General features: G+C 37.9%; 3 protein-coding genes and 2 non-coding genes across 5 annotated transcripts; 2 read left to right on the top strand and 3 right to left on the bottom strand.

Annotated features, from left to right (window-relative positions):
* Window positions 1-18826: 18826 nt before the first annotated feature.
* On the bottom strand, window positions 18827-18933 carry LOC145141762 (small nucleolar RNA R71). The gene has a single exon (XR_013722956.1). It is a non-coding gene; the product is annotated as a small nucleolar RNA R71 (small nucleolar RNA).
* Window positions 18934-23407: 4474 nt separating this feature from the next.
* LOC145140534 (uncharacterized) lies at window positions 23408-23761 on the top strand. Its single transcript, XM_079073994.1, has one exon. The coding sequence runs from the start codon at window positions 23408-23410 to the stop codon at window positions 23759-23761; it is 354 nt and encodes a 117-aa protein (XP_078930120.1).
* An 18637-nt stretch (window positions 23762-42398) lies between these two features.
* LOC145136443 (ubiquitin carboxyl-terminal hydrolase 17-like) lies at window positions 42399-47629 on the bottom strand. Its single transcript, XM_079070557.1, has 11 exons — window positions 46782-47629; window positions 44894-45896; window positions 44704-44792; window positions 44523-44608; window positions 44268-44421; window positions 44025-44145; window positions 43768-43925; window positions 43607-43691; window positions 43302-43514; window positions 43163-43224; window positions 42399-43087 (listed from the first exon to the last, which is right to left on the bottom strand). The coding sequence occupies exons 1-11, from the start codon at window positions 47189-47191 to the stop codon at window positions 42595-42597; spliced, it is 2874 nt and encodes a 957-aa protein (XP_078926683.1). The 5' UTR covers window positions 47192-47629; the 3' UTR covers window positions 42399-42594.
* Window positions 47630-52766: 5137 nt separating this feature from the next.
* On the bottom strand, window positions 52767-53981 carry LOC145140532 (uncharacterized). The gene has a single exon (XM_079073993.1). The coding sequence runs from the start codon at window positions 53979-53981 to the stop codon at window positions 52767-52769; it is 1215 nt and encodes a 404-aa protein (XP_078930119.1).
* Window positions 53982-54867: 886 nt separating this feature from the next.
* LOC145141753 (small nucleolar RNA R71) lies at window positions 54868-54974 on the top strand. Its single transcript, XR_013722948.1, has one exon. It is a non-coding gene; the product is annotated as a small nucleolar RNA R71 (small nucleolar RNA).
* Window positions 54975-72089: the final 17115 nt, after the last annotated feature.

The raw sequence follows: 72089 nt of genomic DNA, 5'->3' as shown, positions 1-72089 counted from the left end.
ACTACTGAAGAATAACTACCCTAATATTAACCTAGTTAATTAGGGCTTAAAATGTGATAAAGTTGTAACCATGCTGGAGTAGAATGAACATGACGACCTACTTGTGTCGAAACTGAATATGTGACATTTGTCACCCCATGGCTGGTCTGTCGGACTGTAGCTAGCAGTCAGGGTATGGGATTGTTAGTCCCGTATAGATCTATACACACAATGCCCGCTCTCCCTCTAAGAGACTTTGGTTATAAGAATGTCACATAGCAAGTATTGTTATGTCCTGAATACGTACCATCACATTTTAGTTTGACTAAAGATCGAATTATATCCTTTTCTTGACAAATTAGTTTAGTCCTCGTATACTTATCTAGTAAAATAGATTTCTTGTTTGTTTCATAAATTATACCTATTATAATTTATATGTTCTATCTGATTAGCATGATCTCTTCTGAATGTACCCATTTGCTCAGCATGATACAAAGGTAATCATACCGACTGAAGTAACCTTTTATATTCCCATATGTATAATGTATATAATTAAGAAGAAAACGGCCTTCGGACAAATAACCCCACCTTAAGCCCACCCCAAACAAGGAAAAGGAAATAAGGCAACTCATTAGTCCAAAGCCCTTTAAGTCTTATTTATATACATATACATATATGAACATGATTTTGACAATTATAAGTTAAAAGAGTTATAAATACATTTTAAAGAGTTTAACGGTATCTTAAAAGAGTTTATGTGATTTTGAAAAGAGTTCACATGACTTTAAGTCATTATGGAAGTATTTGGTAATCCTTAAAAGCATAAGGAAATCCTTTGTGTGATTGATATCACATACAATTATTAACACAATTTAGATTGTGTTCAACTTGTATTCCCCCCTTAAAAGCATTTAAAAATATTTAAAAGGTAGATTAAAGGGGTATGAACTCACCTTATGTTGGAGATTTTATTGAAGATATGATATAGGATGATTGATATGCCAAGTGAAGTCACGAGCACAAATAGATCCTATTTAGGATATTATTTACACAAATATGTGTAAAGTTAATGAATATAACTACAAAGGTGTTTAGGAAACAACCTAGGATGCAAGAGTAACTCACCAAAAGAGTGTTCACGGCCAAGATGATGTGTTTACGGCCCTGGGATGGTTCACGGCCCAAGAACACCTGATGATCTTGAAGAAAAGGTGATGAATCAAAGATGGAATCAAAGGGTCTCACATGAACAACAAGAAAAGGCAAGTATTTCTTACACTTTTGAGGAGAAAGGAGGGTTCATGGTTGATGATACTTGAGAGAGAATAGGGTGGTTCATGGCTGGAAGATGAGAAAATGAAGAGAAAATGGAAACACCCTATTATATATATGAGGGTTCACGGTCCGAAGGCTTCACGGCCGTGAACCTCGTTTACGGTCCGAAGGCGGTGCTGGCCGAGAAGCATTCACGGTCCGAGGTGTTCACGGCCGAAGCCTCTTTCACGGTCGTGAACTTCGTTCACGGTCCGAAGGTTTTTGGCCTCGCATGGGTTTCTCGGTCCAACTTGTTTCACTTCATTAAGCATACAACACCTTGAATACAACGTGTAAACACTTATATGTGAGTCAAGTGAAGGACTAGGCAATCTAGTACACTTTGTTGTGCACTGGTCAAGTCCACCACAAAGAACGATAAGAGTATTCGTCATGATTTACTAAAAGTTTAGTAAATATGGTTATGCTTACAAGTTTAAGTGTAATTCTGAAACATTGAGCAGAACGAATGAGAAGAATCAAATTAGGCAGAAAGATAAAAGTTTCTCCAATCTGAAAGGTAAGGAGAGTACTTTAGTGTCGTGTTTTATGATCATCTTAATGATTATGAAACCATATCACAATTGATCCTCGAAGGACACCTTAGTGCATTTTTATTGCTAAGAAGAGGAATCGGGAATTGTTGAAATGGTTAAATCATTTAAGGTGAGTCATACTTCGTTCCAAAATTGAGTCTTAGAATCATACTCCAAGATTGTGCCTTGAGTAACATATCTTAAGTAGGTTTATAACACATCATGGAATGTGGAGTACAAAAGTTTTCTTACTCATGCACATTTGAAATTGGTAGTTGTGATGTTTTGGATAAAACAAAGACCAACTAAGACCAATTATATGAAGTGTCATTCTTGATAAGAATCCGCACTGACTCTTGAATATTTGTTTGTCAAGGAATGTTCTTGAAAAGAGAAACTTATATGTCAAGAGGTCAGTGGGAGTCTTAAAGACTTTGAAAAGCTTCAAGAACTAATCAAGAATAAACCTATTCTTTATCACTAGCACACGACTTGAGGTTTATAACCTATCGTGTTGACATATTTTTATTTTTGTGCCCATTCCTGTTAAAGTTGACTATGCATGTGAGTTATATGAGTTCTCAATTGTTTGCATAAGGCAAAACACCTTGATCAGTGAAAACTCATTGATCAGTAATGTTGAGCTGCTCAACAACCTAGAAGACATGGTAGGCCCTTGTGCTACCAAGGGGCAAGAAATTAAGATTGAACAAGTTTAGTCCATATGAGTTTGAGTTTTTCAGAGACCTTATCTTATGGTAATGGTTGGAAATGACAAATTCACATGGATAGGAACACATGCACCATAAAATCTAAGTGACATAAGGTTTCTCTCCAATTCATGAAAATGATTGTGAGGAAATGCTTTCACTAAGTAGATTTGAGGAGATAGCAGTTGTGTTAATTACGTTCTCAAATTCGATTATGATTACAGTATCCCTCTTCATAGTTCGAATTGTGAGAAATGGCAAATAGTCCGAACATTCGGAACTTATTTTTGTAAGTTCTGAAATAGTTTAGACACACATATGGGCTTTCTAATAAAAGGTGTATGAAATTAGATAAAGTCTTATCGAAGCATCTCGTATCAGAAATCTGAACTTTGGTAAGAAAGTCAATAAAGTATTTATTTCTAGAAGTCGAGCTGATTTTGGATGCATGTCAAAGCTAGTGGGAACATAAATGTTATGCTAGTAACAAAATAATTGTTATGCTAGTGGGAGCATAATTATTATGGTAAGTGTTGCAAGTTAGCAATACGATTTATAGGAAACAAAGTTCTAATTTGCAAAGTTGCAAAGGTTGAAAAGTTGTTTCGCTATAGTAAGGGAGAGGATACTTATACTTTTTTTCGAATCTAAAAGTTTAGATTGAAGTATTAATCAAACTTATTCATGGATATATATATATATATATATATATATATATATATATATATATATATATATATATATATATATATATATATATGAATACCATGTTAAAATATTTCAACTTTGGAAATTTTGTATATGGAAATATTATAGCGAAAGACTGGTCAAGTATCATGTCTTTATGTAAGACATTATGAATTGTGTCCCATATGCTTCGGATATAGGATCGATTGCATATGCTATAATATTCACGTGTTCTAATTTTTCCAAATGCCTAGGGCATTAAGAGGGAAAAAGGACTAGAACCGGATATGACTAAAGTGGTTAAACAACTGTCAAGGACAATCTAAGGTTCGCTAAGGATTGGTTGCTTAAGGACAATTGGAAGTATAGTAATGGATGGACCATATTGACATTATTATGAATAGACAGAATTCTATTAATAATGCATTGTCATATGGCAAATATGGAAATGTTTTCATAATGGGAGTTGGATATTAAGAATCTATGTGTAAGTTAGAAACTTTCATTCAAGAAGAATGTTCAAAGGAATGTACTTTGAATTTGAGACTTCGCTTCCTTGGAATTGTTTTGTTATTAATCTCCAGTGGAAAGTTTTGTAATATCATTGGCAAAGTCTCTATGACTTTGGTACCTCGACATTACAAAAGATACATTGAATGATAGTTTAGAATCTAACACATTCTTATAGTGGCAAGAATTAGGTATTCTTACACTAAGTAATAAGGATTTGGAATTGTGAAATGAGCATCATTGAAATGTTTTCAATTGATCTATTTCACAAAGAAAGGACCATTGGTAAACATAGTGTGCATGCTTGGAGCATGGGATAACTATTGTTTTAATTCAAGTATTAAGTTGATTAATCAAAACATTATACAATGAATAATATGTGTAATCAATATGGTAATTAAATAAAAGGTGTTTTATTTATATTCAAAGTTTTGAGACCATATTGAATTCGATTGTTCTTGTGTTTCACTATGCATGTTTTGACTTCCCGCATAATAAGATTATTCAAACTATCCACAGTCGATCATACTTTGGAAGTAGGTATTGAGGTAAGACTGTCATGAATCTGACTGTAGATTGTCTAAGTGTTTTAGACATAACACAAGTTTGCTGCAATGTTCATGAGTACTCCTGTAATAAGATTTGAGTATTGGATTAAACCACGCTCACTTGAATCACTTCATGGATTTTATCACGAGTGATTAGTGAGACGATAATATCTTCTATTCTTGAAACAGAGACATATGGTTGCAGTTTACAAGTCGGTTGCTCATTGATGATGTGTAAACGCACCAGTAACTTGGTGTTATAAAACATATCATTGTGTGCAATTTGATGAGAAAATAGAGCAAGCATATGAGTCGAAGTTTATCCGTTCCTTTTACCCTAACATGGATAAAAGCGATATTTGTGGGCCCCTCGATGATTTTGTGATGACACCCTAAACGCTTGGCCAAGCCTAGACTAATTTGATTTGTTCAATTAGTCAGTCTTCATAAATCGGAAATCGGGAAACATCATATGGACAGAGAGAATTATTATGATCCATGTCTCAGTCCATACAATATCTAGAATAGAGGAATATATGATCCCTTATCTAAAGGACACGTCATTGACTATGTCAGAATTCGACAGCGGCTTTTAAGAGCTACGATTGCTAGTCGGTTTTTGAGTCGTACTTGCAGTTATAGTTATTAGACTTATCCAAGTGGGAGACTATTGGATTAGGTTTCTAACCCCATAACTATAATTGGTATGTACTTGACCCGAGAGTAGCATGGTCCTCTTAGGTGGTATTCACCAGGACAATCTGATATGATGGATATTTGAGAAAAAGGTTATTTATGATTTATTAATATATTATAAGTATAATATATTAATAGAGAAATCATATTATTTAATTAGTATTGATCAAGAATTAATTTGGAATTGATTTAGTGATCAAAAGAGACTAGTTAAATTAACGGGGACTGATTATGTAAATCAGGGATACATATGGTTTGGGCTATTGATCAATGATGGACTAAGTTTATGTAAGTTTCCATGAAGAGTTAGTCCATATGAGTTATTGAATCATAAGTCTAAGTGTAAGAATTAGGTTTTACATGACTCTTGGAATTCTACACTATATATGTATTTCCGTAAACCCTAATCTCGTGACTAGTGTGTTCTTAGAGAACCATAGCTGATTTTGTGTCTCCAAACCTCTCTCTGAAGTCCTCCAATTGTTCATGGTGTCTTGTGATTCCATTATAGGTGCAACATTTGAGGCACTAAGTTCTTAAAGGCCAAATACTTCAAGCTACAATATAGAGGTATTCATCTAACTTGATTTTCTGTTTCAAATATCAAATTGTATGCTAGTTGTAGGCTTCATGCTTTGGATAATTTTATTGCATGTATAACTATAGAAAACTTAGATCCAAAGCATTAGGGTTGTATGTGCACCATAGGAGTGTTATAGTACATAAAACCCAACACCCGGAACTTGGCAGTGATCTCTTCCACAGTCTCAGTAGTCTAGCGGAGATCCTGAAACTCTCGCGCCAACTAATGTACCACGATCACCGGCACAAACTCAGATCGAAACCTGGTCAAAAAATCATCCCAAGACATGGCATCAACTGCATCATCACCGACCTCACGACCAACCTCCTCCCACCAATCCCATGGCCTTTCCTTCAAAAGGAAGGAAGCATATCTGACCTTCGCCTCCTTGGGGCAGAAACTCATCATGAACGCATTAGCCATATCCGCTAACCACCTCCTACTTGCAATGGGGTCCCTCTCCCCAAAGAACACAGGAGCTCCACAGGCACAGAAATCAAGGAAATAAAGAGTTCGAGCTCCAATAATAGCCATAACCTCATCACGGAACGCCCCCAATCGTTCATCCAATATCTTTGAAATACCGCGAGAAATCTCCGATGAGATGAAATCCCGCATCTGCTCGCTAATTGGCTCAGTACATGCACCTGAGGCGGAACGAGAACCAAAACATCATCCCTAAGTGTTCATCACCAAACTGAAATACAACATGCCAAAGATCAGAACATGCCTAACAATCCTCCTCCCATAGGCTTCTTAGATTCTCCAAGACCCTCCCTGATTCGAGTATGGATCCTATGCTTTCAGTAGTACGGGCCCAATACTACTTTCCACACCTATTCATTCTTTTCTCAAGAATCATCCCGAATCCTCTAAGTCACCCTCTCAAACCGATACACCAACTCACTAAACAACGCCACTAAACCCACTAAAATATATCCTAGGTTCTTGGCCTCACCCTGCCCTCGGCTGCTGAAAATCTCCCACCAATGTCAACTAACTACCTCATGAACATAGTCGCATGCAACAGAGATCATATAATCCTTCGAGTAGAAGACTCAACCCTAGAACAGTTAGACTCAAACAAGAGTTACGCAATAGGGTCAGATCCACCACTCTGAGATTATTTAGCCCGTGCCACATGTGACTTAGCATATTAACTTAGTAGTTGATCCACACTGCTAAGAGCCCCATAAAGCACAAAGCAAACAACATTCAAGCAACGGAAAATCTAACCAACATGTACTAAACAAGCCATTCTACCCACTTATCTGGAACCCATACTAGCATGCAATTCTAAAGCTCATATAATCAAGAATATAAAGGCATCTCTCCTATCATATCATACTGAGCAGATCCTTATCCCTAATCTAGCATGCAACTCCCATAATCATATCATATATCATAATAAACATGTATTGGTATTCTGGGAACCACTTACTTAAGCTCCGTTGATTGCACGCATGACATCCCTTTCTTTGATTAAAACCCCTTTTTAATAAAGCATTTATTTTATGAAAAATTTCACCAACCCTCAGTTTGAGTTCAGGCATACCCAAGAGTATGCCCGAATCCCTCAAACTATGACTCTGATAACAACTTGTAACATCCAAAAAGTCATAGGGTAAATCATTTTTAATATATATTCAAACATTCACTTATCTTTATTCCAACATTTAAAGGTATTCCAGAGGAAAACAATTATCAGAGTAAAATCCCAAAATCAAGAATTACGTAAAAACACGGGCGTATGCGCTGCGATCAAGGCGGGCCCTTCCCTATAGAACCGGAAGTACCTGAAACCATAAACCACAAACTGTAAGCAGAAAGCTTAGTGTGTTACCTAAATACCACATACCCTACATATCAAACATACAATAGGAGGTTCTATGTGTTGGATAAGGTGTCTAAGTCCATAACTATATTTGGTATGTACTTGACCCGGTTTGGCATGGTCCGTTTGGATTGAATGGCATCTCAACAATTGGATAGACAAAATGAGAATAAGGACACGTATGATTTGTTAATATATTCTAATATATTAATATGAAATCATATTATTTAATTAGTATTGATCAATAATTAATTTGGAATTAATTTTGTGATCAAAAGAGACTAATTAAATATATGAGGATTGATTATGTAAATCTTTCATTCTTATATAGTGGGCTCATGGTTCATGATTCACTAGATTGGGCTAGGACCCATTGGGTGCTCCATGGATGCTCCATGGAGGTTAAAACCCATGGATCATGGGGGAAATGAAAAGCCGTGCATATTTGGGTTTACATGGTGTAACCCTACATGTGACACACTATAAAAGGAACCTCATAGTGAGAAAAATCGGACACTAAGACTAAAAGGGTGAGGGCTAGCCGATTTTATGATCAAGTGTTCTTCTCTCAAGTTATTCCAAGAGTTGAGGTGTTATGTGAAACATTTGAGGCATCACATTTGGAGTGCTAGGCTCACAAGGTCTTAAGGAATCCAAGCAACAACAAAGGTATGCCATTTTACAATTTTTATATTACAAGTACCCCATGCTATGCTAGTTAGAATGAGAACCTTGTAAAAAATCATATTTGCATGTATATTAGAGAAAACATTGATCCAAGGTTTCTAGGGTTGCATGTACACCATAGGAGTATTAGAATACTCAAAACCCATTAGTGGTATCAGATCCTAGGCTTGTTTTCTGTATACTTGATGCAAAATGCTTGAAAAAGTCGAAAATTTTGTTCACTGTTTAGTGAACTCGCCGAGTCCATGGGGGGACTCGATGATTCCATGTGTTAATTCATCCTACTCGTCGAGTAGGTTCTTGCACTCGGCGAGTAGGAGGCCCTATGTGCAGATTTTCGAGTTTTTCTGCTGGAAATGGACTAGAATCATTACCCTAAACTGTTTTGGACTTATAAAACCTATTTCTGATGTGGTAATGATTATGCTAATCCATTTACAATGGTTATTATCAAATTTTCAATTTTTATATATGTTTCATATGATTCTTGAAATTGTTGATTTGAATGTTCATGATTATGAGTTTTTAGTAGATCATAGGAATTATTTGCAAATTGTTTGTTAATGTAATTATTGATCTTAATGCCAATTAATGGACTCCATAACTTGTCCTCAAGTTATGGAATTCCAAAAGTCTTTTCTTTAAAGTTATTAAAAACTCATAAGTTATTGAATTTGAAAGGTTTTGAATAGTTTCAAAACCTGCCCTCAAGTTTTGAAATTTGTAAAGTCACTTTAGAAAACTTTAATTCCAAACACTAGAGTTTTAAAAGTTAAAATTCAACCCTTATACTTTATAGTATTATATGTTAATAATATATATATATATACATATATATATATATATATATATATATATATGTATAAGAGAAAGTCAGTTTTACCGTTAGTAGGCCTCATTCACGAAGTCGGTCTATAAGGGGGATATAAGGTTGTTGCCTATAAAATGGCAGCTTAATGGGTGTCCACTCTCACCCACCGCTTCCTTGAGTGGTGGAGGGTCGTTATCCGAACGGGTAGGACAAGGACTATAATTCTCATTAAAAGTATAATGATAAATATAAAGTAACTAAAACTTTTATAAATTCCCAATCTTAGTTACTTTAGGAAAATGTGAATTTGGTGCTAACCCATGAAATTATACTTTGTACCTTACCAAGTCGTTGGTGGAGCGTGTGTGGGTAACCAGCACACTAACATGGACTAGTAAGAGTGGCAAAGGGTGTCTTAATGTTTATTATAGATTGGTGGAGAGTGTGTGGGTAACCGACACATCGATTTGGTGATAAAGATTAAGGGTAGCAAGTTAATTTGCATGGTTATTCACACCTTGTTTGTGATCATCGGCATCCCAGTCACAAACTTGAGAGGGTACAATCGAGATTTAAACATGCCATTGAAACGTTCAATGAATCTCTAAATATCTAGGAGTTTCAATCCAATTAAAACCTAATATCTATTTCGTTTTTCATGGTGGAAATTGGTGAATCGTCATTCACCTACCTTCAAATATTTTATAGCTTGGATTACGGCATCCCTCTTCCAAGTTATAAAGTATTGTGTTGGGTCCTAGCCTTAATATTACATTTGGGTGTCTTATTAAGGATTCCATATCTAATCTAAACTTGTCTTTCTTCTTTTCAGATGTCTTCCAACAATGTTGCTTCTGGCTCAAACCCTACCGCTCCTTCTCTCTCATTAACCTTTGTGGGAGAGTCATCTTTGATGGTTCAAACTTTAATGATTGGATCAGGAACATCAGGATGGTCACACGTTACGAGGACAAGGAATATGCTGTCGACAAGGAGCTGAAGGAAATTGATGAGTCTACTGCTACTCCACAGGACATCGCTGACTTTACGGCACATGAGAGAGATGCCACCAAGGTGGCATGTATCATGTTGGCTACAATGACAGCTGAACTCCAGAAGTCCTATGAGGACTTTTTCCCTTTTGAGATGCATATGGACCTGATGGACCGCTACCATCAAAGTGCTCGTCAAGAGAGGTATGAAATCATCTCTTCCATGATAACAACCTGAATGAAGAATGGTGAATCCATCGCGGGCCACATGCAGAAAATGAAAAGGTTTGTGGACCGTTTGCTGAAGTTGAATGTGAACTTTCCCGAGGAGTTGGCTATTGATACAATATTGCACTCCTTACCTACTTGTTATGATCAATTTTGAATGACCTATCACATGAACAAGGAGGAGGTCACACTCAGCAAACTTCAAGGACTTTTGAAGACCACCGAAACTGGTCTTAAAGGTAAATTGGTTGTTACTACTCCTACTCCTAACACTGCCCCTGTTCTGGAAATCGGGCAAAGTAGAGGGAAGAAGAGGAATACCCCTTTGAAGGTTACCAAGGGAAAGTCTCTTGATGGCTCCTCTAGTTTGGATAATAAATGTGGTGGTATTAATGCTTTTTATAATAATGTTCTTTATTTTAAAGCATTACCTTGTGATGGTGTATATGAAACTGTGTCGGTTGTAGATAACTTTGGAAATAATGTGTCACATATCGATTCTTCCACTAGTTCGGATAAAGCATCCTTGTGGCATTGTCGTCTTGGACATGTTAACAAGAAGCGCATAGGCCAACTCCATAAGGCTGGATTCTTGGAGTCATTTGACTTAAGGTCCGATGATCGTTTTGAGTCTTGTTTGCCTGGAAAAATGACAAAGTCACCCTTCACTGGTACTTGTGCTAGGGGTGAAGGTTTGTTGGACCTCATACATACAGATGTGTGTGGACCCTTCAGAACCGCCACGAGGGATGCTAACCGCTTATATGTGACTTTTATTGATGATTACAGTAGATATGGTTATGTCTACTTAATCAAGCATAAGTTACAAACCTTTGAAAAGTTCAAAGAGTTTAAACAACCAGTGGAGAATCAGTTGGGCAGGAACATTAAGATGCTCCGATCCGATCAAGGAGGAGAGTATCTTAGTACAGAGTTCCTTGACTATCTTAAGGAATGTGGAATTGTTTCACAATTGACACCTCCCAGAACACCACAGCTTAATGGTGTGGCTTAGAGGCGCAATTGAACCTTGTTAGACATGTTTCGTTCCATGACGAGTCAAGCTTCGTTACCAATCTCATTCTGGGGGTATTCCTTAGAAACTGCCACCCATATCCTTAATCTAGTCCCTACCAAGAAGGTTGCCAAAACACCTCATGAGATGTGGACTGGGAAAGTTCCCAATTTAAACCACATCAAGATTTGGGTTTGCGAGGCTTTCATGAGACGTGAGACTCAGGACAAGCTCGAACCTCGTAGTGAGCGGTGTATTTTCATCAGCTACCCACAAAATTCTTTTGGTTACCTCTTCTACAGACCCAGTGAGAATGTGGTCTTTGTGGCAAGGAGAGGGGTCTTTAGAGAGAGAGAGAGAGAGAGAGAGTTTATAAGCCAAGGAAACAGTGGGAGGCAAATTGACCTTGAAGAACTTCAAGATTCAAGTGGTGACGGAACCTCAAACCCTAGCAATCAACCTGAGGAGGAAACTCCTGTTGATAAATCTGTACCTCTAAGGTGTTCCACAAGAGTTAGGAATCCACCTGATCATTACTATGGTTTTCATATTACTGCGGAAGGTGATGCATTTATTAGTGACAGTACACTGGTAAATCAGGATGAACCTAACAGCTTTAAGGAACCCATGCAAGCCCTGAATCTACCAAATGGAAGGAGGCCATGGATAGCGAGATTCAGTCGATGTATGACAATCAAGTTTGGAACTTGGTTGACAATGTATCGGGTCGTAAGACGGTTGGGTGCAAATGGATCTTCAAGAATAAGACCGACATGGATGGGAATGTACACACCTATAAAGCACGACTGGTTGTGAAGGGCTTTACTCAAACTCTGGGAGTTGACTATGATGAGACCTTCTCACTAGTAGCGAAGATTAACTCTATTAGGGTTTTGCTAGCCATAGCTTCATTTCATGATTATAAAATATGGCAAATGGATGTCAAAACCGCTTTCCTTAATGGAAAGTTGGCTGAGGATGTTTACATGAGTCAGCCAGAGGGTTTTGTCGATGCAAAGCACCCTAATAGAGTGTGTAAGCTTGAGAAATCCATCTATGGATTGAAACAAGCATCTCGCATATGGAATCTTTGTTTCGATGAGAAAGTCAAAGAGTTTGGCTTTTTGAGGAGCGAAGATGAGTCGTATGTATATGTTAAGGCTAGTAGGAGTATATTTAGCTTTTTGGTATTGTATGTGGATGACACGCTACTCTTAAGAAATGACATCCCAACCCTGCAGGAAGTTAAGTCCTGGCTTGGGAAGTGTTTTGCTATGAAGGACCTTGGAGAAGCTGCCTATATCCTAGGGATAAGGATATTGAGAGACAGGAGTAAGAGACTAATTGGACTTAGTCAAAGTACCTACTTGGATAAGGTGCTGAAAAGGTTCAGCATGCAGGATTCCAAGAAAGGTGACTTACCGATCCAAAGCAACGCCAAACTGAGTATGACTCAGAGCCTGAGTACAGAGGCTGAGATAACTGAGATGATTCGAGTGTCGTATGCTTCCGATGTAGGCTTGATCATGTATGATATGACTTGTACTCGCCCTGATGTGGCCTTTGCTTTGAGCATGGTCAGCAGATATCAAGGGAATCCGGGCAAGTCTCACTGGACTACAGTGAAGAATATTCTCAAGTACCTATGGAGAACTAGGGATTGGGTCCTTACCCTTGGTGGGAGTGTTTACTTGAGAGTAGAGGGGTATAGTGATGCTGGTTTCCATACTGATAGGGATAATTTCCGCTCTCAGTCGGACTGGGTCTTTACCCTAAATGGAGGAGCAATTACTTGGAAAAGTTCCAAACAGGAAACAGTAGCTGATTCAACTTGCGAATCAGAGTACATAGCAGCAAGCAAGGCAGCAAAGGAGGCAATATGGCTAAGGAAATTCATTGGAGACCTTGGAGTTGTACCAGCTATTAAGGAGCCTATGGAGATTTTTTGTGATAACGAGGGTGCAGTTGCCTTAGCTAAGGAACCAAGGGATCACGGCAGATCCAGGCACATCGACAGAAAATACCACTTCATTAGACATCGGATAGAAGAAGGAATCCACGTGGTGAAGAGGGTATCATCGGATGAGAACCCAGCAGATCCCCTCACGAAGGGATTGTGTATGGCTAAGCATTTGCAGCATGTGAGGCGCATCGGGATGAAGGATGATATTAGTTTTACAGATTAGATAGTTTTTCTGAAACATGTAAAATGTAATTGACTTTTGATGATTAAATAAAAGTTGTTGTTTATTTATAAGTGAAGTGTTGCTATCTTGCGTCAATTGTTTACTATTGTTTCAATTTTGCATGTTTTGACTTCCAGAATAATTACTTTATTCAAACTCTCCACAGTCAGTCATATGTTGGAAGTAGGTATGAATCAAGACTGTCATGAATTGGGTTTGTAGATGTCTAAGGTGTTATACATAGGAAAAGTTGCTACAACATTCATGAATGCTCATAAGTTCTGAGTATTGGATTCAACACACACTCACTTGTATCACTTCATGGAATTTATCTCGAGTGATCGTGAGATGGTAATAACATATAAGTCTTCAAACCTAGAGATATGAGTTGTTCATTATGAGCTCGTTGTGCATTGATTGTACGAAAACACAACGGTAACTCGATGTTATAAAACGTGCTTTTGTGTATGATTCAACAAGTAGTTAGTACAAGCATATGAGTCGAAGTTTATCTATTCCTTTTAGTCCTTGGAGGAATAAAAGCGATATTTGGGCCCCTCAATGATTTTGTTTTGACCTATGTTACGGACCTGGTCAAAACCAAATTGTTGTGTTCAGTTTAGTTCTATGTCAAAAAAATCAGAAATCGGGAAACAAACTGCAAGACAATAAGTACGACATTGTTCCATGTATTTGTCCGGCTGATATCTAGAACAGAGGATTATATAATCACTTATCTTAAATGGCGCATCATCGTCTTAGTTTCGCGGGACTTTGAAAGAGCTACGATTGATGGTCGGTTCCTGAAGTCATACTTGCAACTATAGTTATTATACTTATCCAAGTGGGAGACTGTTGGATAAGGTGTCTAAGTCCATAACTATATTTGGTATGTACTTGACCCGATTTGGTATGGTCCATTTAGGTTGAATGGCATCTCAGCAACTGGATAGACAAAATGAGAATAAGGACACTTATGGTTTGTTAATATATTCTAATATATTAATATGAAATCATATTATTTAGAGTAAATTACACGAATGGTCCCTATGGTTTGGAGTAATTTGTGCGTTTAGTCCCTAACTAATTTTTTTAACTCTGAAGGTCCCTACTGTTTGTTTTTGTTACGCGCTTGGTCCCTACTGTTTGTTTTTGTTATGCATTTGGTCCCTATCTTACCTAAAAAGACTATTATTTAAATATGGAAAAATGGTGGGGTGGATAACATAAGGTGAAGGGGATGGTTTGGGGGGTGTGTTTATTTAAATAAATTAAAAAATCGAGGGCAAAATAGTCTTTTTAGGTAAGACAGGGACTAAGCGCGTAACAAAAACAAACAGTAGGGACCTTCCAAGTTAAAAAAATAAGTTAGGGACCAAACACGCAAATTACTCTAAACCATAGGGATCATTCGTGTAATTTACTCTATTATTTAATTAGTATTGATCAAGAATTAATTTGGAATTAATTTTGTGATCAAACGAGACTAATTAAATATATGAGGATTGATTATGTAAATCTTTCATTCTTATATAGTGGGGTTATGGTTCATGATTCACTAGATTGGGATAGGACCCATTGGGTGCTCCATGGATGCTCCATGGAGGTTAAAACCCATGGATCATGGGGGAAATGAAAATCCATGCACATTAGGGTTTACATGGTGTAACCCTACATGTGACACACTATAAAAGGAACCTCATAGTAAGCAAAATCGGCCACTAAGACTAAAAGGGTGAGGGCTAGCCGATTTTGTGATCAAGTGTTCTTCTCTCAAGTTATTCCAAGAGTTGTGGTGTTGTGTGAAGCATTTGATGCATCACATTTGGGGTGCCAGGCTCATAAGGTCTTAAGGAATCCAAGCAACAACAAAGGTATGTCATTCTACTAATTTTTATATTATAAGTACCCCATGCTATGCTAGTTAGAATGAGAACCTTGGAAAATTCATATTTGCATGTATATTAGAGAAAACATAGATCCAAGGTTTCTAGGGTTGCATGTACACCATAGGATGGTTAGAATGCTCAAAACCCATCACTATGTGCCAACGATAGTCTTGCCATTGCCATTATGCTACGATTCATATCATGGTCTTTCTTGCCAAGTGGGGTCCAAAACCATGGGTCTTACAGACAAGTGCCAGGAGCCACCTCTGGTCATCCATGCAAGCATCACAAAGACAACTAGCATAAAATCTACAACTACTTAACCAATTAACTGCCAAAGTTCATACTCTGGTCTTATATACAGATTTCTAGGAGCCACCTCCTAGTCTTCCTATAATATATAAACCAAATGGGCCGGCATTGGTGCCTTCGACCCATAGTACAGTGAGGAGACTCACCTCAACAGCTGAACCCACGAATAAATCTCTGACCGCTGATCTGCTAGAATCTCCATGTTATCAAACAAATAACATCCAATTAGCAATTGGGTTCCAAACCAAATCCAATAATCCAAATATGGGGTAAAAATACCATTTTACCCCTCACCTAGTTTGGTCCGAACTAAGGCCCAAACTCGCAATCTAAAGGCCTGCAAACCAAATAATCATCCAAAGCCTACTTATGGCATAATTTTCCAAATTGGGCCCAACCCTTACATGGGCCTAACCCTAAAGCCCAATAACTTTTCCTGATCCAAAACACATGTTCACAGCTGGTTCAACCAAACCCCAAGAAAATCAAGCCCAAATGATAGCCCAAACCCAAAAGACACCATAAGGCCCAAGCCCATTGGGCCCACTAAGGCCCAAAACTACAATCCTAGACCCAACTATGCAAGCCTAATAAATTAATTCAAACTTTAATGAAAACCCCCACTTCAACGAAATAAGCCCAAACTCAGCCCAATTTCCAAAAACTCTGAAACTCCAACTGCATGTTGGTCGCGTACACTCGGCATACACCTCTTACGCTCGGCGTATGCTCGATGACTTGGGACAGGGAAAAAACTCAGTACGCGGGGCGTACTACTCATTATGTGCAGTGTAATGGCGTCCTACCAAAATTTGTATTTCTGACTTAACCCATTAAGTTCTTTGCATCCAAACCTCGGAAAACCTTCAATATAAGTCCTTAACTGATAAAGTTGTCAACTTTATCAGTTTGCATATCTTAATGGGACCCAACTTCCAAATATAACCATTAAGACCCATATTAAGCACCTTAACACATGTAAGGTCCATTCTTAAACATCAAGCAATAATTTTTATGAACTAACAACATCAAAAAGGGAAAGATCTATCACTCCAAGCTCCTAGAGTGGCGCAAACTCACAAGGAGAACTTAATTGATATGTGCATATTTAGTCATACAATTCATATAATATCTTAATACTTTTTGCTATTTTTGTTTCAATTTATGAACAAAAGGTACTTAATTATGTTAAAATTACAGTTTCAGATTTAAAGACATGCTCGGGTGAAAAAGGAAGCGGAATTAGCAATTGGAAGCTTGGAAATTGAAGTTTGAAGAAAGAAGGCTTAAAAGAAGAAAAACTTGACGAGTTGGTCAGAACGTTCGTGATTCAACAATGCCTTGCCGTACACGCGTATTAATTGAAAAAATCGTCGAGTTGGGTCTAAAAACTTGACGAGTTGGTGCGAAATTTTGGAATCTCTATATAAATCGTTTATTCCTGAAACCCTAACACATTCTGGATATTTTTTGGCGATTATTGAAGATATCAGAAGGGTTCTTGGAGCTTTGGCTTTCGAGAATTCAACCTAGAAGTCAATTTAGAAGAGATCAAAGGCAACAAACATTACTCTTTTCTTAATCTTTTGTATAAACCATGTTTGAATCATTACATTTTGATTTTAGGATGTTATTTGCTATAGATATGAGCTAAAAGCTTTTTACTTATGTTTACACTAGATAATCTTATGAATATGGTGTGATTGAATGGCTTGGAATAATTTGATTTGGTGAATTATCTTATTAAGCTTGTTAAAGACCCTTATGTGTTAGTGATAATTATTTTCTGTTAATAATCAAGTTTATTGAGTTGCATGAAGTTCTTCTTAATTGCTGGAATCATATAGTTTTGTGCAAACAATATTGTATGCCTAGTATTAGTGAATATGAACCTAGGGTTAACTAGAAAATAAATAAGTTAATGTGTGATCATGTGTGATGAACAACCACATATGAGTTTATTGAATTAACAAATTTAGTTAACTAATATTACAAGTATTACTTGATCCGAACTGAACACTAGGAAACTTGTTAGTTTAATCAATTTGTCACGGTTTGAATTCACTTGTTTGCTAAAGAATTAGTAATAGTGAACATGAACCTAATCACATTAGAAATCGGTAGCCATTGATATATTAATCCATTGCACTTGCCATGAAATCAACCATAGGAATAAGTGAATCGAATCTGAACAGAAGTCTCTTTTATCATCGATTCTAGTTGTCTTTTTGTTCTCTTTTGTTAATTAATTGTGTTTTGTTTGACTGCTATTTAAATGCTTAAGTTTCTAGTCTTGAAAAACTAGAGAAAACCCCCTTTATTACTTGTTTTTATTTAGGTAATTCTAGTATTTATTTTAATTGTTACCGTTCCCTGTGTTCGATACCCTACTTGCTTGAACTATATTGCTAAACAATAGGTACACTGCCTTTCGTGTGTTTATTTCTGTGTCTAAGTTAGTAGGATTAGAACTAGTACTATTTCACACGTATCAAGTTTTTGGCATCGTTGTCAAGGAATGGTTCTAAAAGTTATTTTATTTGTTAGTGGTATCCATCCTTTGTGTGAAATTTATTTCATACAATGTTACTAGTTATTCTGCTTTAATTTTCAATTTCAGTTTTCTGTTTTTTTTTTTTTTGCGTTGAACTCGTCGAGTCCATCACTGAACTCAAAGATTTGATCGCGTTTTTAGTTTCGTTTTGTTCGTTTTACGCGTGTTTTTCTGTTTTGTTTCAGGAAGTATATGACCAGAAGTTCTAGTTCTTCAGTAGTACCACCCGTTGAAGATCTGGAATCGATTATTCACAAAAAGAAGGACAAGGAAATCGGAGAATCAAGAGGTTTTAACAACAAGATAGACGATGTCGAGCCGAACACACCTGAATGTGAAGAAGAAAGTGAACCCGAGTCAGAAGAAGAGATGGCTGACATCGCAGACATACCCATGGGTGAATACAAGAGAAGGATGCGTGACGATACAGGGCCAGGACTCGTGCAACCCGCGATTCCAGCGACAGGAAACTTTGAGTTTAAAGGTTACATACTCGCCCAGCTGAAGGACATCCCATTCTACGGGAAAGATCACAAAGACACATACAAGCATATCGATGAGGTCAATAACATAGCCGACTACTTCAACAGCCCTAATATGCCTCGCGAGACTATTTTACTTCGTATGCTACCAGTTACGTTTTAAGGGAGCCGCAAAAGATTGGCTAAAATCACTCCCTCCAGGATCCATCACAACATGGGCTAAGATGCGCGAAGAGTTCATTGATCAATTTTGCCCTCCCTCAAAAAATATCAAAGTTGAAAAAACCCATTACAAACTTCTAACAACAAGGAGGCGAATTACTATATGAGGCGTGGGAAAGATACAAAGGGTTGTTGAGGAACTGCCCCCACAATGACCTAAACATTCAGCAAGAAGTCTCCATTTTTTATGATGGAGTGAATGTGACAACAAGACAGCTCCTTGACTCCCAAGGACCACTCACGAAGAAGGCACCCGTGGTTATAAAGGAACTAATTGAATAATTCTCTAAGCATTCTAGAGAATATCATAACCCAAGGAATGATTCAACTCGAGGAGTGGTGAACTCAGTTTCTAATAACATGGCAGCAGTGATGGCTAAATTGAAGAGCATAGACCGAAGGATGACAAAGATGGATCAATCCATCCACGTCATCTGGGTAGGATGTGATAACTGTAGCGGGCCTCACCTTACTAAAGATTGTGATCATGACGAGAGTTCGGGAACTGGAAAGTGCAAGTGTGTTATTCAAGTGGCGATAGGTATGATGAGGATTGGCGAAAACTGAAAAAGGAGTGGCTACCATATGATGAGTAGAAGAATGCAAAAGATGATAAATATAGGCAGAATATGAGAGGTTTCTATCAAAAGGAGGAGCCGGTGCAAGAGAAGAAAATGGATTTTGAAGACATGCTCACATGATTTGCAGCTGCATCCGAGAAAAGACACAACGAAACCGATGCGACTATACGAGAACAACAAGAAATAATGAAAGAGCAACAAGCGTTAATGAGAAATCAGCAAGCCTCTGTCCTCAACATTGAAAAACAATTAGGGCATCTTGCAAAACAAATCAACGAGAGAACACCGGGCGGACTTCCTAGCGACACCGAGAAAAATCCAAGAGGCGTACACATCAACATCGTTACAACTAGGATTGGAAACATAGTCACTCCTCTGACCCCGATCCCGAATGAATATTCTAAAGAGGTGCAGGAGGAAGTGAAAGAAAACCCAAAATCGCAAGAAGTCGACGCAACTCAACAAGTTCTAGAAAAGAACTCGACGAGTTCTCCATCTGAACAGAAAAATAATCCTCCAATTAAGCCGTATCAACTTCCATTTCCATCCCCAAGCCGAGCTAGACAAGATAAGCAAAATGAATAATATCAAAAGTTCCTGGAGCATATCAAATCCCTTCATATTAACATTCCCTTCATCGAGGCGGTTGCACAAATGCCTAAGTATGCCAAGTTCTTGAAGGAGCTTCTCACAAATAGGAAGAAGATGGAGGAGGTATCCAAGGTGGTTCTTAATGAAAATTATTCAGCTGCAATGTTGAACAAATTGCCAAAGAAGATGGGTGACCCGGTTAGTTTGACTTTGCCAAGCCAATTCGGGAATTTAGCTACTAGTTATGCATTGGCTGATTCGGGGGCGAGTATGAACCTTATGCCATATTCATTCTTTAAGAAGTTGAACCTTCCGGAGCCGAGACCAATTCGAATGGAAATTTATCTAGCAAACAAGACGGTGACATTTCCAAGGGGGATATGTGAGGAGCTATTGGTGAAAGTTGATAAGTTCGTATTTCCCACGGATTTCATAGTGCTAGATATGGAAGAAGACCATCAAGTGCCGATCATTCTTGGAAGACCTTTCCTAAACACCGCAAGTGCCATAGTAGACATAATAGAATCAAAACTTACCCTTCGGGTAGGAGAAGATTCAGTTGCTTTTGGAGTTGATCGAGCCATGAATCATTCTAAGTTTAGTGATGACACGGCCTTCCCGGTGGACATTTTGGAAGAATTAATGGAGGAATGGAAAGAATACAAGTCAATCGAATACACCGTTGCCTTTAAAGATGACCTTGATGTTGAAAGAGACCTAAAGGAGATAGAAAGATTACTCAAAGAAAATGAATATGAAGAATTAATAATAAGTTCTGAAAAGTCAACTCGGCGAGTTGAAGAGACAAACTCGACAAGTTTGGGCGAAAAATCACGATCAGACGGGAAAACTGGGCACAACTCGACGAGTTCGGTTTCTAGACTCGACGTGTTCAGTGTTCAAAACTCAAATTTAGAGCTAAAAACTTTGTCGGAACACTTAGAGTATGCATTTTTGGAAGAGGGTAATCAAAAACCTGTGATTATAGCTTCTGACCTCACAAATTTTGAAAAAGAAGAGCTGGTTCAAGTTTTGAAGAAAAGAAAGAATGCCATTGCGTGGAAAATTACCGATATTAAAGGAATAAGCCATTCTTATTGCTCTCACAAGATCAACCTTGAAGAAGGAGCGAAGCCGGTAGTGCAACATCAAAGGCGGTTGAACCCGAACATGCAAGAGGTAGTCAAGAAGGAGGTTTTTAAGCTCTTAGAGGCTGGGATCATATATTCGATTTCTGATAGTCCATGGGTTAGTCCAGTTCAAGTAGTGCCAAAGAAAGGAGGGATAACGGTCGTGACGAACGAACTCATACCTACACGAACGGTAACTGGTTGGCGGGTGTACATCGATTATCGAAAGCTAAATGATGCCACTTGCAAAGACCACTTCCCTCTTCCTTTTATTGATCAAATTCTTGAGCGACTATCTGGCCATTGCTATTATTGTTTCTTAGATGGATTTTCAGGTTCTTTCCAGATTCCTATTGACCCAATTGATCAAGAGAAGACGACTTTCACTTGTCCGAGTGGATCATTCGCATATCGACGCATGCCTTTTGGGTTATGCAACACGCCAGCAACCTTTCAACGATGCATGATGGCAATATTCCACGACATGGTTGAAGATTTTTATGGAAGTATTCATGGATGACTTTTCTGTTTTTGGCTCTTCTTTCAATGATTGTCTTACTAACCTTGATTTCATGCTTGCTAGGTGTGAAAAGACCAATTTAGTCTTAAATTGGGAAAAGTGTCATTTTATAGTGAAAGAAGGCATTGTTTTAGGCCATAAAGTATCCAAAGCGGGGATCGAGGTGGATCGGGAAAAAATTGATACTATTGCTAAATTATCCCTACCAACCATGTGAAGGGTGTTAGGAGTTTTTTAGGTCACGCGGGTTTTTACCGCCGTTTTATAAAAGATTTTTCTAAAATAACTAGACCTTTGACTCAATTACTTTTGAAAGATGCACCTTTTAATTTTTCGGATGAACGTTTAGCTGCTTTTGAAATTTTGAAAGAAAAATTAACTAATGCCCCGATCATTATCACCTCGAATTAGAACTTACCCTTTGAAATAATGTGCGATGTGAGCAATTTTGCCTTAGGAGCTGTACTTGGTCAAAGGGTTCACAAGCACTTTCAACCCATTTACTATGCAAGCAAGACCTTAAATCCGGCCCAACAGAATTACACCACAACTGAAAAGGAATTATTGGTCGTGGTCTATTCCTTTGACAAATTTCGTCCTTACCTTATTTTGTCTAAAACTACTGTTTTTACTGAGCATTCTGCTATCAAGTATTTGTTTGCCAAGCAGGATGTGAAGCCTAGATTGATCCGATGGGTGCTTTACCTTGAAGAATTTGACATCGAGATCAAGGACAAGAAAGGGATGGAAAATGTAGCTACCGACCATCTATCTAGATTGGAAAATCCAGAAAGGGACGAGATGGACAACAAGGGTATTGGAGATAGTTTCCCAGAGGAGTACTTGATGGTGATCATGGGGGAAGAACCATGGTATGCTGACATGCAAACTTCTTGGCTGGAAACTTTCTTCCAAAAGGGCTCAGTCACCAGCAAAAAACAAGCTCTTTTCATAAATCAAATATTATTTTTGGGATGAGCCCTATCTTTTTAGGAGTTGTGCAGATGGGATCATTAGAAGATGTGTATTTGGAAAGGAAATTCGTGACATTCTAGAGCATTGCCACAATTGGCCAGCAGGAAGACATCATGGGGTACAATACACATCTAAAAAGGTGTTTGATGCAGGGTTTTATTGGCCCACAACCTTCAAGGATGCTGCCACCTATGTGAGAGAGTATGATTCTTGCCAGAGGTCGGGTAATATTTCTGCAAGGAATGAAATGCCTCAAAGGAACATCCAAGTGTGTGATGTATTTGATGTGTGGGGTGTGGATTTCATGGGACCATTCCCTTCATCTAAAGGTCATAAATACATACTTATGGCGGTAGACTATGTATCAAAGTGGGCAGAAGCGCAAGCATTACCAACAAATGATGCAAGGGTCATGGTGAAGTTTCTAAAAAGATTATTTTCTAGGTTTGGAGTACCAAAGGCATTGATAAGTGATAGGGGAACCCATTTTGCTAATGAACAACTAGCAAAGGTGTTACAAAGATATGGTGTACGCCATAGATTTTCAACAGCATACCATCCACAAACAAATGGGCAAACCGAGATTACAAATAGAGCACTCAAGAGAATCTTGGAAAGATCGGTGGGTAGCAATAGGAAAAATTGGGCGGACAAATTAGATGATGCACTTTGGACATTCTGGACTGCATTCAAGACACCCATTGGAACCACACCATATAGGTTAGTATATGGTAAAAACTGTCATCTACCGGTGGAGCTTGAGCATAAGGCTTATTGGGTTTTGAAAACATGCATTTTTGAGCCAAGTAAGTTGCGTGCCAATTGACTTTTACAAATGAATGCTTTAGAAGAATTGAGAAACGAGTCTTACACTAACTCGTTGATCTATAAGGACAAGACAAAAAGGTGGCATGATGCATGGTTGAAAGGTAATAAGGAATTTGAAGCTAATCAGAAAGTTCTTTTATACAATTCAAGACTAAAGCTCTTTCCGGGAAAATTGTGCACTCGTTGGTCCGGGCCTTTTACGATTAAGCATGTCTATCCATACGGGGTGATTGAGTTATGGAACACGGATGGGTCGAGTTTTAAGGTCAATGGGCATAGGGTTAAGAAATATGAAGAAGGCATGCCAAATGAAGAGAGACTTGAAGAAGGGTTGGATTTGGAGAAAGTCGTTGCAACATAGAGAGGGAAGAAGTCCAGCTAAAGACTCCTCAAAAAGAAGCGCTTACGGGAGGCAACCCGTTGTTTGAGTTTGCTTTCTTTTACCTTTTTCTTTTCTTTTTATTTTTCGTCTTTTATTTTCTTTATTTTTGTGTGTTTTATTAGGATTTTTCACTCTAAGTCTTCTGATTTGCTTAAAATGATTGTTTGAGGACAAGCAAAGTTTGAGTGTGGAGTGTGGTGGAATTTATCTAAAGAAAACAAAAAAAATCGAACAGATCCAAAAATTCGCTGAGTCCATATGTGTACTCGACGAGTTCATCTGAAAAATCGTGACATTTTGACGGAACCCGTGTCTACTCGACGAGTTTGGGACCCCGAACTCAATGAGTAGGTTTTTATTACCGAAAAAAATAATATAATTTTAAAACTCAGTAAATTAGGGTTTTTACCCTAAGAAGTAAAGTTTCTCATTCACAGCCGCCACCCGCCTTACACTCGACGAGCAAGTCCTCTCAAGCAAGAACTTTCCAATTCTTGTGATTCTTCTCCAATTCTCGCAAAAAGGTTAGGTTTTTCACTCTTAAATCTGTTAAAGCTTTGATTTTTAAGAGTTTGATGGTTGCAATTTGTTAAAAAGCCTGATTTTGAATTTGATATGAACATTAGGTTTTCGATTTGGACTAAATTAGAACATTTTGACTAGAATTTCTCATAAATTAAAGATTGGTTTACCACCCTAGACAAACCCCTGGAATAATTTTTCTGTGTAAATGGTTGAATCTGTTTGAATCAGTAGTGGAATCTCGCAATGTTCATCGTGCTCGTCGAGTTGCTCTTGGAACTCGACGAGTTGATGTCGCTGTTGTCCAGATTTTTGGTTTTTAATATATTCTAAGGTTTGTGTGCTTTTTCCTTGCTGTTTGTTTTGTAGAAATATGAACAGAGGCAGAGGAAAAAATGCTCCAAGAAACCAAGGGGACTTCCCTTGGTTTAACATTCCTCAAATTAGATCTAAAGCTACATTGGTTAGATGAAGGAAGAAGTTGGAAACACTCAAGCAAAGTACTTTTACTTACCGAACGAGTTGAGTTGGCCTTGGTTAGATCAAGTAGGATTGGTAGAGGCGATGAACCCATATCTTACAAAGGTGTTTGTCAACAACGGGGTTATAATTACTTGTGATGCGTGGAGAAGGTTGTTCTAGTTACACGAACTGGTATACCAAGAGCTGTGTTTAGAATTCTACGCTACTATCACATTCCGGGGTGGTGATGATTATTATGACACCAATGCATTAACTTTTTGCCATGGGGTGAGTTTAGGGAGTGTAGTATGGTTGAATTGGCATGGAGGATTGGATTATATGATAAAGAGGAGGTGATGACGGGAGCTTTTCGGTTGTTTTTGGAGAATTATTATAAATAATTCCCAAATGGGGAAGCTGGATTTAATTGGTGGACCATGTGACAACCCGAAAAATTTTTGTTTTAAAAGCTCAGTCAGTCAACTCAACTGAGTGTCACACTCATTGGTAATGAGTTCTAGCCTGTTTAAAGGTTATTCTAAGGAGTTTTAAGCCTAGTACACTTAAGGAATGAGTGTTAGAATGTACCTAATAGAGACATTGTACAAAGAATCAAGCCTTAACCTCTACAAAAAGAGTTCACGACCACAACACTTGAGTTTACGGCCGTAAACTCAAGGTGGGCCGTAAACTCCCCCTTAAGGACTCATTTCCTTCACTTTTCATTCATTATCTCATTTCCAACTCAAGAACACTCCATTTCTCTCACAACTATCATCCCGATTTTCATTCTAGATCTTCAAAAGTGTAAGTATTCTTTCCTTGATTTGTTGTTACACTTCATCTCCTAGTTACACTCTTTGATTTCATCCATGAAATCATTCTTTTCTTAGATCTTCAAGTTTCACCAAGAACACCAAGAACACACACTAGTGTTCTTGGCGAAAATCAACCATTTCAAGCCTCTACATCATAAGTACTCTTCCCTACACTTGATATCTAGTTAGGACTCATGCTTAGAGCCTTGAAAACATCAAGAACACAAGAACAAAAGGAGTTTACGGCCAAGCCATCTCCCATGGCCGTAAACCCCTTTAACGGTGCCATTTTGGCCATAAACCCTCCTAGATGCAAAGCTTGTGACCTAGAACCCTTCATTGATGATAATAGGACCTTAAACTACTCTCAAATGCATAATGACCATGAGTTTACGGCTGTAAACTCCTTTGGGCCGTAAACTCATCAAAAGCCTCCATTGAGTTGGTCTTTCTCATCCTTGTGTAGAGCAAAAGTCCCTCAAGCTTCCCTAGCCTTCAAACAAACACTTATGCATTTTTGACCATGATTTTACGGTCGTAAACTCCCTTTGGCCGTAAACCCATGGTAGTAAACTCATGGTATTGCCATTCCACTCTCCTTTGATGAATCACATGTGATTCCAACACTTGGTCAAAGTGTTTCCTAGTCCCGGAAGGTGTTTCCTTTCATATAGTTGCTTATAAAAACTATATGCATGCCAATATATGTCATTTAGGACTTATTGTGTCTCGGGATTTCATTCGTGGAACTTCTCATCCTTACACGCGTATTCGTTGAATCACCCACATCAGGTGAGTTCATACCCCGTAATGAATCTTTTAACTGTTTTAAATGCTTTTAAGGGGGGGAATACAAGTTGAACACAATGATAATTGTGTAATTGTTTGTTATAAAATTTTCAAAAGATTACTTATGTCGTTTATAAGTTGTCAAAACATTTCAAAAACTCTTTTAAAGTTATGTTACTTTATAGTCTAACAAAACTCCGTTTTTAAAAGTATCAACATAACTTCGTAGAAAATGAGTCTTTTCAACAACAGTACAAGTAAATTACTAGTAAACTATAAGGGGTATAGTTTAGGGGTTCAGTTCATACTAGATACAAGAGAAGATACTATGATGAGAAACAAACAAAACATACAACATACTGTACAGAACGCACATACCAAGATGCTATATCATGAGAACATACAAGATCTAATTACACCAATGAATCACTAAAGGTGATAGTTATATTGGGTATCCATGATCATAAAACTTTAATGTGAATTACACGGCTTGCAATTGTTTGCAGAGGTTGCGTTTGGTTTCCAAAATCTCTTGACAGGGAGAGCGTTTAGTATGGGTACTAGTTTCACATTATGACCTTAATAAAACAAACATGTTTTAAAGGTAATTAGTACTACCGGATGTCAATTCAAAAGACAACTGAGTACCTATAATTTCCCATTACTTTCTAATAAGTGACAGTTCCCCTTGAAAGGTAATACAAACTATTTTCGAGTCAAGATAGTTATAAACTAGGGGAAAACTTACATTTTACAAACGACAAACAGAACAGTCGGCTCTAGTACATTCAGTAGAAAGGGACCTATAATGTTAACTTTATGATTCCTTAGTGTATGCATTCAGGGATATATATATATATATATATATATATATATATATATATATATATATATATATATATATATATATATATATATATATATATATATATATATATATATATATGTATATATATACACACACACATATATATATATATATATATATATATATATCGGGTCCGACTGGTAGTAAGATGTGTGCTTTCCGCTTCATTTCCTGTTCCTTGTTTGGTTGTGGGCTTAGAGCAGATACACCCAACTTACTATCTATCCGAACTTAGCTATATATATGTTCCGTATACACCAAGTAATCATAAGGGGTACCATGTATGGTTCAGGTCATAGGACATTATTCAATGCACAGATTTCTAGTATAAAACATACTTTTCAAATGAAGAACTCTTGAATACAAAACTAGAAACTTAACCAGTAAAGGGTTTAATCCATTTTATTAAACCAGTAAAACTTAAAGGACCTTAGGTGGCTAATTCTATAATACCTTAGTTTATACACCAAGGTTATATATAATTAATATCCGATAGGTATTTGGATGTGTGCTTTCCGCCTCATTTCCTGTTCCTTGTTTGGTTGTGGGCTTAGGGCAGATTCACACAGTCAACTATCTGTTCGATATTAGATTATATATAACTAGTATAAACTAAGTGATTATAGAAGGAACTACTGTGGTTACCATTTTATAATAAGAAATAAGGGTTTTCTTAAAGGATCTTTTCATCAAATATAAAGGAACGATTACAGTTAACTCCGTGAGTACCGAGTGAATACGCAGGGGTTATATACAACGATGATCTAACAACCAATGGGATGAGTGTCTTTCGCATCATTTCCTGTTCCTTGTTTGGTTGTGGGCTTAGGGCAGATACACACAACCGATTGTTTGTTTACTCTGGGTTTTATATAACTTGTATCCATTTAATACGCATAGAAAGGACTGTTGAGTCATTTTTACTTATCTTTCATTAAAGAAGGAAATATAGGATTTTCTGGAGGAACAGACAAACTTTTCTAAACAGAACTTACAACGTACTACGTTTTTGCAACTACATTTTACAACAACTTTCTACAACTTACTTACATCACTAAAATCTTATGAACTCACCAGCTTAATTGCTGATCAACTCTTTCAAATAACTTGTATTCTCAGGAACCTAGTAGACAAGTACTCGTGTTGGGAATTCAGAAGATGAAGCATAATAGCTTCAAGTCTTGTTTTGTTATTTGCTTTTGTATTCTATGTTTTGTGAGCACACACATTGTAAACACTTTCTTTCTAATTAAATGGTTGTTCATTAGTTTTCTTACTATGATGCATGTCTTGTGATACTAAACATGACGTCCTCCACCCCCGAACGTTTCCGCCGTTCCGGTTTTGGGGTATGACAGATTGGTATCAGAGCATTGTTTATAGTGAACTAAGTATATCAACCGATAAAAGATATACAATTATAAATACAATGGGGCTTAAGTGCTCTGGATAATGATATATTTTAAGAGTATAACGATAAGTTATAAAAATATACCTACTTGCTTATACATGTACATACTAGACCAAATATCGCAAGAAGAACAGAACTGAAGTATTTAAAGGTTGAAGATTGTCGTCAAACCTGAACAGTTATGTAATCACAGCTAGGATCAATATAGCATGATCAACTATATTCATTCGAGATGTGACCGACATGTGTTTGGGAGTGATGTGGTGTTGCAACAGTCTTAAAACTTACCTAAACACCAGCCAAGAGAATACTAGATCAAGTACATTAGAGTTAGAATACTATAGGAGTATTCTATGATACTATAACGTGATAACAAGTTTGAAACATACCAAGTACATAAAGTTAAAATACTATAGGAGTATTTTAGGCACTATACAAATAACTTATGTGATAACTTAAAAGACCCTTACGGATAGGTCTATAATCTTGCAGTGTATACTCCCAAGGTTATATATAACTGAGATTTTATAGACTTAGAATTTGTGATCTACGCTTCACTACCTGTTCCTTGTTTGGTTGTGGTTTTGAAGTAGGATCACTTATTCGAAGGTCTATTTAGTCTTAAGTTATATACAACTTGTATACATTGTGCTATTATAGGAGGACTCTGTAAGGATCACCCCATAAAGTTACCTTAAATCTTATAGATTCTTTAGTCACTTCCATTCTCGCACGACAAGCCCAGATAGATGTAACCACTTCCTCATAGTAGACAACAGGAGAGTCAGGAGGAAACGAGAGAAAGTTCATGAGAAGTTTTCAAAGAAGGATCAACCAAAGTAACCCAAAAACGTCTTACACGTCACACTAATAAATAATAATCTTGTTAACTTAATGAGCGAGTGGAAACACTGCTCACATTATATGTTAAGATTATTTTCTTACATGCAGCTGGTAACAGTTATTCAGGCAACAGATATTCATTCGAGGATAACTATTCTAAATTCATAAATTTTATTAGGTATAGACTTTTTATGAATTGTTTCTAGAACCTTGTGGAAGTCAGGACCCGATACACCCAGAACTAGGATAACCTTGTCTTTTCAGCTTTCGGCTTGTGTCCATTGCTTTAGACTTATTATGTCTCATCTTTGTATTCTTTTAGCAAAGATGCCTCCTCGCAGATCAAACAGACGCACTACTCTGATAACTCCAATACCACCTCCTTCACAAATCGATATGGCAGCTATAAACACTGCAGTGGTTGCGGTTGTGGCAACAGCCATGGCTCAATATCACTCCACCAGTACCAGCGGAGGTGGAACACCTACTGATTCTACTCAAGGTGAGGTCCCCGCGCGCTCGAGAGAGTTCTCTTACAAGGACTTCACCAAATGCCAGTCATTGTCCTTTAATGGGACTGGCGGAGTCATTGCCTCTCGCAATGGTTCGAAAAGACAGAGTCGATCTTCGAAATCTGTTCGTGCCCAGAAGGGAGCAAAGTGAAGTTTGTTGCCTGCACCTTCTCTGGCATAGCCCTGACATGGTGGAACAGCCATGTTAAGTCACTGACCCTATCAGTGGCTAACTCAGTAGGTTGGGAGAACCTAAAAGCGATGATGCTGGAAGAATATTGCCCGATGGGCGAAGTTCAAAAGCTGGAACAAGAGCTGTGGGAACTTGCTATGGTCGGCTCAAACATAGTGACCTACACTGACCGGTTCAGTGACCTAGCAGCTCTATGCCCCGGGATGGTTACCCGGAGAGCAAGATGATAGAAAGATACATCTGGGGTCTGACTGCTCCGACCCAAGGAGATGTGTTGTCTTCTAACCCAGCCACATTCGATAGCGCCAAACGCCTGGCCCATCGACTCATCGACCACGGAGTCCGCCATGGTGTAGAAGTCCCAATTCCCGAGCCATCGAGGGAAAAGGACTATAATCAGAAGTCGGGGAACAATAGGAAGAAAAAGTGAACAACACAGGACACCCCGCAAGAGCAACGAGCGAGTACTATGTACGCCGCTACAACGCCTGATGCTCCAGCACCTGCCAGTCGATATGCTGGAACCCTCCCAAAGTGTGGAAAGTGCAACTACCACCACACCGGAGTATGCCGGGAAATGCAGTGTCTAAACTGCCACAGAAAGGGACACACAGTCCGTTTCTGCAGGGCACCGGCTCAACCGATCTCCCAAGTCCCCGGAGCTGAAGAAAACCAAGCCTGTTACGGCTGTGGTGAGACTGGACACTACCAGAAGGACTACCCGATAACAAAGAACTTAGGCGCGGATGGACGCATTCTGATGATCACCGCAGGAGAATCAACCCCAGAGTCGTCAACGAGCAGTGACACGTTTTCGATTTAGTAATTGCTTTAAAAATTAATTTATATTTATATAAGATTAAAAATTTGGGGATAACACCTAAAAGTAATTATAATAACTCACATGTTGAAATAAGTCACAGAATTCAAGGGAACTAAGAGATCCGTTCTGAGAAGCTATAATGGCTAGTATGTACATTAAGAGTTGTGCATATCTAAGATCCTGCAGACTTAGAGTGAGTGATTCCGCCTTAATTCATGTTCCTTGTTTGGTTGTGGATTTGGGGCAGAGTTACTCAGTCGACCGTCCAATTCATCTTAATTATTCATAACTTGTATATTCCTGGCGATCGTAGTGGTACCAAGGAGGATCATAGTTAGAATATCAATTCCAGTTGTCAAAGCACTTTCATTTGTATGTATGCGCACATAGCGGTACGATACGTAGGAGTGTTAACATCAAAGGGAAAGCAGAAAGCCCTGGATCATTTACAAAGAGTACATTGTCGAACACACTAAGAGTACATTATCGAACACACTAGGGATACATCATCGTATAACAGACGTTTCTTTCAATTGTCCAAAATTTTGTTCAGTAAAGAGTCAGTTACTATCATTCGTCATGAATTGGCGTGGTCCTCACCATACTAAGCTCATATGTTTCTATCGCCTCGATCGGCAAGTTCTCGAAACTTTCGTCATTCGTATCGACAATCCGACCTAAACCTCAGTTTTATCTTTCATATTCTAAACCCCGAAGTACTCGTGTGAAGAGTGCTTTGTCCTCCGAAGCCTTATCATCGAATGTCTGCAGACCGTCACGAAATACCACCCGTCCAACAGGCCAAGTTCGAGCAAGTGAGGCTAAGGACGAATACAGCCCACCTATCACTATTCAGTGTATACGCAGGGGTGGTATATGATTATGATTACGCAGATTTAGTATGTGTGTTTCCGCCCTATATCATGTTCCTTGTTTGGTTGTGGACCTGGGGCAGAGTCGCACATCCGACCGTCTTACTAATCCTAATTATATACGACTTGTATACACGAGGTAATGATAGATGGACCAAGTGCGAATCCTATCATGAACACCAGGGCAAAGTTGTCAGGTCTACGAGTAGGTATTCTGCCAATCAGAGGAGCGCAACCCCATTAGTACTGCTAAGAAAGCTAAATTCGGGACGAAATTCCATCTAACGGGGGGATGATGTGACAACCCGAAAAATTTTTGTTTTAAACGCTCACTCAGTCAACTCAATTGAGTGTCAGACTCATTGGTAATGAGTTCTAGCATGTTTAAAGGTCATTTTCTAAGGAGTTTTAAGCCTAGTACACTTACGGAATGAGTGTTAGAATGTACCTACTAGAGACACTGTACAAAGAATCAAGCCTTAACCTCTTCAAAAAGAGTTCACAGCCAAAACACTTGAGTTTACGGTCGTAAACTCAAGGTGGGCCGTAAACTCCCCCTTAAGGACTCATTTCCTTCACTTTTCATTCATTATCTCATTTCCAACTCAAGAACACTCCATTTCTCTCACAACTATCATCCCGATTTTCATTCTAGATCTTCAAAAGTGTAAGTATTCTTTCCTTGATTTGTTGTTACACTTCATCTCCTAGTTACTCTATTTGATTTCATCCATAAAATCATTCTTTTCTTAGATCTTCAAGTTTCACCAAGAACACACACTAGTGTTCTTGGCGAAAATCAACCATTTCAAGCCTCTACATCGTAAGTACTCTTCCCTACACTTGATATCTAGTTAGGACTCATGCTTAGAGCCTTGAAAACATCAAGAAGACAAGAACAAAAGGAGTTTACGGCCAAGCCATCTCTCATGGCCGTAAACCCCTTTAAGGGTGCCATTTTGGCCATAAACCCTCCTAGATGCAAAGCTTGTGACCTAGAACCCTTCATTGATGAGAATAGGACCTTAAACTACTCTCAAATGCATAATGACCATGAGTTTACGGCTGTAAACTCCTTTGGGCCGTAAACTCATCAAAAGCCTCCATTGAGTTGGTCTTTCTCGTCCTTATGTAGAGCAAAAGTCCCTCAAGCTTCCCTAGCCTTCAAACAAACACTTATGCATGTTTGACCATGAGTTTACGGTCGTAAACTCCCTTTGGCCGTAAACCCATGGTAGTAAACTCATGGTATTGCCATTCCACTCTCCTTTGATGAATCACATGTGATTCCAACACTTGGTCAAAGTGTTTCCTAGTCCCGGAAGGTGTTTCCTTTCATATAGTTGCTTATAAACACTATGTTCATGCCAATATATGTCATTTAGGACTTATTGTGTCTCAGGACTTCATTCGTGAAACTTCTCATCCTTACACGTGTATTCGTTGAATCACCCACATCAGGTGAGTTCATACCCCGTAATGAATCTTTTAACTGTTTTAAATGCTTTTAAGGGGGGGAATACAAGTTGAACACAACGATAATTGTGTAATTGTTTGTTATAAAATTTTCAAAAGATTACTTATGTCGTTTATAAGTTGTCAAAACATTTCAAAAACTCTTTTAAAGTTATGTTACTTTATAGTCTAACAAAACTCCGTTTTTAAAAGTATCAACATAACTTCGTAGAAAATGAGTCTTTTCAACAACAGTACAAGTAAATTACTAGTAAACTATAAGGGGTATAGCTTAGGGGTTCAGTTCATACTAGATACAAGAGAAGATACTATGATGAGAAACAAACAGAACATACAACATACGGTACAGAACGAATATACCAAGATGCTATAGTATGAGAACATACAGGATCTAATTACACCAATGAATCACTAAAGGTGATAGTTATATTGGGTATACATGATCATAAAACTTTAATGTGAATTACACGGCTTGCAATTGTTTGCAGAGGTTGCGTTTGGTTTCCAGAATCGCTTGACACGGAGAGCGTTTAGTATGGGTACTAGTTTCACATTATGACCTTAATAAAACAAACATGTTTTAAAGGTAATTAGTACTACAGGATGTCAATTCAAAAGACAACTGAGTACTTATAAATTCCCATTACTTTCTAATAAGTGACAGTTCCACTTGAAAGGTAATACAAACTATTTTCGAGTCAAGATAGTTATAAACTAGGGGGAAACTTACATTTTACAAACGACAAACAGAACAGTCGGGTCTAGTACATTCAGTAGAAAGGGACCTATAATGCTAACTTTATGATTCCTTAGTGTATGCATTCAGGGATATATATATATATATATATATATATATATATATATATATATATATATATATTGGGTCCGACAGGTAGTAAGATGTGTGCTTTCCGCTTCATTTCCTGTTCCTTGTTTGGTTGTGGGCTTAGAGCAGATACACCCAACTTACTATCTATCCGAGCTTAGCTATATATAGGTTCTGTATACACCAAGTAATCATAAGGGGTACCATGTATGGGTCAGGTCATAGGACATTATTCAATGCACAGATTTCTAGTACAAAACATACTTTTCAAATGAAGAACTCTTGAATACAAAACTAGAAACTTAACAAGTAAAGGGTTTAATCCATTTTATTAAACCAGTAAAACTTAAAGGACCTTAGGTAGTTAATTCTATAATACCTTAGTTTATACACCAAGGTTATATATAATTAATATCCGATAGGTATTTGGATGTGTGCTTTCCGCCTCATTTCCTGTTCCTTGTTTGGTTGTAGGCTTAGGGCAGATTCACACAGTTAACTATCTGTTCGATATTAGATTATATATAACTAGTATAAACTAAGTGATTATAGAAGGAACTACTATGGTTACCATTTTATAATAAGAAATAAGGGTTTTCTTAAAGGATCTTTTCATCAAATATAAAGGAACTATTACAGTTAACTCCGTGAGTACCGAGTGAATACGCATGGGTTATATACAACGATGATCTAACAACCAAGGGGATGTGTGTCTTTCGGCTCATTTCCTGTTCCTTGTTTGGTTGTGGGCTTAGGGCAGATACACACAACCGATTGTTTGTTTACTCTGGGTTTTATATAACTTGTATCCATTTAATACGCATAGAAAGGACTGTTGAGTCATTTTTACTTATCTTTCATTAGAGCAGGAAATATAGGATTTTCTGGAGGAATAGGCAAACTTTTCTAAACAGAACTTACAACGTACTACGTTTTTCAACTACATTTTACAACAACTTTCTACAACTTACTTACATCACTAAAATCTTATGAACTCACCAGCTTAATTTTTGATCAACTCTTTCAAATAACTTGTATTCTCAGGAACCTAGTAGACAGGTACTCGTGCTGGGAATTCAGAAGATGAAGCATAATAGCTTCAAGTCTTGTTTTGTTATTCGCTTTTGTATTCTATGTTTTGTGAACACACACATTGTAAACACTTTCTTTCTAATGAAATGGTTGTTCATTACTTTGCTTACTATGATGCATGTCTTGTGATACTAAACATGACGTCCTCCACCCCCGAACGTTTCCGCCGTTCCGGTTTTGGGGTGTGACAGACCACAATAGCCGATGGATTTATATTCCATCGGCCGCCCAAGAAGCGAGCATAAGATCGCCAATCCACTGCCTTATCCACAGGTTCATCGCGATTTCAATCAATATGCACAAGGATGATGATAAAGTACCAAGCCAGGATGTATTTTTTCTTTGGTGTATTATTATGCCAAACACATTTTGCAACATTCCATATTGGCTGGCGAAGTATTTAGCTGAGGGTGGAGTGAACGACGGAAAAACTTCACGGATATGTGTGGGATGTTTGTGAAAAAATTGGCGAGATCGTATGGTGTTTTTAGAGGGGGATCGGGAACCACTTAACCATGGTACAACAACATGCCTTTAGTCCTCTTCTTTTCAAGAGGGCTAGAATTATTGAAGACTTTGGTGGGGGAAATTTTGCCATTCCCGATGAGGACGAGGTGGTGGCACCCGAGCAACTGGGTAGGAGAGTAAGACCGAGGCAAGGGCACGTGCATGATGACCCGTCCGTGATCTCGACTGAAGATGAGCTACCAATGTATCCATATAATGTGGAGTTGAGGGCGTATCAAGATGACATCGGTCGTAGTTTACTACAACCACATGACCCTCGCCCATATGATGCACCACATGAACATCCCCCCGAATGGATAATGTTCCCGACTACCCTCGTGTTAGAAGTTGGGAGGAAAGGTGGAGCGCAAGGCAAAGCGGAACCGGTGGTAACGGATATGGAGGAGGAGACGAGGAGGATGAAGATTGATTATCCTTTGATTTTTATTTGTGTTGGCATGTTGAAAAAATTTTATTTGGTTGTGTGTTTTTCTTTGTTTTGGTTTGTTTGTTTCTAAACTTTTAGTTATTTAGGAAAGTAAGTTAGGATATTTAATTTGTTTTCCTTTTTATTACATGGTTTGTGTTGTTGATCTTTTCAGAATATAGGGTGAGGGATGAATGCATAATTAAAGTGTGAGGAATAAACGTGAGAATTCGAGTCTAGACGAGAAGATTAGGAGTTTTGAGTCCAATTATGAATCCGACACTTAAAACAGCTGGAAAAGAGTCTTCTTAAGGGGGAGTGTTGCCTTAATACCCTCCTCAAACCCCAAAAATGGACTTGAAGCAGAAAGCAATTTTTATCCATACAGCAAAGAAAACTCGTCGAGTACACATATAGAACTCGACGAGTCCAAGCAAAAAAGCGCGACTTTCTGCCAGTATAGCGATTCAACTCGACGAGTTTCCATATGAACTCGACGAGTTGCTCATTCTTTTATCTTCAAGTCGACGATTTGATTCCATTCGACGAGGGCCTGGATTATATTCTTTGAAGACTATTTTCCAAGCATTTCCAAGAGCTTTTTCCTCTATATTTGGAGTTGTACCACACAAGACTTATGACACCGAAGGCATGGATGAGTTGTTCCCATGCCTAAAGTCAACTGAAGATGGAGCTTAAAAAGAAGAAGATCAACCTCGCAACTTCTATCCCAGGGGAGTTTGTTCCAATTCTCTCTTTACTTTTATGTTCTTTATCATGCATAACATGCAATAGGGACATTGCATAAATTAAGTGTGGGGTAGGGGTTTGTTACATTAGTTAAATTAGAATCCTATGTATAATTCAAAAAAAATGCATAAAATTGCTAGGGCTAATTCAGAAAATTTTGGTAAAAAACAATTAGGATTCCATGCTAGTATTGTGTTTGATGATTTTATGAGAACCCAAATGTTTAGTTGAGCCAATATACGTTATAATGCATTTGTCGCCCCCTTTATTCTAGTGAAATCATGGGACAAAAACACAACCTCACTTAGTTTGAGGGACGCAACATGTTTAGCATCGTGTACCAGAAATGTATCCAGGAAAGCTTAAGTAGTCATTGCACATGAGACTAATGCCTTTAACCAATAAAGGATGAAGTTAAATCCCCTTGAGTAAGCATATGCTTTTCTAGGTTTTTAGTTTGAGTGAAAAAAGTGAGTTTTAGAAAGAAAAAAAAAGTTGAAAAAGGAAGCGAAATTAGCAATTGGAAGCTTGGAAATTGAAGTTTGAAGAAAGAAGGCTTAAAAGAAGAAAAACTCGACGAGTTGGCCATCAACTCGACGAGTTGGTCAGAAGGTTCGTGATTCAACAATGTCTTGCCGTACACACGTATTAAGTGAAAAACTCATCGAGTTGGGTCTAAAAACTCGAAGATTTGGTGTGAAATTTTGGAATCTCTATATAAATCGTTTATTCCCGAAATCCTAACACATTTTGGAGACTTTTTGGCGACTATTGAAGATCAGAAGGGTTTTGGAGCTTTGGTTTTCAAGAATTCAACCTAGAAGTCAATTTAGAAGAGATCAAAGGCGACAAACATTACTCTTTTCTTAATCTTTTGTATAAACCATGTTTGAATCATTAGATTTTGATTTTAGGATGCTATCTGTTGTAGATATGAGCTAAAAGCTTTTTACTTCTGTTTAGACTAGATAATCTTATAAATATGGTTTGATTGAAATGTTAATAATCAAGTTTATTGAGTTGCATGAAGATCTTCTTAATTGCTTGAATCATATAGTTTTGTGAAAACAATATTGTATGCCTAGTATTAGTGAATATGAACCTAGGGTTAACTAGAAAATAAATAAGTTAATGTGTGATCATGTGTGATGAACAACCACATATGAGTTTATTGAATTAACAAATTTAGTTAACTAATATTACAAGTATTACTTGATCCGAACTGAACACTAGGAAACTTGTTAGTTTAATCAATTGGTCACTGTTTGAATTAACTTGTTTGCTAAAGGATTAGTAATAGATAAGATGAACATAATCACATTAGAAATCGGTAGCCATTGATATATTAATCCATTGCACTTTCCATGAAATCAACCATAGGAATAAGTGAATCGAATCTGAACAGAAGTCTTTTTTATCATTGAATCTAGTTGTCTTTTTGTTTTCTTTAGTTAATTAATTGTCTTTTGTTTGAGTGTTATTTGAATGCTTAAGTTTCTACTCTTTCAAAACTAAAGAAAACCCCCTTTATTACTTGTTTTATTTAGGTAATTCTAGTATTTATTTTAATTGTTACCGTTCCCTGTGTTCGATACCCTACTTGCTTGAACTATATTGCTAAACGATAGGTACACTGCCTTTTGTGTGTTTATTTTTGTGTCTAAGTTAGTAGGATTAAAACTAGTACTATTTCACATGTATCATTAATACACTATAAAAGCTCCTAATCTTGCCCTAAACTCAAACTAGCATAAAAAGAGGTCAAGATTAGAACTTTATACCTCCTGAATCTTCCCAACAGAGTGAAGGTTCTTGATCTACAACACCAAAGCGACACCAAGCTTGATCACCAAGATTTACTTCCTTGAAATAACACTAAAAACCTTTCAAAATCACCTCCAAGCTCAAGAATACTCCACCAAGAGAAATAGGGTTCGAATAAGGCTCTAAAGTCAGTGGAGGCTGAGAAATGAGAAAGCCTTGAGCTTATAAGGATGTTTAAATAGTGCCCAAAACCTAAAATTATGGTTTGACACTCTGCCAATTACGTTGGGCATACCCCAGCTTACGTTGGGCGTACCCACCCAGATACGTGCCTTTCCTCCTTGCATGCATGGGTCCAACTTGCAAATCTTTTCCATTAAAGGCCATACCTGCCAATTATTCAAACAACCATAACTCCTTTGTCTTAGGTCCGTTTCCTACGAACTTTATATCCATGCATAGGTGACGAGAAGCCCTACACTTCTGTCAACTCACCTTTGCCTTAAGACTTCCCGAACAGAAACCCAAACTCATAAAGGCCCGAATTAACAAATTATTATTATACCATTAGGCTCCGAAACGCCATCGAACACTCAAATCACTTAAACTATAGCACACACATCCAAAAAGGGCCAAATCTTTTCTTCCCCAAGGCCCTAAACCTCATGATAACTGATGATTGGGCCACAACCCCGAATAATGAATCAATCTGAAACCGAGTGTTGCAACACTCCCCTCTCTTCCCCTCTCTTGTTCTCCGAAAAAAAAACGTGACATGCTACCACCACAAGCAAACCATCGGCCACCACCAACCTTGCGACACCACCCCCACATAACTACAGCCAATGTAAGCTTCAATCCCCACCATTCTTTTTCTTTTTTCTTTTCTGTTATTGCTTTCTTGAGGCATGAATCAGCTGAGATCGAAGAGACCTCGTGAAATGGGTCTCATATTCTCCTTCGTGTTGCGACCTTTGAAAGAAACAGGAGAAGAAACACAGTAAAAACTCCATTTCATTTTAATTAAAACTAACCCTTATCTTGTGATGTTATTACAAACTAGCCCCACCTCCAAACTTGGAATTAAAATAAACAGTTTAGCCCCCCCCCCCCCCTCCTCCTCCTTGTCTTGTAATTTATATATGCACTCGAGAAACTTACTATCTATTTAAGCGAGTAGTGTACATTTTTTTGGATATATCAAAATAACTCGGCTTTTATAGTGAAACTTTATCGTATACCTTAGTTATTGGCCTTTATAGTGAAACATTATTCATTACCTAAGTTTAACTACTTAGTATACCCTCTCGGCTATAACCGTTAATCCTAGGAGCGAGATACATATGTATAGATCTATATTGGTTGACACCCCACCTGAGGTTGCTAGCTACAACCCCAACAGATCAATCGAAGCGGGTGATAATTATCTTCAGTCTTTATCCACGACATCAAATGAAGCGTCATAAGGGGTTATATCTAGTTACATAGCTCGATTAAAGGAATCACTATATGCATTAACTGGATTCTTTATCTAGAAACCATAGATTCGGTTTCTCCTTTTAACAAACATTTTCAAACATGGTTTTAACTACAAATAAAATACTTTTCTGACTCTTTTTAAAAGTATTATTATTGTGGTTAGCAGATAACCTATAACTCTCACCAACCTTTGTGTTGACTCTCAAACGTCATGTATTATTAAGAGATCATTGAACCAGATTTTAGCAGAAGAGATAGTTATGGATTTCGGGCAATCTAATCTTCTCTAGTTTTTGTTATATCGACCTGTTGGTTAAGGCAAATTCATGAACTTATTATTATTATTTGTATGAACCATGTATTCCCTTAAAGTGGCATATAACTGTTGTGTTGTTATTGTTGTAACTTTTGATGTATATTCAATTTGCTTGTGATCCATGAACTAAGTCGCACAGCCCGACATGTTCCGCCGCCTCAGTCGGAGGTGTGACAGTATATAAGAGTGTCTTATGCATGCAAAACTAGCTCTTCTTTTCTTCTCCATTTGCTCTCTAAAACCGTGAGTTTTATGCCTCTACAACACTCTCCCTTTGAAGCTAGATGTTGGTGTTTAGAGCCTTACTTTGTGTCTTCCTTTAGTGCTTAATTGCTTAAGCACTTAGGACTTAAAGAACAAAGTATTACAATAAGGAACTAGCATTCCAAGTGTCTTACTCTTGATGGTGAATACATATAGAGAAATTCTACTCTTGAATTTTTGTTATCTTCATCAACACCCCAAAACCAAGTGGGTTCAAAGGCTTCAAAGGTTGTCTTTCTAAAAACTTTTTGGTCTTTTTTATTTCATTCTAACATCTATAAATAGATCCTTGATGGTTTGTTTTGTTATAATCTAAAAATAAACTTGTTGTTTTTATTAGACTTCTGTTGCGGTTTTTGTGAAAAACAAACTTATATTTTGTATCAAACCCCATCATTATATTGACTATAGATGACTCGATGCATCAACCCGAAAAGATCATTCCCCACTTCCATTTATCGACCAAATGTTGGAAAGTTTAGTGGGAAAAAATCAATATTATAATTTAGACGGGTATTTTAGTTTTTAGCAAATACTTGTTGCACTCAAGGACCAAGAGAAAACTATGTTTACATGTCCCATTGGCATATTTGCATATAGGCGGATGCATTTTGGATTTGCAATGCCCCCGCCACTTTTCAAAGGTGCATGGTGAATATTTTTTTCAGAGTATGTTGAGGAAGTCATCCACATATTCATGAGTGAATTCACGGTTTATGGTAATTCTTTTATAGAATGCTTGGAAAATTTAGAGATATTTTTTAAAAGATGTATTAAGACCAACTTTGTTTTGAATTATGAAAAGTGACATTTTATGGTTGATAAAGGTATCATATTTGGTCATTGTCGTGTCTTCTAAGGGTCTAGAAGTAGACAGAAAAAATATCGATATCATTAAGTCTTTACCTTACCCAACTTGTGTTTGCGAGATATGTTCTTTTCTTAGTCATGCAGGTTTTTACCGAAGGTTAATTAAGAAATTATCCAAGATAGCTCGTCTTATGTATGAAATCTTACAAAATGATGTAGAATTTGAATGTTCCAAGTAATGCAAGCAAACTTTTGATCAGTCGAAGGAGTTGTTGGTCATGGCTTCAATATTGTAGACCATTTCTATTATTTTACAGTTAGGTATCGACTATTTTTGTAATTTTGTGGAAAAAAAAATGGAAGATTTTTGTAGCTTTGGTATATGGAAGGGCCTGTTTTTGCAATTTTTTTATACATAGGGACCATTTCAGTATTTTTATGAAATAGACACAATTTATGTAAATTCACTATTACACAGGACCATTTGTGTAACTTTGTAAAAAGACAGGGATCCTTTCTGTTAATACTTGATTATTTAGGTACTATTCCTGTAAATTTATGAAAGACAGGACCATTTTTATGATTCTTCTATGAAATATGGACCATTTTGTGAACTTATATATTAAAGAGAGATCATTTTTGCAAATTTCCACTCTCCTAAGTCCTAACTCCTAAATATGCGTGTAAAAAAAGTAAGCCGTTAGAAAGAAAAAGAAAAACAACCCTAAAACCAAGTAATCAAGCATCTATTTTACCAAATGATTCGATTTTAATTTCCTTACAGCATACACGTTACAAAATATTTTATATATTATATATATTCAAGGGAAGAGAGTGACAAAATGTTGAAGGCTGACTCTTTTAACTGTTTTAACAGAGCCACCGACATCATCAAAAGTACTAGAATACATACAGCCACCCCCTAACCCCGACCCATCACAAGCCGCCACCCCCAAAAAACATCCTTATTCCACCAACCAATCTCCCCTCATTTTTCTGATCTTCCGTGAGTTGTTGTTGATCTTCTCAAAGTCGGCCGCCCACCTAATCTATCGAAATTAGTCTCCCTACAACTATTACTACTCCTACCCCAAACATCTTCATCATACAAAACCCCCGGAAGCTTCCGTGAGTACAATGGTGAAGGGGAGGAAGATGATGACGATGATGATGAGGTGTCGACATCTGATATGTTGTTGATGTTGTTGTATTCGTGTTCCCATTCCCAGGGATTAATGTGGTCTTCGATACTGGTTGAATCACGGTTGCTGCTTTCGGTGCTGCAAGAGCATGACTCGGAGAAGATTCCGGAACTGTCGCTTGATGAGGATGATTCTTCTTCTAGTGTGCGGTGGCGTATCGGAGGATCATTTCTCATGTCCCATGGCTCCTTTGTGAATGTTGTAATTTTGTGTTTTTTCGGATCCGTGTTGTGGCGGGATAATAAGCTTCGGATTATCCGTGGAGCACGTGGAGAGCATCTGGATATTTTAAATACAAATTATTTCAGAAAACGTTATTATGTCAACAAGTCATAAAGAAAACGTTAAAAGTACCTCGCATAGAGAAGCAAATATGCTCCTTTCATCAATACACTCTGAAGATCAACCTCTTTTACCTACATAAGCAAGTGGGACACATAAGCATTCCACTATTTTGTTTTTTTGGTAATTAAAAATAAATAAATAAACATACCCGGGAGTCATCAATTTTAAACCAACGATTCTGAATGTTTTTAACATAACACACATAATGACCAGAGAAAGCAGCGTTCATTATGTCCACATGAACCACAACTCCATAAAGCCTGTAAACTGGTGACTTGTCACTTGTCCCACTCACATATGGAGCCATGTCTAAAATCTCCGGGAAGTGAATTGGTTTGTTCAGCTTTCCAAATTTACCAGACTGAAACAAATAGCAATGTACTTTTACTTTTTACTTTCATTTATTCGCATATTGTAACATCTTTGATTTAAAAAAAAAAAAATTTAAAATACCTGAAACCGCTTTAATGCAATGGTAAGCACGTTTGGGGCCTCCAACAATGTCAATTTCTTTTTGGCTTTCTCATAGGATTTACACCTGAAAGTTAAAAAGTTAAAAAAAAAAAATGTTTTTAACTTTTAAGGTGAGAAATTATATTGAATAATTAACCAACCTGCTGCATTTGTACTTGTTTTCACCATCTAGTACTTCAGTGCATGTAAATTTATCCAAAGCTTCTTCAAGAGTTGCTATATCACCTTCAATTTCAACGGTTAGATCCATCATCCGCTCATGTCGCTCTGATTTTCCACCACATTTCATGCACTTTATCTACAATTCAAAAGCCACAGTAGATTTAGAAATTAGAAGATTCTTGTGTTTTTTTTAGATAAAGATGATTTGAAGTAGTTAATAAAAGACTATTGTTACCTTAGATCTTAGATAACCACCAAATGCAAGTCCGATTAGAGTTGTTTCTTCTTCTAAGGAGTTGGAAGATTTTATTCCAGCTTCCTTAAGACATGCGGATTGCAAAGTATCAATAGCATACCTGTAATAACATCATTTGATAACTGAGTCAACTGAGTCAACTCAACTCACTAAGACTATTACAACAATTTAAAGACAAGAAACAAGAAATGGCATAAATCTTAAATGTTAAAGTCAATTCACCTTAAAAATTCATGTGCATCTTCTTCTTTCCCATGGCCAAGATTGCTTCCAATGTTTTCTAGAATGCGAATAGGAGAAAGTGGAGAATTCCCACCTTTTGACTTCAAAACTAGGGCTTCAAACTCACATGTGAAGCACCACTCTCTCTTATTACCTAACATACATGAAGTCAAACCAAAAAGTCAAAATAGGAGATATTTATATTTCAGAAAAGAAAGTTAACCTAACAATAACAAATAACAAATAACAACATACATGTTTTCGAATGGAGTCCTTGAAGAAGATACGCATTCAATGGTGGTGTGTATGTCAAACACTGGAGCACAGCATTAGCATAACAGCTGCAGAATGTTTAAACATGAATATCAAATTAGTATTTACAATGATGAGGATGAGGGTATTAACGTCTTTTGAAGGCCAAAGTGATGAGATCTACCTGTTTCCACAATTTACAAGGCCAAAAGGGCGCAATTCAACTTGTTTCCAGTTGTAAAGCTTGACAAACATTTCATACGAGAAGAGACCCTGTTTGAAAATCAATTTCAAGTATCAGATTATGAAATTTATTGACTTCAAGATAAAAAAAAAAAAAAAAAAAAAAAAATAGAATAAGTTCTAATCAAGACCTTGCAACTGTATCTATGTGCAGTTTCACTTTCTGCCCTTGGTGAACATTGGCGAGTCAACTTAGAGGGCTTAAACTGGTCAACAACTTTCAACATTGATGTCTTCAATCCACTTCGAACAGTTTCACTTTCAGATGAATTAGCAGTAGCAGTAGCAACCCTATTTTTCTCATCATGAACAACTACAGGCTTTGTAGTTTGAGATACAAGTCTGTTGGTTGTGGTAGATGATGTTAAATGAGTAGCAGAAGCTTTGGATGATTTGAATGCAGGTGGAGTAAAGCTCTTATTGTTGAATACATCATTTGAGTTTGACTTTGACTTTGACCTCTCGGGAATCTGCATGCTACCAAATGTTTTGGACTCTTTATCTGTTGAATGCTCAACAGATGGAGATATCTTCAATGGTGACCTTGTTGTTAACATTTCATTTGATGAAGAGGTTTCATTGGTTGACTTTTTAGTTCCAAAGCCATTTGGAGTGTGGTTACCTGTTGAATTCACAGTGACACCTTTCACACTATTATAACCAGATGTTTCAAACCCATCAAGCTCATGATCAATGGTGGATTTCTTGGAATGGATTGGGCCACTCCAAAAATCAGAAGAGGTTGTATCTTCATTGCTGAGGTTGAATTTGGTCTGATTGATTTTGTTTGAATCGGTAGATTTTCTTGAAGGACTGACCTCTGATTTTACTGAAACAAAGTTATCAGAATCCAATGAACTGACTGAAAAGGTTTCGGTGGATGATCTGGTAGGGGTAGAGAAAGTAGAAGATTCAGAAGTTGATGATTCAGATGTTGATTGGAAGAAAGAATTGGTTTCAGGTTGATGTGAATCTTCATGAAGATTTGCATTTGGTGAGTGGTTATTGGAATCTTTATCATCTTCTTTGTTAATCGAGATGTCTGACACATCTTTGGTAGGTTTCACAGCCACATAAGGTTTGCATTCATCCTTGTGACCTTGTCTCCAGTGAACAATTTGGCATCTCCCAGAGCTGCAGTTAAATTGAATTATTTATGATATATGCATTAATGGGCCTCTTTAACATCTTTTAGACTTTTAGTAAGTGAATGGATCAACCTACTTTCATATATGTACAACTCTACTTCTGAACTTCCTATAGAAAGTTTCTCCAATATGAGAACAGACTATGATTTCGTTCAGAAGAAAATAAGAAAGGTAAATGCTAAGAGGCAAAAACAAATGATAAAGATTTGTATTAAGCACCAAAATCGATGTTTTTTATCAACAAATGTTCCAAGGAGATCTCATAAGTTACAAAGATTGTGCATATGAGTATGTGTGGGCATTATGCATGTGGAAAGATGTGTTTGTCAATCTACACATAAGGTAATCATGTTAGGAAAGCAACAACAATGTCCTTGTTAACATTTACTAGAACTCCTAAACAACTATACAAGCATAGTTTTTTTGTTAATAAGAAAGTCTATTTTCATACATTTTATCATCTGTTGGAGCATGGCAATATGTGGTTAGTTTTAAATATTTTGACATGTCATACCTTTATGATGAGTTCACAAGGTTAACAAATCAAGCTAGCAATTTCTTTTTCTTTCTGGTTGGTCTGCATTTCTCTGTTAGTTTATGCACCAACTCGAACAAAAAAATTATTTTTAGTTTCTACATCTAATTGTGCCCCTCTTAAAGGATAACTCAAATGCCAATTTATCTATTTTAACTAAATTACCTGCTTGAATCAATTTAAGGAATTCTTTTCCTCACGTATCTTCGTCTAAGAGTTTATCTATGTCATATCTAGAGGGTTCTGCAGTATATAATCTCAGATGATAGAAGCATCATTCAGATCAAGAAAGAAAGTCATACGTTTTACACTCTAGGGTTCAGGATTTAAGCTTACCAGTAACGAACAGCTTTGCACTTGGCGCAGCGCGTGCTGGTGGGAGAGAAGCAAACAGCACATTGATATGGCGGCTTCAACGATGAGACGATTGGAACCGATGTCTTCGGCGGTACCCAGGCCGATTCCGGAGCTGGTACCCAGGCCGATTCCGGAGCCGGTACCCAGGCTGAATCCGGGGACCGAATCGAAGAACGAGTGTTGGCGGTGAAAAAGTATCCCTCTGTAGCCTCAATCTCAGCCCTAGCTGCCTCTTCCGATGCCAAAATCAGAAGCTTCTTAATCTCTTCGTTCCTCGCCGTCGCGTGTTGAAATTTTCTGCGGATAACAAAGCCGATCACCGGAAAAATCACGAATACCGCTACCAGGACCACCAGGTTTGGGAGCCCTAGATCCCTTCCAACAAGCATCTATACAGAACGACGATGCATCCAGCAGAATGATAATGAAACCCTAATTCCACAACAATCATAGATGGAATCCCTCGAACACAAAAGCAATATCTTCAGTAACACGATCAAATTCAATCTTCAATCGATCAAATGCCCTTTTATTCCACAAAGTCGGTGCTTGCGATGATGATGGCGGTTCATAAACATCGTCTGATTGAATCATAAACCAAAGCTTATGAAGTGGATTTGAGGTGGAAGAAAGTTTAAACAGCCATCGTGACTTCCCCAAACAGTTCTTCGCAAATTCTTGCACTTATTAAATTCGGAGATTTGCAGATCAAGATTTTAGGGCTTTTGTGTGTGTGAAAAAAGAGAAATTTAGAAAGAAACGAATTTGTCTAAGCATCGAGAGACGTGATTTCTTCGGTCATCTAATATTCCGACCCGAAATCCACGAGGGGAATCCGATCTTCCCATGCAATTTTTCATATTAAACAATATTTACTTCTTTAAATAGTATAAATTATCAACTAACTTTTATATTTTTGAACATCTTCTTCTATTATAGTTTTTTGTTTTATAATCTTGTATTCGATATCATTGATATTCATCACTTATAATCCTTTTATAAAATTAAATAATTTATCTTTATTTAATAAAATATTTTATAAAACTCTCCTATTTAATTTGTTGTTTTTTATTATTTAGACAAAATTGCAAGAATGGTCCCGTGGTATGTCAAAACTAGCAAGTTTGGTCCAAAATGAGTTTGGCTCGCAAGGATGGTCCAATAGTTTCGTTTTGTTGCGAGTTTGGTCCAATTTGGTTTGAACTTTTTTGTAAAGACGATTTTACCCCTTATTATTTAATTTTTCATTTTTGTTTTATTACCAACAATTAAAAAATAATTAAAAACAAAACAAAAAGAAAATCTCTCTCTCTCTCTCTCTCTCTTAATGACGATCCCCATTCCAAATCCCGCATCCACGATCTTCCAGGTCGTGGATTCAAGAGGTAAGAACAAAAGTTCTAAATTTTCATCAATTTGTGTCATCAGATCGTGGAGGGTTTGGCAGTATGTTTCTTATGATTCAAAACTTAACGTGAATTCATCCACGCGATTCTCGATCCCGCCCTAACGCCTCCGATTTTACTGACGAAGGAGACAGAGGATAAACGAATCGAGTTCAGAGCTCCGTTGTGGATGGCGTTTTTGATCGTTGCGTGATGGGTTGAGGAGTTTGGGAGAACAGATTTGACCTGCTTCACCTCAAGAACATGTGTTCATTATCCCTCGTCCTGACATAATCATCAACATTGTAACACTCAAACCATCACCATCTCATCCCGAAACCATCACCTGCTTCACCTCAAGAACATGTGTGTATGTGTGTCTTGAATTGATTTTTTGTTGAATAGATTTCTGGTGGATTTGAGAGGCAGCGGCTAGGGCTGAGTTGAAAGTTTGCTCAATTTTAACTCTAACCGATATGTATATCCTTCTCCTTGATCGATATGCAGTGAAACAAGAACATGGCTTCTTTTCTTTTTCTTTTTTGATTTTTTTGCTGATGTAGTAAACAACAACAGGGGATGTCGATTATTGAAGTTTATGGAGGTGGGTTGTCACACCCTGAAACCTGATGGCGGAAACGTTCCGGGGCGGAGTGTTGTCGTTCCTTCTGATGGGTCTTGGTCGGGGAGGCATCTTGTTCTAGAAATAATCAGGGAGAAGAGGATGGTAAGTCCTCGAGATATAAAACAAAATATATCTCATTCTGATAATGAAAGTATTTTACCGAGCGATAAACACAGAAAGGTTACTAATACAAGTAAGTTATCGCTTAAGGAAGGAGAGGTAGCAATACTTAGAGTGAATCTGTATACTGATTTTGGTTCTAGCGAAAATACTCCTATAATATTTTATGTGAGATGATGTTTGGTAAGTTTTAGGCCTGCTGTAACACCACAGTCACTCCCAAGCACATGTTGGTCATGTCTCGACTGAATATAGTTGATCAGGCTATATTCACCCTAGACATGATTACGTAACTGCCCAGGTTTAACCGCAACGTTCCAGCATCCAAATACTTTTGTTCTGTTCTACTAACGACAAGAATTTTTGTTATGTATGCATGCTCGTATACTTTTTATAAAAATACTTTATATTTTGAAAGTATACTTTTAGCGTAGAGCACTTAGGCCCCTTAGTGTTTATAGTTGTATACCACGTAAGGTTCGGTATACTAGCTCGCTATAAACAAGGGCTCTGATACCAATCTGTCACACCCCGAAACCTGATGGCGGAAACGTTCCGGGGCGGAGGACGTCATGTGTAGTATCACAACCAATGAATAACAGCAATCATAGCAACACAACCATTACAGTGAATACTTAAACAAAAATTTTTACATCAGTTGAAACTTGTCTGAAACTTTGTTTGAATTACATCCAATAGCTTTGTATAGTAAAAACTTAAAAACTCTTAATGCTTCAGTTCCTCAAAATCCAGCAAGTACCTGTCTACTGATTTCCTGAGAATACAAGCAGTTTGAAAATATCAGCATAACGCTGGTGAGTTCATAAGCAGTAGTTTGTAGTGAAAATCGTTGATGAGTTCGGAAAATGTTTGTATAGTGAAAATCGATGTGCCGGTTAACCACACACGCTCCACCGATCTATAATAAAGTCAAGTTACCCTTTGCGACTCTTACTAGTCCATGTTAGTGTGTCGGTTAACCACACACGCTCCACTAACGACTTCGTAAGGTACAAAGTGTAATTTTATGGGCTAGCACCAATTTCACATTTTCCTAAAGTAACTAAGATTGGGAATTTATAATGTATAGTTACTTTATAATTCATTATACTTTTAACGAGTATTTAAAGTCGTATCCTACCCGTTCGGCTAACGACCCTCCACCGATCAAGGAAGCGGTGGGTGAGAATGGACACCCATTAAGTCACCATTTTATAGGCAACAACCTTATACCCCCCTTATAGACTGGCTTCGTGAATGAGGCCTACTAACGGTAAGAATGACATATTCTTATACATATCTATATAATAAAATTATAATAATAGTATAAGTGTTGATTTTTAAACTTTTTAAAAATCTAAGGTTTAATTTGGAATTAAAGTATTAAAGTGTAAGACTTTTCAAATTCCAAAACTTGAGGGCAAGATTTGAAACTATTCCAAGTCTCTTCAATTTGTAACTTATGAGTTTTAATGGTTCATAAAAATGAAGACTCTTCATTTTATGAAACCTCTTTAGTTCTTTAATCACAATTTAAAGAAGTGACTTTTGGTTATCCATAACTTGAGGACAAGTTATGGACACCATCATTGCCATTAAGATCATGAATTAAACACACATGGAGGTTACACATAATTCCTATGATCTTCTAAACTCATATGAACACAAATTCATGTCAAGCAATTTCAAGAAAATCATATAAACATATACAATACTTGAAAATTGATAAAAGTCATGTAAAATGGGTTAACATAATCATTATCATTTTGAAAAACATATTTTACAAGTCCAAAACAGATTGGGATAATGATCTTAATCCATTTCCAGCAACAAAACTCGAAAAAAACTGCCCAGCACGCTCCTACTCGCCGAGTGCATTATTCTACTCGTCGAGTAGGATGAATTTGTTCATGGACTCGGCGAGTCCTCCCCATGGACTCGGCGAGTCCAGTCGTCAGAGTGCAGAATTTTCGATTTTTAAGCAGTTTTGCATCAAGTATACAAAAAACAATCCTAGGCTCTGATACCACTGATGGATTTTTGAGCATTCTAACACTTCCTAAGTGTACATGCAACCCTAATAACCTTGAATCTATGTTTTCTCTATATACATGCAAATTTCTTTTTCAAGGTTATTTCCTAACTAGCATGGCATGGGGATTACATAGAACATAAAACTAGTAGAAATACATACCTTGTTGTTGCTTGGATTCCTTCAAGACTTTGTGAGCCTAGCATCCCAAATGTTGTGCCTCAAATGCTTCACACAACACCACAAGACTTGGAATAACTTGAGAGAATGTCACTTAGCCTCAAAATCGGTTATGCCCTCTCTAGTAACACTAGGTCACGATTTTGCTAGCCATAGGGTTCCTTTTATAGTGTTGTCACAATTATGGTTTACACATGAATGCCCTTAATTGTCATGACTCTTGATTTCTCATGACCCATAGGTTTTTAACTCCCATAGACTATCCATGGAGCTCCATATGGTTATAACCAAACCCATAAACCATGGATCATTAATCCACCATAAAAGAATTGATGATTGTCATAATCAACCCTATATATTTAATTAGTTTCACTTTGATCACTAGATTAATACTAGATTAATACTTGATCAATACTAATTAAATAATACTATTATTAATATATTAGAACTTATAATATATTAATAATCATAAGTGCCTTATTCTCTCATTTAGTCTATCCAAGTATTGCAATGTCATGCAACCCAAATGGACCATGCCGGGTCGGGTCAAGTACATACCAAATAAAGTTATGGACTTAGACACTATATCCAACAAGTACAGCTCCTAATGCAAAGTCGCTCGCGTCACACATTTTTTCAAAAGGTAGGTTCCAATTCGGGGAAATAATGATCGGGGCATTAGTTAATTTTTCTTTCAGAAATTCAAAGGCCTCTAAACACTCTTTAGTGAAATTAAATGGTGCATCTTTTAAAAGTAATTGTGTTAGAGGTCTAGTTATTTTAGAAAAATCTTTTATGAAACGGCGGTAAAAACCCGCGTGACCTAAAAAACTCCTAATGCCCTTTACATTAGTTGGTGGAGGTAATTTAGCAATTGTATCTATTTTTGCCCGATCCACCTCAATTCCCGCTTTGGATACCTTGTGGCCCAAGACTATACCCTCTTTAACCATAAAGTGACATTTTTCCCAATTGAGGACTAAATCGGTTTTTTCACACCTTGCAAGCATTAAATCCAGGTTAGCAAGACAATCATGGAAGGAAGATCCAAAAACAGAAAAATCGTCCATAAATACTTCCATGAATTTTTCCACCATGTCATTGAATATGGCCGTCATGCACCTTTGAAATGTCGCAGGTGCATTGCATAACCCAAAGGGCATGCGGCGATAGGAAAAAGTCCCACTCGGGCAAGTGAAAGTAGTCTTTTCTTGGTCAATTGGGTCTATGGGTATTTGGAAGTAACCCGAAAATCCGTCTAGGAAACAATAGTAGCTATGGCCGGACAATCTTTCAAGCATTTGATCAATAAAAGGTAAAGGAAAATGGTCTTTACGAGTGGCATCGTTTAGTTTTCGATAATCGATGCACACTCGCCAACCGGTTACCGTTCGGGTCGGAATAAGCTCGTTCTTCTCGTTTGCTACGACCGTCATCCCGCCTTTCTTGGGCACCACTTGAACAGGGCTAACCCATGGACTGTCGGAAATAGAATAAATGATCCCCGCATATAAAAGCTTGACTACTTCCTTCTTGACCACTTCTTGCATGTTCGGGTTCAGTCTTCTTTGGTGTTGCACTACCGGCTTTGCTTCTTCTTCCAGGTTGATCTTGTGAGAGCATTAAGAGGGGCTTATTCCCTTGATATCAGTGATACTCCATGCAATGGCACTCTTTCTCTTCTTTAGGACATGGACTAATTCTTCTTTTTCAGATTTGGGGAGGTCAGAAGCTATTATAACAGGTTTTTGTTGGCCATCTTCAAGGAATGCGTACTCCAAGTGATCTGGTAGCGATTTCAGCTCTGTTTTCGTGTTCTGCATGGTGAACACGTCGAGTCCAGTGAAGGGACTCGTCGAGTCCTGGGCAGAATTCGCGTTAACTATGGGTTCTACATATGGACTCGGCGAGTAGATCGGGGATACTCGGCGAGTAGGCTGCTCAGTGGTTTTTATTAGTTCATTATAATCAGCTTCTTCCAGCAGTCTCTCTATTTCCAGTAGGTCTCTTTCAGCATCAAGTTCTTCATCAAAGGCGATGGTGGACTTGTTTGGCTCTTCATTGTTCCATTCCTCCATTAATTCATCTAACATATCAATTGAAAATGTCGTGTCATCACTGTTCCTTGCATGCTTCATGGCTTGATCAACCCCGAAAGTGACTGATTCATCTCCCACTCGTAGAGAAAGTTTTGAATCTCGCATGTCAACTATAGCGCTTGCGGTGTTAAGGAAAGGTCTTCCAAGGATGATCGGGACTTGAGGATCCGCTTCCATGTCCAAAATTATAAAGTCCGCCGGGAACACGAACTTATCCACCTTTACCAAAAGATCTTCACAGATTCCCCTAGGAAATGTAACCGTTTTCTTTGCTAGGTGGATTGCCATGCGAATGGGTCTTGGCTCGGGGAGGTCTAACTTTTTGAAAAATGAATAAGGCATGAGGTTTACACTTGCCCCCGAATCAGCTAGTGGATATATGGTGGCCAAGTTTCCAAATTGACAGGGCAATGTTAAACTTCCCGGATCTCCTTTCTTCTTAGGAAGTGTGTTCAACATAGCAGCTGAACAGTTTTCGTTTAGGACCACCTTCTTCACTTCTTCCATCTTCCTTCTATTAGTTAGAAGCTCCTTGAGAAATTTGGCGTATTTTGGCATTTGGGCAACCGCTTCTATGAATGGTATGTTGATTTGAAGAGCCTTTATGTGTTCTAGAAACTTCTGGTAGTCTTCTTCATTCTTTTCTTGTCTAGCTCGGGCTGGATATAGCAGTGGAGGCTGATATGGCTTAACAGGAGTTTGACTTTTCTGATCAGGTGGCGGACTCGCCGAGTCCATATCATGGACTCGGCGAGTAGGGTCTGGGCTCAGCTGGGTCTGATTTTGATTCTGCCCTTATGCCTCATTCTCTTGTACCAGCTTCGGGTCTTCGTTCTGAATAGGGGCCAGAGGGGTTATAATCTTCCCACTCCTAGTTGTGACAATGTTTATATGTGCGCCTTTTGGATTGTTTTCGGTGTTACTAGGAAGTTCTCCCGGTGCTCTTTGATTTATTTGTTGGGCAAGTTGCCCCAGCTGCTTCTCAATGTTGTGAATAGATGCTTGTTGATTCCTTAATATTGTTCTTGTATCTTGTATTGCAGCATCGTGGTCATTGTGTCTTTTTTCGGATGCAGCTACAAATTTAGTGAGCATTTCTTCTAGATTTGGTTTCTTTTCTTGTACCGGCTCCTCCTTTTGGTAAAAACCCCTTGCCTTTTGTCTAAATTTCTCCTCCCTCGCTTTCTTGTACTCGTCATAAGGGAGCCATTCTTTCTTAGGTTTTCGCCAATCGTCATCAAATCTATCACCACTAGAATAGCATACTTGCACTTTCTTATTCCCGTTCTCGTCCAAATCACAATCTCTAGTTAGATGAGGCCCATTGCAATTTTCACATCCTACCCGAATAACATGGATTGTTTGATCCATTTTATCCATCCTTCTATCCATGGTTTTCAACATTGCCATAACTGCCGACAAATCTTCAGAAGCTGCGTACGCCGATCCCTTGGTCATATCATTCCTTGGATTGTGGTATTCTCTAGAATGCTTAGAGAATTCTTCAATCAGTTCTTTGATCACCGGAGGTGCCTTCTTTGTGAGGGGTCCTTGCGAGTCTAGGAGCTGCCTAGTTGTTACATTGACTCCATCATAGAAAATGGAGACTTCTTGTTGGCTATTAAGATCATGATGTGGGCAATTCCTTAGTAGACTTTTATATCTCTCCCACGCCTCATAAAGGGATTCTCCAGGTTGTTGTTCAAAGTTGGCGATAGCTTTCTTCAACTTGGCTATTTTCGAGGGTGGGCAAAACTGGTCAATAAATTCTTCCTTCATCTTAGCGCATGTAGTGATGGATCCGGGAGGGAGTGACTTGAGCCAATCCTTTGCAACACCTTTGAATGTAACTGGAAGCATACGAAGCAGCTGGGTTTCGTGAGGCACATTTGGAGCATTAAAATAATCAGCTACATCATTGACTTCATCCAAGTGTTTATAGGCATCTTCGTGGTCTTTTCCATAGAAGGGGATCTCCTTGAGTTGAGCAAGAATGTGACCCTTAAGCTCAAAAGTGGCAGTCGTGGGAATTGCGGGTTGCACAAGTCCCGGGCCGGTATCATCCCGTATCCTCTTCTTCCATTCGCCCATGGGAACTTCATCAATGTTCGCCATGGTGTTGTCAAAGTTACCTTCTAGATCGCTACCTTCTTCAATTTCGCTTTCTTCTCCTTCGGACTCGTTCACGATGTCTTCCTTGATTGGGTCTTCGTTTGCTAAGGAAGAGGTGCTGGATGCTCCTGATTTGCTGCTCTTTTTCTTGCTAAAAACGGATTTGAGATTCTTCAAAGGTGAGTTCTTTGAAGAAGCGGATTCTCCAACGGTTTTTCCTTTGTTCTTTCTTAGAGCGGACTCCGGGTCTTCAAGTGGGGGAACCAAAGACGTATTGGATCCTCGGGTCATGTAACAACTGCAATTAAAGTAAAAAAAACGCATAAAAAGAACAAAAAGAAACTAAATTAAAAGCTGTGAATTAGCGATGGACTCGCCGAGTAGCGTCGAGTGCACTCGGCGAGTTCAAGGCAGAAACAGAAAAAAATCTAATTAAATTTCTAAAACAGAAAACTATGAATACTAATCCTATCAACTATATTACCAAAAAATTAACTTTGTGCAAGATAAAATCTCACATAAAGGATCGATAAAACTAGAAATTAGTGCTAATTTTTGAACCGTTCCCCGGCAACGGCGCCAAAAACTTGATGTGTGTAAAATGCACTGGTTTTATTCCTACTTTAAAAATATAGATTTAGCACACAAAGGCAGTGAACCTGTCTTTTAGTGGTATAGTTGAATAAGTAGGGTGTCGAACTCAGGGAACGGAAATTAAACAATAACTAATTTTAACTAAACAAGTAATAAAAGTAAAGGGTTTTCTCTAGTTTTACAAGACTAGAAACTTAAACACACCACCTAACACGTAATTAACTAATCAACTAAAGCAAGTAAAAATTCACCAAATGTGATAAAAGGGTTTCTGTTTAGGTCCAACCAATTCACTCCTATGGTTAATTTTATGGTAAAGTAATAAATTAATTGTTATTGGTTACCAACTATAGTGATTAGATTCGCATTCGCTATTACCAACCCTTAGGAAATTAATTAATTCAAGCAGTGATCAAGTGTTTAAACTAATTAACTCCCTAGTTCAATTATTTGGATTAAATAAGATTTGTAATTGGTTAATCAAATTAGTAATTCAACTAACCTCTTGTTTGTTGGTGTCTCAAACAAGCTCACACATTAATTTACCCATTCTCTAATTAATCCTAGTTTCATATTCACTAATCCTAGACATATAATGAAGTGTTTACATAAATCATATGAGGTTAACAATTAAGAGATGTTCATGCAGCCTAATTGTCTTCCTATTAACAAAAAATAGTTATGGTTAATGCATAAGGGTCTTTAACAAACTTAACTTAATAAAATCACCAATAATCAATCAATCAAAGTATAAGTCAAACCATAGGAGTAATTTGGTCTTTCCTAAACAGAAACTACGAAAATTCAGCTCATGCTTATAGTAAAAGAGAAGCTAAAAACGAATTTAGTTGATCTAAACATAATTTACTTCTAAGAATAAGTGGAAAATTTAACCTAATTCGCCTTGAGTCTTCTAAAGATCAAAGATTAGGGTTCTTCAAGTCTCCAAGGGTTTCCTCAGTCGCAAGTAATTCTCCAGAGACCAAAAAACTCTCTCATTCGGAATTAGATCCTCTATTTATAATTATCTCAAAACAGGGGCAACTCGGCGAGTAAGTATCCAACTCGCCGAGTTCCTTTTGAGAAATACGTGTACGGCAAGGATTCCTGGTCAATACTTCGCGAACATTTGTAGGAACTCGCCGAGTAGCTCCAGGTTTGTTCTTCTTTCTTCATTCTCCAGCTTCTGATTGCTTCTCCTTCTTCCTTTTTGCTTCCAAGCATGTCTTCTGGACTGAAAATATAATTTAGACATTATTAAGTACCTTTTGTCCATATTATGCAAATAATTAGCTAATAATTGATAAAATCTATACTAAACTCATGGCTAAATATGCACATATCACAATACCACATCTGGACTGCTAGCTACAGTTAGGCGGGCACGCCTGAGATGTACAAATGTCATTTAACTCGACGCCTGAAGAACGTTGGAAAGGTCTCTAGTCATATCAAGCATGGTTATACGACTCACAATATGTATAAATCACCTTTAGTTTACAACTTAACACTCTTCAACAGTTCTATTTTTACTAAATATAACTGATACACACTACGTATTCTGGCTAAAGCCAGGGTTTCTCAAACAGAACCGATTATGCAATGGGTTCACATATAAAATACTTACACTTCATGATTAGTTTTAGCTAGTCACACGAGGTAGTATTTTCGCATATCACTACAGTTTTCAGTAACGAACATTCATGGTTTTATACTAAATCGATAACGCTACCCTTTTCACTAAAGAAAATATCAGATTTTCTTGGAAACATACAGATACTCATGGTATATTTTTATACTCATGATTTATAACAGAGTTTACGGTTTCTGAAGGTTGGACCGTAAACTCCAGAACAGGGTTTACGGTTCTTGAAGGTGGGCCGTAAACTCAAGAAAAATGGTTCTGCTTGCTGATTTCGAAGAGATAATCGTTTCCAGGCGTTTCCAAGTGACTCCAAACGTGGTTTCTCGATGTTTTCCGAAGCTTGAAGGCGTTTTGAGTGTTTACGGTTAAGATTCTTAGAGAGAGAAGGAGAGAGTTTTTGTCCAGAAATGTTCTAATGAAGATGGGGGTGTCGTATTTATAGGGGCGTTGTGGGGGGTCCACTCGTTACTGACCGTAAACAGGTTTACGGTCGTAAACGAGTTTACGGCCGTAAACACGTTTACGGTCGTAATCTCATTTAGACCGCAAATGTTTGATTTTTTTCAAGATATTCGGGTTTCTGCGCGATTTTTGGTTCCAACTCGTAAATAATTTAATTGAATATAACTAGATTATTTTCTAAACCAAAAGTTTGACGGAAAATTTTACAAATTCGAAATTTTATTAACGAAACTCGCGTAACGGAAACGGACAAAGTTTCGGGTTGTCACATCATCCCCCCGTTAGAGGGAATTTCGTCCCGAAATTTGAACGCAGAACACAAGTCATAGATTAGGGAAAAGATGCGGATACTTCTGTTTCATCTGATCTTCGCGCTCCCAAGTGAATTCAGGTCCCCGCTTGGCATTCCAGCGAACCTTCACTATCGGGATGCGACTTTGTTTCGTTCGTTTGACTTCCCGATCCATGATTTCAACAGGTTCTTCCACGAAGTTGAGGTTCTCGTTGATTTCAATCTCGTCGAGAGGCATCACAAGTGTCTCATCGGACAGACACTTCTTTAGGTTCGACACGTGGAAGACAGGATGGATGTTGCTGAGCTCTCGGGGTAACTAAAGTTTGTATGCCACGGGACCGATCCTAGCAAGGATTTCGAACGGTCCAATGTACCTTGGGTTTAGCTTTCCACGTTTCCCAAAACGTATCATGCCTTTCCAGGGTGAGACCTTTAGAAGGACGCGGTCACCAACCTGGAACTCCAAGGGTTTTCGTCTCTTATCGGCGTGACTCTTTTGTCTATCTCGAGAGGCTTTCAGTCGTTCTCGGATTTGCACAATATTTTCGGCTGTAACTGTTGCCTGAAACATGACGGGGTCAAACTGTGGGGGTGGTGGTGGTGGCGGACCCCCATAGACAAGATGGAAGTCAGGGACATCAAAAAGAGTGTTCCTACAAGGACTTCATGACTGCGAAGCCCAAGTCCTTCGACGGAAATGGAGGTGTCATCGCCCTGACTCGATGGTTCGAGAAGATCGAATCCATCTTCGAAATTTGCGTTTGTTCTGAAGCAAACAAGGTGAAGTTCGTCGCCTGCACCTTCACTGACAGAGCCTTGACCTGGTGGAATGGTCGAGTCAAAACCCTAACCCTGCCAGTGGCTAATGCCATGGGTTGGGAAAGATTGAAGGAACTCATGTTCGCTGAGTACTGCCCGAGGGGCGAAGTGCAAAAGTTGGAGCACGAACTTTGGAACTTGAAGATGAAGGGTTCTGACATTGCTGCTTACACTGCTAGATTCTGTGATCTGGCACTTCTCTGTCCGGGAATGGTCACCCCGGAAAGCAAGAAAATCGAGAGGTACATCTGGGGATTGACGCAACCCACCAAAGGAAATGTCTTGGCTACTCGACCAACCACATTTGAAAGCGCCAAGGATCTGGCACAGACTCTGATCGATCATGGAATCGATCTGGATGAAGTGGCAGCTGTCTCTGAACCACAAAAGGAAAGCGGTGGGAAGAAGAAGAAGTTTGGTAACAAACGAAAGGGTTAGTCTTCGCAGGAGCCCTCCAAGAAACAACAAATAGTGGCAGTTCATGCTGTTACTGCCCCTGCTGCTGCTCCCACTGCTGTCCCAATCACTCAATCTCCTACCAGCGGTTATGCTGGGAAGCTCCCCCTGTGCAACAAGTGTAACTTCCATCATCACGGACCCTGCCGTGAGCTGAGTTGCAACAGCTGTGGAAAGAAAGGACACACAGCTCGATACTGCAAGGCACCAACTCAACCAACCAACCAGGCTCCGGGAGCGGGCGCTGGTCAAACTTGTTATGAATGTGGAGAGACTGGGCATTTCAGGAGAAACTGCCCTAAGGCAACAACTGGTGGCAATGCAGGGAGAGTTCTAGTGATGGGCCAGGAGGAAGCAGTTGCCGATCCTACCGTTGTTACAGGTATGTTCCTCCTTGACGACTCTTATGCATCCATTCTCTTCGACTCTGGTGCGGAAAGGAGTTTTGTTAGCCATACATTCAAACATCTAATCAAATGTAAATCCCAACCTCTAACCGAACCATTTACCGTCGAGATGGCTAACGGAAAGAAGGAGAGCACTAACGACATATTTATAGGCTGTACTCTTACCCTAGACAATTATTCTTTTCCTATCAATCTTATGCCTGTGTCCATTAAGAGTTTCGCGTCATTATCGGCATGGACTGACTAAGCTCCAATCGTGCTGATATTCTTTGCTTCGAGAAGGCTATCCGTCTCAATCTTCCCTCTGGCAAAGCTCTCATGATTTACGGAGATAAGCCTAGCTCGAACCTCCGTATTATTTCATGCATCAAAGCTCGGAAGTATCTGCGAAAGGAGTGCCATGCATTTCTAGCTCACGTTATAGACGTGACGCAAAAAGTTAAAGACCTCGAGACTCTTCCCGAAGTCTGCAACTTCCCTGAAGATCTCCCAGGAATCCCTCCCGAACGCCAAGTCGAGTTTCGTATTGACTTGATCCCCGGATCTACATTCAAGAGATAGTTCGCCTTCATGGTGTACCTGCATCCATTATCTCCGATTGAGATAGTAGGTTTACATCGAGGTTCTGGCAGTCACTACAGAAAGCTCTTGGAACTAAATTAGACATGAGCACGGCTTATCATCCGCAGACTGATGGACAGAGTGAGAGAACAATTCAGACCTTGGAAGACATGTTGAGAGCCTGCGTCATCGATTTCGGCGCGTCATGGGACACTCATCTTCCTTTGGTTGAATTCTCCTACAACAACAGCTACCATACCAGCATCAAGGCTGCGACATTTGAAGCCCTCTATGGCCGTAAGTGCAGATCCCCTCTGTGATGGGCTGAGGTGGGTGACACGCAGCTAGCCAGGGGTCAAGCCCCCGACAGCACTCTCACTGGTCCTGAAATTATCCGATAAACAACCGAAAATATTGTGCAAATCCGAGAATGACTGAAAGCCTCTCGAGATAGACAAAAGAGCCACGCCGATAAGAGACGAAAACCCTTGGAGTTCCAGGTTGGTGACCACGTCCTTCTAAAGGTCTCACCCTGGAAAGGCATGATACGTTTTGGGAAACGTGGAAAGCTAAACCCAAGGTACATTGGACCGTTCGAAATCTTTGATAGGATCGGTCCCGTGGCATACAAACTTTAGTTACCCCGAGAGCTCAGCAACATCCATCCTGTCTTCCACGTGTCGAACCTAAAGAAGTGTCTGTCCGATGAGACACTTGTGATGCCTCTCGACGAGATTGAAATCAATGAGAACCTCAACTTCGTGGAAGAACCTGTCGAAATCATGGATCGGGAAGTCAAACGAACGAAACAAAGTCGCATCCCGATAGTGAAGGTTCGCTGGAATGCCAAGCGGGGACCTGAATTCACTTGGGAGCGCGAAGATCAGATGAAATAGAAGTATCTGTATCTTTTCCCTAATCTATGACTTGTGTTCTGCGTTCAAATTTCGGGACGAAATTCCCTCTAACGGGGGGATGATGTGACAACCCGAAACTTTGTCCGTTTCCGTTACGCGAGTTTCGTTAATAAAATTTCGAATTTGTTAAATTTTCCGTCAAACTTTTGGTTTAGAAAATAATCTAGTTATATTCAATTAAATTATTTACGAGTTGGAACCAAAAATCGCACAGAAACCCGAATATCTCGAAAAAAAAAATTCAAACATTTGCGGTCTAAATGAGATTACGACCGTAAACGTGTTTACGGCCGTAAACTCGTTTACGACCGTAAACCTGTTTACGGTCAGTAACGAGTGGACCCCCCACAATGCCCCTATAAATACGACAGCCCCATCTTCATTAGAACATTTATGGACAAAAACTCACTCCTTCTCTCTCTAAGAATCTTAACCGTAAACACTCAAAACGCCTTCAAGCTTCGGAAAACATCGAGAAACCACGTTTGGAGTCACTTGGAAACGCCTGGAAACGATTATCTCTTCGAAATCAGCAAGCAGAACCATTTTTCTTGAGTTTACGGTCCACCTTCAAGAACCGTAAACCCTGTTCTGGAGTTTACGGTCCAACCTTCAGAAACCTAAACTCTGTTCTTCAGTTTACGGTCCGAGTCTTCAAGAACCGTAAACTCTGTTCTTGAGTTTACGGCCGTAAACTCACCGAGCATTCAGAATCCGTAAACTACTCTTCGACCGTAAACACCTTTTTAGTGGTGTTTTTGACTGAAAACTCACCTTCTTCGATTCGATCAAGTCCCGGTAACATTCCTTAACCGATTTCAAGTGTACCTCTAACACGTTATCTAACGAAATCGCTAATTTAGATACATATACGTATTTATTTGATATTAGGATTCCGTTAAGTGTCGCGTACAACAACTCGAGGATGTTCATTTCAGTCAACAATTTCACAACAAGAACGGTGAGTTCATACGCCTACATTTTTCCATATTTTCAATGTTTTCAGGGGGGAATACAAGCTAAACATAAATGTATTCAAAACTTATGCAAATCTCATACTTTAACCCTTTTGTGCTGTGTTGAGCATAAGGGGCGTTTTCACAAAAATTTGCATAGTTTTCCGGACACGCTATTCACTATTCATGCAAACTATAATCGATATAGTTTGAGATTTTTCTAAAAATATAACAAGTACAGAAACTTTCACTGTTAAACATATGCACTGAGACAGAAACCATTTACAGTTTACATCACCACTTTATCATGGTATTCATAACTGTAATTATCATTATATACGGTATACATAGGGATTTTCACTACGGTAGAACGCTACTACACTACATGTAAACTAGATTGTACGATACTGTGAGGCGCTACTTCACTACTATACCCTTAGGTGTACAGGGATAAATCCTACCACTGTATAACTAGAGTCTCCTGGAGGGAGAGCGTGAGATTTATGAATAGATCTATTCGGGACTGACAATCCCACATCTGGACTGCTAGCTACAGTTAGGCGGGCACGCTTGAGATGTACAAATGTCATTTAACTCGACGCCTGAAGAACGTTGGAAATGTCTCTAGTCATATCAAGCATGGTTATACGACTCACAATATGTATAAATCACCTTTAGTTTACAACTTAACACTCTTCAACAGTTCTATTTTTACTAAATATAACTGATACACACTACGTATTCTGGCTAAAGCCAGGGTTTCTCAAACTGAACCGATTATGCAATGGGTTCACATATAAAATACTTACACTTCATGATTAGTTTTAGCTAGTCACATGAGGTAGTATTTTCGCATATCACTACAGTTTTTAGTAACGAACATTCATGGTTTTATACGAAATCGATAACGCTACCCTTTTCACTAAAGAAAATATCGGATTTTCTTGAAACTATACAAACATTTTCCGAACTTATCAACGATTTTCACTACAAACTACTGCTTATGAACTCACCAGCGTTATGCTGATATTTTCAAACTGCTTGTATTCTCAGGAAATCAGTAGACAGGTACTTGCTGGATTTTGAGGAACTGAAGCATTAAGAGTTTTTAAGTTTTTAAGTTTTTACTATACAAAGCTATTGGATGTAATTCAAACGAAGATTCAGACAAGTTTCAACTGATGTAAACATTTTTGTTTAAGTATTCACTGTAATGGTTGTGTTGCTATGATTGCTGTTATTCATTGGTTGTGATACTACACATGACGTCCTCCGCCCCGAAACGTTTTCCGCCATCAGGTTTCGGGGTGTGACATGGGTGAAGAAGACGATGACTGGATGAAGCAATAAAGGTGTTCTTCCATGAGTGGCCAGCATCTATGAGGTGATGAACTTGAAAAACCAGGTGTTCTTCCATCTGATAATTAGGGATTTAACAACCTTGGTGTTTAGAATAACATATTAGCGATTTGGGGCTAGGATTTACAATCAGGGAGTTGGTAAGATCATGAGGATAAAGCAGATTCATAACAAGAGTGGAGATGAATGTGATTGTGAATCGATTGTATGTGACTTTACAAAAGATGAATGTGAATCTAAATGTGTGTTTATCTACTTTTAGGGTTTTTTTTTCTGTTTTTTCTGTGAGAGAGGGGCAGAGAGATTTTATTTTTGTTTTATTTTTAATTATTTTTTAATTGTTGGTAATAAAACAAAAATAAAAAATTAAATAATAAGGGGTAAAATCGTCTTTACAAAAAAGTTCAAACCAAATTGGACCACACTCGCAACAAAACGAAACTATTGGACCATCCTTGCGAGCCAAACCCATTTTGGACCAAACTTGCTAGTTTTGACATACCACAGGGACCATTCTTGCAATTTTGTCTATTATTTAAACATATCCTGATATCTATAAAACTAAATTGCATATGACAATAACATAAATAAAAATAAGTATATTGGAAAATATGAAACTAAAACAATACATTTAATATATGATATTAAAACAATATAATACATAAAATTAAAATGATTATTAAATCTGAAGTCCATATTTTATTTTATCACATCACACAACAATTGATAGATAACATACGACAAAACCATCTAACCATATATGTTTTTTAACATACAATAACATTTTTTAATGGTTCATTTATATAAATGATACAAAAAACTATATTTACTTTAAATAGTTGAAAATAACAACTGTCTTTTTATATTTTGGAAAATCACCCATCATCAACTTCTTCTATAGTTTTTCTTTGTTTTGTCATCTCATATTTCAAATCATTCATCATTTGAAAAAAGCTTTTTTCTTTGTTGATTTTTAATTGATTTGCTTGAAATATCTCTCCACCCTTGGTTTCCAACCTCTGTGACATCTGACTACCGGTTGTTTTTATTGGATTAAGGTGTCTGAGGTTCTAACTAAATTTGTATAATGTTGAAAAATAAAAGTAAGTCATTTGGGGTTACCTTCATAACCAAGAAATAACTTGGATTGATTATAAGAGGAGAGAGAGAGAGAGAGAGAGATGATTTATTAATATAATATATGATTAATATATTAATTAGAAATAGTAATAATTAATTAAGAATTAATCAGAATTATTTTAGGTTTAATTTTGGGTTAATTCTAATTAATTAAAGGTACAAGGGTTGATATGTAATTGTTCAATAATCGAACAATAGAGAGGTTCTAGAACCTTACTATCATGGTCGATTTTAGGAGGCTTGTGATAGGGTTATAAAAGCCTCTAAAAGATAAAAAAGGAATTAGATAATTGTTTGATTTAAAATATATTATTTTAAATTCAAATTTAGGGTTTTTGGGATCTTTTGGGAGCTATAAATAGGATGTTAACCCTCATATTTCCGGCCATCACAAACCTAGGAATTTTGAAAATTCCTTCTTTATCCCATCTATCCTCTCAATCTTAGGGTTTTTTTGTGTTGTAGGTGTGAAACATTAGAGGTTCGCATACTATTGGAGTTAGGTTTTCCAATGAGACAACAACGTTTTGATTAGCCTGATTGGAATCAACAAAAGGTATGTATCCCTAACCATGAATTTCGATTCATAGGGTTCTAGTTTGTATTTTTCATAAGTATGTTGCTAATTTAGATGTAAAAAAAGATATAGATTCATTTTAGGTTGCATGTACCCTTAAGAGTTAAGTGAAATTTGGCGTGTACAATTGTTTTGTAACCTAAAAATCTCAATAATGGTATTAGAGCCATAATTTTCACATTAATGGTACATAATTAATGAAATCGAAAAAAAATCTAGAAAAGCGCGGCCTGCCTTAAAAAAATCTGTTTTTTCGTTTTCTGCTAGCCTAATCTGACTAGTATGGTTAAATTTAGTAATGATTTGCTATTTTAGCTGTTACAATCTAATTCTAATAATACTAGATAAATCCAAAACCCTAAATCGAATTTTGAGGATGTAGATATGCATACCTAATATTTAATTATAAGATAATTAAATGTAATTATCCTCGATGGATTTTATAAGATATTTAATTAATGGTATAATTAAAAGACAATCATAAAATCCATAAAAAGGTGTAAATGGTTAATTAATTAATTAGTTCAGATAATTAAATTTAAACCGTCATTGGTTTAAAAGATTAATTAATTAATTAAATTTAGATAATTAAATTTAAACCTTGTATTTTCAAAAGTTTTAAAATACACCCTATACATGTGTGTGTTTATATATATATATATATATATATATATATATATATATATATATATATATATATATATATATATATATATATATATATATATCATTAAAAGTCAGTCGAATAAATATTATGCTTCATTCATGAAGTCACACTATAAGAGATGTATAAGGAAACGACATATAAAATGACCATTAAATGAGTGTCATTTTCACCCACCGCTTCTTTGTATGGTGAAGGATCGTTAGCCGAACAGGTTTGATAAGACATAATCACATTAAAAGTATAATGTATAAAGCACTAGAACTTTTTATAAAATCTCACTCTAGTTACTTCAGGAAAAATGTGAAATTGTATTCCAATCCATGAAAACGCACATCATTTCTTTGTGAATCGTTAGTGGAACGTGCGTGGTTAACCGACACATTAATATGGGGCTACAAAGATGAAATGATGGTACATACTTGAATTTATGGTTGTTGATGGAGCACGTGTGGTTTTTCGGCACGTCAATACGAGACTATTAATGACATCGAGCATGTCACACGGGTTCGCATGGTTATTCACATCTTATTTGTGATCATCGACATCTCATTCACAAATTGAAGAACATAATCAAAGATTAAACATGATATTGAATAGTTTAAATGAATCTCAAATGATCTAGGAATTTTATAGTAGATTAAAATTGGTAAAATGCTTTACCTACCTAAAATAAAGTCACAATTAGATTACGGTATCCCTCTTCATAATTTTGAATTGTGTTTTTGAGTTGATAGATGCCATTTTATATATCTTTTAGGGTAGTTTTTATTAACATTTAGTTTCATATTTTGTACATTTGCATGTCATTAGTTTAAATAATGGTTAGCTCATGTCTTTTATCAACATTCTCGTAATGCTAGCATTTTTATGTCATTTTCAGATAATTCAAGTGGATCAGTATTTTGGGAGCAGCTTTGGATGCGTTTGATGGAGCATTGGAGTGAAATGGAGCTTGGAACTTATGAAGAAGGATTCCGAGGAATGCTTAGAAGTTATTTTGGTCAAGAAACATTCGATCGAATTGATTTTACGAAGATAGATTGCTACATTCTAAAGCCTAAAAGATGTTGTTGACAGCTTTGACCCCCTGTCAGTATTTTGATCATATCTCATGACTCGTAACTCCGATTGACGAGATTCAAAATGCTCCGAAAACTAGACAAAATTTGGACGACTATCATGTTTACTTAAACTAAAGAGTCACAACCAAAAAATGCCAAAAATCCAAAAATGTGATCTCATTTTTTACTTATATGATCACATAAACGAGTCGAAGTTTTGCAGGGTCGAAAAAAGTCATCTGAAGAACAAATCTCAAAATCTGTGATCGTATTTTCATATCTGCAATTGCATTTTTGTGTCGCGACTCCCAAAACTTCAGAAATAGCATCATACTTCATTTGAGGGCAATTCTGGAAAAAAAAATATCTAAATTTGCGATCGCATATCCTGATTCTCCGATTGCATTTTCTGATATCTTGCTCCAGAAGCTTCTGTCTTGCGTATACATATGGCCCTCATAATTAGATTTGGAAGGGAGATGGTTAGAGGCAAAGAAAAACACTTCTAAAGGCGATTCTGACACTTTTCAGCATTTTCTGAAGATCTAAAGGCTGTGAATCATCTCCTACACTTAGTTTAGAAGATTAATAAGTTAATGTTTCTTTTTATTAGTTTAGATTCGTTTTTAGCCATGTCTTGCTATAACTCTAGTTTTCAGTTCTACATTTGACTAGTACTTTTCAAGTGATTAGTTATGAGACCTGATTTTCTTTAGGTGCTTCTATCTAGATTGTTTCATTTTTGAACTTAATGAATGTTTGATTTTTACTTCTTGTTAGTCTGATCATCTAACTAGGGTTTTATCATTCCAGATAATCAGTTAATAGAATCCGTAATTGTTCTTGTCAACTGAAAATAAGTAACAAGTTTCAGATTAGTTTCGAGTTAGGGATTTAACTCTAATATAAACTAAAATTTCATATCTTTATGCTTTTGAGCTTGTAAGAAGTATTGGACTTTGTTAGGAATTTTACACAGATCTTAATGCAACTTTTCTGATCTTAATTAAGAGCTTATTTAATAAGACAGTAAAAAGTTAGGGTTAACTGAAGAGCTTGTTTTGGTTAATTTAACTAGGTAAAAGATATTATACTAGAGTTTGTTAGTTTTTCTCAGTACCAGCTTAGATATAACACATTCTGAATAACCATATATGGACTGATTACATGATTACGAAAGGCGCAATAGAACTGGATTTGTTTTTATTACTAAGTTTTGTTTAGTTTATTTTCACTATAGTTTTTAGTATTTTAGTTTAAATTAAAAACCTCCTGTAACATCCGAGTCACCAAGTATTCCCTTCGATTTATTTAAGTGTTTTATATATTGCAATTGTGAGAAAGGTCGTACGCTGGGCGTACATAGTGCACGCACGGCGTACACGATTGAGGCGCGTAGCGGGCGGAAGCCTTGCGTACGCTGGGCGTACCCAAGCGTATGCTGGGCGTAACCTGTCCAGTTGCAAAGCCTAAATTTTAGGGTTTGCACCATATATAAAGACATTAACTCCATCCCAAACCTCATTCCCTCAGCCTCCACTGTCCCTAAAGAGTAGAAATCGAACCCTAAACCCCTTGCAAGCCTTGTGAGCTAATTTGGTGCACTTTTGGGTGATTTTTGGTGGTTTTGAAGAAGAGGAAGTTAGAAGAAGGAGCAAGAACGTGAGAGGGGCTTGTAGATCCAGGAGTTTAACATCTTTTCTAACTTATTTGAGGTATCAAGCTTCAAACTTGACCATTGCATGCTTAGTTGTAGTTTTGGGGTGTTTTATGTGACATTTTGACTCCATAGTTGAGATTTCTTGTGTTCTGGTAGTTCCAGCCCATAAGGGTTGTCCTTTTGAGCTCTTGGAAGCATTTAGAGCCATAAAAATCGGACCTTGATGGTTAAGCCACAACCATGCAAGTGTTAGATGGTCACAAAGTGTGTTTAAGGACCGAAATCATGTCTTAACCCCCATCCATGCATGTAAAGACATAAAGTTTGTAACTTTATGGTTTAGGACGTCTTAAAGGACTTGGATCTATGTTTTGGACGTTAGGACTTAATGGATTAAGCCACAAAGGAGTTCTAAGGAAACTGGCAAGTCGTTGGGCGTACCCCTGGTACGCTGCGCGTACTGGGTTAATCTCCCCGAAGTGGTCAAGACCAGCATACGTTGGGCGTATGTGCCAGGTACGCCACGTGTATGCATGCAGAGTGGTCAAATGGGTATTTGGGCCTTAGGATGTTGGGCCTGAAAATAGTTGGGCCTCATGACCCACTGTGGAGTAAGGCTTATGGGCCTAGACCTAGGATATATGGTATTGGGCCTTAATGGGCCTTATTAGGCCTTGAAACTTAAATGGATGGACTTGGGCCTTAATTTAATTAGGATTTGCGCCTTGGGAGAAAGAGGCCCAATAGGCTAAGGGTTAGGAAACCACGCCTTGGGACATGAATTAGAAGTTTGGGCCATAAGGGAGTCCTATTTGGACCCAATGACTGACTAGGGAATTTATTATGCTTTAGGGAGAGCAGTTACGAGCCAGCCGAGGAGTACAATTTCGGCATACACAGTGAGGTGAGTCTCCCTTCGTAGAAACCGTGGGTCGAAGGCACCAATGTCGGCCCACTAGTATTAATATGACTTAGTAATTGTCTTTGTGATAATTATTAAGGTGGTATGTATTGTTTGATGCTTATGTGTGATATACATGATTTATGTGGTAGTGGTAAGGGGTGAAATAGACCCCGTAATCGGTTGGAATAAAACCGATGGGTAGGTTGGGCACCCAGGTATGCCTGACAGGGATAGGTCGGACACCCCGATATGTATGACATGGGTAGGTTGAGCACCCAGGTATGCTCAGCAGGGTAGGTCGGGCACCCAGATATGTCTGACAATATGTTTATGATTTATATGTGGTATGGTGGGGGAAACTCAATAAGGTTCGTGCTTACGGTTTTCAGTTTTGGTTTTAGGTACTTCCAGCTCGAAGGGGAAAGGGCCGACTTGATCGCATCGCATCACACCATGATTTTCCGCATTAGTGATTTTGGGATTATGACTCTGATGATGATTTTATATGTATCGTTGGATTGCACAGCTAAACTATTTTATGATTTCATGGTTTTTGGAAAAAGAATATGGTTTATTTTATGATTGATAAACTTAAAAATGAATTTTTTTGGTTCTGAATTTTTGGGTGTTACAAGTTGGTATCAGAGCCCTGGTATGATGGATTCGGACACACTCTCGGGGGTGTCTGGACTCATATCGAGGGTTTGAGAAGTTTTACAAGAAAAATAATTTTTCTAAAAATTAAAGATTAAGAGTTTTAATAAGAAACAAAAAGTATGATGCGTGCAATCGGCCGAGCTCAAGTAATTTTCCCCAAGATACCATACATGTTCGTTATGATATATATTATGATTATGAGAATTGCATGCTAGATTAGGGCTAAGGATCTAGGAAGGATTCCTTGTATGCCTACTATATGTGTATGAGAATTGCATGCTAGATTATGGCTAAGGGTCTAGGAAGGATGCCTTGTATGCCTACTGTATGTGTATGAGAAATGCATGCTAGATTAGGGCTAAGGATCTAGGAAGGATGCCTTGTGGGCCTACTGTATGTGTATGAGAATGGCATGCTAGATTAGGGCTAAGGATCTAGGAAGGATGCCTTGTACACCTGTTGTATATGTCTATTGAACTGCATTCTAGTACTGATTAGTCAGTGATGCGATGGCCTGATTAGGATATGCTTTGCTTTGATTACTCAATGCTCGAATGTTGCTTGCTTTGTGCTATTAAGAGTTCTAGTTATCTCTAACTAACTAGTAACCGAATACGCTAAGTTACATATTGCAAGGAATAAATAATTTCAAAAGGTTAGGTTTAGCCCTATTGTATAGCTCTTGTTTGAGTCCAACCGTTGTAGGGGGAGACCTCTTATTCGAAGAATTATCTGGTCTCAGTAATATGAAATGGTATTCGCGAGCTAGTTAGGGAGAGGTAGCAGGGGCATCTTACGGAGCTGATGGCAGAGAGTGGGTCGGAGATTACCCTAGGATAAGCCTAGGATGAGATTAGTGACATGAGTGATCTGATTGCGAATTGTATGTGTGCATAGGGAGCGACTTTGGTAAACCAAGGCAAACCAGGAGGAAAGTACGTATAGATGTGGAAGGTAGTATGGGCCTGTACTACTAAAAGCAGAGGATCCGTACTTGACTTTTGGAAAGCTGCGAGGAACCAAGAGTGGCAGAGTGTGAGACCTCTCGATAATATGTATGACCCTGACGATTGTGTGTTTTGTTTCAGAATGGTGGGGATGCGTCATGGAGCAGGATGATCAGGATCTGCGTCTAGTTCGGGTACGAGTTCCGAGCCGATTGATGATGGATTGCGCGAGTTCATTGCATCTGAGATTACGAGAGGCATCCTTGAGTCGACCCCGGTGCTTTTCGGGTCGATCAAGGAGGGTATCATTGAGCTGATGGAGGATCTCCTTAGGACATTCAAGAGTGACATGGAACCTGGACAATCGGGGACTCGTACGTGGAGCACCAGACTTATGCGGGGTGAAGGACCCCATTGCAGCCATACGATGGATAACAGATATCGAGTGTGCTCAAATGACCAGCTTCTGCCCTGAAGGGTCGAAGGTTAGGTTTGTTGTGGGGTGCTTGAGGGATCGAGCTAGGGACTAGTGGGAGGAGGTTGGTTATACATTGGGAGGCCCAACCATTGAGACCATGACCTGGCCGGATTTCGTGACCCGATTCCGAGCTGAGTTTGCACCCGCTGTGGAGATCCAACAGTTAGCCAGA

This window comes from Lactuca virosa, chromosome 9 (genome assembly GCF_052849685.1).
Source record: "Lactuca virosa cultivar CGN04683 chromosome 9, Lactuca_virosa_CGN04683_v6, whole genome shotgun sequence".
NCBI classification, from domain to species: domain Eukaryota; kingdom Viridiplantae; phylum Streptophyta; class Magnoliopsida; order Asterales; family Asteraceae; genus Lactuca; species Lactuca virosa.
This window is presented reverse-complemented; position numbering and strand designations above follow the sequence as displayed.

What these genes read in the sequence shown, in the direction of transcription:
- LOC145140534 (XM_079073994.1), top strand. Translation starts at nt 23,408, where the DNA reads ATGAATGCTTTAGAAGAATTGAGAAACGAGTCTTACACTAACTCGTTG.
- LOC145136443 (XM_079070557.1), bottom strand. Translation starts at nt 47,191, where the DNA reads ATGCTTGTTGGAAGGGATCTAGGGCTCCCAAACCTGGTGGTCCTGGTA. An exon ending in GTGGTTATCTAAGATCTAAG is followed by an intron (nt 43,926 to 44,024) that starts GTAACAATAGTC and finishes TTTGAATTGTAG; the next exon opens with ATAAAGTGCATGAAATGTGG. An exon ending in TTGCATTAAAGCGGTTTCAG is followed by an intron (nt 43,515 to 43,606) that starts GTATTTTAAATT and finishes TATTTGTTTCAG; the next exon opens with TCTGGTAAATTTGGAAAGCT.
- LOC145140532 (XM_079073993.1), bottom strand. Translation starts at nt 53,981, where the DNA reads ATGGACTCGGCGAGTCCGCCACCTGATCAGAAAAGTCAAACTCCTGTT.